Source organism: Homo sapiens, chromosome 11 (assembly GCF_000001405.40).
Source record: "Homo sapiens chromosome 11, GRCh38.p14 Primary Assembly".
NCBI classification, from domain to species: domain Eukaryota; kingdom Metazoa; phylum Chordata; class Mammalia; order Primates; family Hominidae; genus Homo; species Homo sapiens.
Genome location: NC_000011.10, coordinates 38,844,040 through 38,916,128, shown reverse-complemented (window position 1 = coordinate 38,916,128; position 72,089 = coordinate 38,844,040). Strand labels below are relative to the sequence as shown.

The 72,089-nt window shown below is 34.2% G+C and overlaps 1 long non-coding RNA gene across 4 annotated transcripts; it reads left to right on the top strand.

The window, feature by feature from the left end:
• Positions 1 to 29,359: 29,359 nt before the first annotated feature.
• On the top strand, positions 29,360 to 63,328 carry LOC101928563 (uncharacterized). 4 transcript variants are annotated; one of them, XR_001748191.2, is made up of 6 exons: positions 29,360 to 30,998; positions 35,751 to 35,859; positions 36,769 to 36,862; positions 39,942 to 40,079; positions 45,912 to 46,052; positions 46,973 to 47,813. It is a non-coding gene; the product is annotated as an uncharacterized LOC101928563 (long non-coding RNA). The 4 variants fall into 4 exon arrangements; XR_001748189.1 differs by lacking the exons at positions 35,751 to 35,859; positions 46,973 to 47,813 and adding exons at positions 49,421 to 49,423; positions 63,317 to 63,328 and having other exon boundaries at positions 29,366 to 30,998; XR_931208.3 differs by lacking the exon at positions 29,360 to 30,998 and having other exon boundaries at positions 35,099 to 35,859.
• Positions 63,329 to 72,089: the final 8,761 nt, after the last annotated feature.

The window sequence follows — 72,089 nt, the reverse complement described above, 5'->3', positions numbered from 1 at the left end:
ACAACTCAGGAAACAGCAGATGCTGAAGAGGATGTGGAGAAATAGGAACACTTTTTCACTGTTGGGAGTGTAAATTAGTTCAACCATGGTGGAAGACAGTGTGGCAATTCCTCAAGGATGTAGAACTAGAAATACCATTTGACCCAGCAATCCCATTACTGGGTATATACCCAAAGGATTATAAATCATTCTGCTATAAAGACACATGCACACCTATGTTTATTGCAGCACTATTCACAATAGCAAAGACTTGGAGCCAAACCAAATGTCCATCAATGATAGACTGGATAAAGAAAATGTGGCACATATACACCATGGAATACTATGCAGCCATAAAAGAGGATGAGTTCATTTCCTTTGCAGGGACATGGATGAAGCTGGAAACCATCATTCTCAGCAAACTAATATAAGAACCAAAAACCAAGCACCACATGTTCTCACTCATAAGTGGGAGTTGAACAATGAGAACATGTGGACATAGGGAGGGGAACATCACACACTGGGGCCTGTAGGGGGGTGGGGTGCTAGGGGAGGGATAACATTAGGAGAAACACCTAATGTAGATGACGGGTTGATGCATGCAGCAAACCATCATGGCAGGCGTATAACTATGGAACAAAACTGCATGTTCTGCAAATGTACCCCAGAACTTAAAGTATAATTTAAAAAGTAAATACATATATATATATGTTTTATATTTTAATTTGTATCTTAGAACTTAAAGTATAATAAAAATATATAATATTCATCAACCAAAGTTTAAAACCACAAATTTTCTATTTATTACTTATTAAATCAAAAACATAACTGATTCTTCACTTGAATGTTAGGTTTTTAAATAAATATGAAATAAAAGTTCAAAATATTTTTAAAAAACAAAGGCAAAATGATGCTCCCAGGCTGATCAAAAAATGAGAGCATTTTTGCTGAACAGTTTGTCACTTAAAAAAAAAAAGTAAAAACTAACAGGTACAATATACTACTAAAGGCAAAAACATATGCCTAACAAAAATGCATGCTCATGGCGGTGTTATATGCCATACCCTCAACTCAAAGCAGGCTAAATATCTAAACAATAGAATGGATAAATACACAGCTAAATGTCTTCAATGAATATAGCTGTGTATTTCAGGAATATCCTGCTGCTACACACCAACAATATGGATAAATCTGCAAGTATTATTTTGAAGAATGAAGTCATGCCATAACAAACATCATATTATTTAATGAACTTGGATTTCAACGTCTAGCAAAATTAGTTTATGTTATTAGAAGCCAAGATGATGGTTGCCTTTGTGGAATACTGTGGGCATAAAAATGTGGAAAAATACCAGAAGATTTTTCCAGTACTGATTATGGTCTATTTCTTTATATCCATGATATTTAGATGATTATATCCCCTTTGTGATATTTATGATGCCGTATTATGACATTTATATTTGGTAGTTATATATAGTCATTTGGTGCATTTTTATTTATTTGCTATTCTTCAATAAAAAATCTAATTAAAGAAAAGCAGCCAAGACAATCAGTTTTTTTAAAATTAGAGGTACTTCACCTTTTAATAAGACACAAATATTGAGTATAGTATTGGTGAAGATACACATGCCCAGATAGAGATACAGTCATATATGGAAACTTGCTATTTAATACAGGTGCATTTTACATTACTGGATCAAGGAGGAAATGTTCAATAAATGAAGGTGGGATAACTATTTCTGTGAGGAAAATAGAATCTTGGGCCCATAACTGACAGCTTTGTGAAAAATTTGAAGATGGATTAAAGACTTAAATGTAAAAGCAATAATTTTATCTTTTAGAAGAAATTACAGAAGTATACTTTTATAATCTCATAATCTTTTGTAACAAATTTATTTCTTTAATAATAATAAAAACTAATCACAAATAAAAAGATTAGAAAATGTAAATACATTAATATTAAGATCTTGGTTTCATCACAATCCAACATGAAGAAAATAAAAAATAGTTTACAGTATGGGAAAAGATATTTGTAACTTTATATAACTAAAATACATGCAGCAAATATAGAACAACTACAAATATAACCAAGAAAAGAATAAGCACCTCATAGAAAAACAGACAAAAGACATGCATGGGAATTTTATTAAAAAGGAAGCACAAATAAGTAGTCTATTAGTGAAAAGTATCTTCCTCATTGGTTATAAGAATATGCAGATGAAGAACATGATAAGCAGTATTTTACACTAACATGAAAAGCAAAAATTAGAAATGTAGTAACTCCTGTTCAGGAAGATATTGTAAATTGAATGGAATACTCATTTAATGCCAATAATAGATAAATTAGAACACTTTTGAAAACAATTTCACATGCTCTAGCACTGCAATATCCTATAACCCAGCATTTTCTCTTATTATACACTTTAGATGAATTCTTGCAAGTAAGGGCCAAGAAACATTCCCTGAAAAGTTCTTAGCAACGCTATTTAGTAAAGCAAATACATTTAACAACAAACCTCAACACCATAAAGCAAAACTGAAAAGTAAATTGTAGAAACTGGTTTGATTGAGTATTACACAACCATGAAAACAAATGAAGTAAACGTCGAAATAATAATAATAATCTTATACAGATGCTATTAAAGAAAAAGTCACAGAATACAACCTATAATATAATGCCACATATATATATGAAAAGCAAGGAAACATGATACCTTATATAAATTCATATAATCCAATTTTTTTTAAAAAGGAAGTGATAACAATAGAATTCAAGAAGGTAATAAGCTCTATGGGAAACACAGGTGATAGAATAGGGGATAGAAACGTGGTTAGCTGAAATTGTATTCATAATGCTCTAGTAACTAGACAAAATTATAAGGGTGGTGATATTACAGTTAGTTTACACATTTGCTATGCAAGTCTAGTTTATGTTCTTATTCCATATACCCTGATTTAATCACTACACATTATATTCATGTATCAAAATTTCACATACACCCCATAAATATGTACAATTAATTTGTATTAATAAAATATGTATCGTATTATCAATCAAGATACTTATCACTTTTTTCTGAAGTTGCAGTTTTCTATTTTTATTATTTTGTAGAAAAAATAATTATATAATATTAAAAAAAGATTACAGAGAATATACGGTTTTTATATTACATCTTTTTTTGTTTGTTTTTCTTCTTTGTGACCTTGCAAAAAATAAATTTGACACATTGAAAACAGTATTACATATTCTTATATAACTTACTTAGATCTCTTCAAATGTAGCAGCATAGACCTGTAGGTGATGAGATTCTAGCCAGACACAAAGTACACATAGCTGAACATAACAGAAGAATAAAAATTAAAGTTGAAACTGTAAACCCTGGATTCTCCTTTTTGATGCTCTCTCTTTTTTAATATTTAAATACGTGTCAGTTAGATACATAATGTTTGGTTACTAAAATATTAATATTTCCTGTGTTTCCATTTTGTTTTTAATCTTCAAAGACTTTTAGATAAGTCAACTTTTTAAGTCAATAAAAGACATGCTGTGAACTGAATGTTTGTGACTTCACAAATTTAAATTTTGAAATCCTAACCTCCTAATGTAATGGTATTAGGAGTTAGAGCCCTTGGTATACACAGGCATACCTCAGAGACATTATGGGTTCAGTTCCAGACAACCACAAAAAAGTAGACATCACAATATAGCAAGTCACAGAAAATTTTTGGTTGCCCAATGCATATAAAATTTATGTTTACAGTATACTGTAGTCTATTAAGTGTGTACTAGGATAATGTTCAAAATTGTACACACCTTAATTAAGAATACTTTATTGTTAAAAATTTCCTACAATCATCTGAGCCTTCAGTGAGTGCTAATCTTGTCACTGGTGAAGGGTCTTGTCTCAAAGTTGATGGCTCTCGACTGATCAGGGTGGTGGTTGCTGAAGGGTGGGGTAGCTGTGACAATTTCTTGTCAATGTGACAATGACATTTTTCACATCAACTGACTCCTCCTTTCACAAGCACAAAAATGTCTCCATAGCAAGTATTTTGATATTTTCACCTCCTTCCATGAATCATGAATATTCCTAATGCCTTCCAAAATGTTAAGTGCTTTCCAGAAGGTTTTCAATTTACTTTGCCAAGATCCATTAGAGGAATCACTACCTATGGCAGCTAGAGCCTTATAAAATATATTTCTTAAATAATAAAACATGAAAGTTGAAATGACTCTTTGGTCCATGGACTTAAGAATGAATATTGTGTTAGCAGGCATGGAAACAACGTTAATCTCCATGTGCTTCTCCATCTGAGCTTTTGGGTGACCAGGTGCATTTTCAATGAACGGTAATATTTGTAAAGCATTTTTTTTTCTCAGAAGTAAGTGTCAACAGTGAGCTTAAAACATTCAGTAAACCATGCTGTTCCATCATCCAGGCTTTGTTTTTCCATTTATAGAGCACAGACAATATATTTAGCATAATCTTTAAGGCCCTTAGGATATCTGGAATAGTAAATTAACATTGGCTTCAACTTAAAATCACTGACTGCATTGACCCCTAACAAGAAAGTCACCCTGTCCTTTGAATTTTTGAAGCCAGGCATTGAGTTCTCTCCAGCTATGGAAGTGCTAGATGGCATCATCAAATATAAGGCTGTTTCATCTACATTGCAAATCTGTTATTTAGTGTTGACACATTCATCATTTGTCTTAACTAGATCCTCTGGATAACTTGATCCAGCTTTCACATCAGCACTTATTGCATCCACTTGGACCTTTATGGTATGGCTACAGCTTCTTTCCTTCAAACTCATGAGCTAGCCTCTTCTAACTTCAAACTTTTCTTCTGCAGCTGCTCACCTCTCTCACCCTTCATAAAATGGGAAAAACTAAGAGCCTTGCTCTGGATTAGGGTTTGGCCTAAGGGAATGCTGCAGCTGATTTGATGATCTATCCAGACCAGTAAGGCTTTTTTTATATAAGCAATCAAACTGTTTCATTTTATTATCATTTGTGTGTTCACTGGAGTAGCACTTTTAATTTCCTTCAGGAACTTCTCCTTTGCATTCCGAATTGGCTGTTTGGCACAAGAGGCTTAGATTTTGGTCTATCGTGGCTTTTGAAATGCCTTTCTCATTAAGCTTAATCACTTCTAGCTTTTAATTTAAAAAGAGAGATTTGTGACTCTTCCTTTAACTTAGACACTTAGAGGCCATTGTGCAGTTATCAATTGGCCTGATTTCCAAATTACTGTGGCTCAGGAAATAGGGAAGTCCAAGGAGAGAGAGAGAGACAGGGAATGGCTTGTTGATGGAGCAGTCAGAACACATACAAAATTTATCAATGAAGTTCACTGTTGGATATGAACGTAATTCATGGTGCCTCAAAACAATTACAATAATAATAGCAAAGATTATTCATCATATATCACCATAAAGATGTAATTATAATAAGAAAATCTTGAAATATTGCACGAATTTCTAAAATGTTACACAAGAAAATGAGTGACCACATGCTGTTGGAAAAATGGTGCCAATATGCTTGCTCAAGATATGTTTGCCACAAACCTTCAATTTGTGAAAAACCAACAAACAAAAAAATGCAGTATCTGTGAAGAATAATGAAATGAAATGAAATAAAGTATGCCTATAATTAAGTCATGAGGTGGAGCTGTCATGAAAGAGATTAATGATCTTGTATGAGATCCCAGTATGCTCTCTAGCTTTTTTTCTGCCATGTGAGGACAGTGAGAAGACCGCTGTCTATTAACCAGAAACAATGCCCTCATCAGATACCTGCATCTTGATTTTGGAATTTCTAGCCTCCAGAACTGTAAGAAATTGATTGTTCTTTAAGCTACCCAGTCTATGGTATTCTGTTATAGCCTTCTGAACTTTCTAAGACATGTGGTTTTCATCCCAAGTTGAAAAGTCTTCCACCTTGCTCTTTTCCTTGGAAAACAAAATTTGGAGAATGTGCAGATAGCTGCAAACTTAAGTTGTTTTTTTATTGTTAACATAAGCGTTTATGTGACACATACAGCAAATACCAAAATATCTCTACCCCAAATTATTTAAAACATAACCAATCTAAAGTATAGCAATATATTATACTTTCTTTCAATATCCTAAATTAAAAAAAAAAGTGTATAATTCCTTTGATCACATAAACCTTCCGTGGTTTGAAGAAAATTACTTTCCCTTTCTTTCCTTGTTATTTTTTGCTACTTCTCTGTTAAAGTGCAAAACTTAGCATTCTTTTTGGTAATTCTCCCTTCTCTTTACCTAGTATTGGCAAATATAAAATGAAGCAAAAACATTTTTATGTAGGTGCTATTATTACAAATTAAAATATTATACATATATTTACTTTTTTATTATACTTTAAGTTCTGGCGTACATGTGCAGAACGTGCAGTTTTGTTACATCGGTATACACGTGCCATGGTGGTTTGCTGCACCCATCAACCCATCCTCTATGTTAGGTATTTCTTCTAATGTTATTCCTCCCCTAGCCCCCTTCCCCAATAGGCCCCAGTGTGTGATGTTCCCCTCCCTATTCCATGTGTTCTCATTGTTCAACTCCCACTTATGAGTGAGAACATGCGGTGTTTGGTTTTCTGTTCTTGTGTTAGTTTGCTGAGAATGATGGTTTCCAGCTTCATCCGTGTCCTTGCAAAGGACATGAACTCATCCTTTTTTATGGCTGCATAGTATTCCATGGTGTATATGTGCCACATTTTCTTTGTCCAGCCTATCATTGATGGACATTTGAACGGTTCCAAGTCTTTGCTATTGTGAATAGTGCTGCAATAAACATTTGTGTGAATGCGTCTTTATAGCAGAATGATTTATAATCCTTTGGGTATATTGCCAGTAGTGGGATTGCTGGGTCAAATGGTATTTCTAGTTCTAGATCCTTAAGAAATTGCCACACTGTCTTCCACAATGGTTGAACTAATTTACACTCCCAACAGTGTAAAAGTGTTCCTATTTCTGCACATCCTCTTCGGCATCTGTTGTTTCCTGACTTTTTAATGATCGCCATTCTAACTGGCATGAGATGGTGTCTCACTGTGGTTTTGATTTGCAATTCTCTAATGACCAGTGATGATGAGCTTTTTTTCATATGTTTTTTGGTCACATAAATGTCTTCGTTTTAAAAGTGTCTGTTCATATCCTTCATCCACTTTTTGATGGGGTTGTTTGTTTTTTTCTTATAAATTTGTTTAAGTTCTTTGTAGATTCTGGATATTAGCCTTTTGTCAGATGGATACATTGCAAAAATTTTCGCCCTTTCTGTAGGTTGCCTGTTCACTCTGATGATAGTTTCTTTTGCTGTGCAGAAGCTCTTTAGTTTAATTAAATCCCATTTGTAAATTTTGTCTTTTGTTACCATTGCTTTTGATATTTTAGACATGAAGCCTTTGCCCATGCCTACGTCCTGAACAGTATTGTCCAGGTTTTCTTCTAGGATTTTTATGGTCCTAGTTCTTATGTTCAAGTCTTTGATCCATCTTGAGTTGATTTTTGTATAAGGTGTAAGGAAGGGGTCCAGTTTCAGTTTTCTGCATATGGCTTGCCAGTTTTCCCAACACCATTTATTAAATAAGGAATCTTTTCCCCATTGCTTGTTTGTGTCAGGTGTGTCAAAGATCAGATGGTTGTAGATACGTGGTGTTATTTCTGAGGCCTCTGTTGTGTTCCATTGATCTCTATATCTGTTTTGGTACCAGTAACATGCTGTTTTGGTTACTGTAGCCTTGTAGTATAGTTTGAAGTCAGGTAGCATGATGCCTCCAGCTTGGTTCTTCTTTCCCAGGATTGTCTTGGCTATAAGGGCTCTTTTTTGTTCCATATGAAGTTTAAAGTAGTTTTTTTCCAATTCTCTGGAGAAAGTCAATGGTAGCTTGATGGTGATAGCATTGAATCTATAAATTACTTTAGGCACTATGGCCATTTTCACAATATTGATTATTCCTAACCATAAGCATGGAATGTTTTCCCATTTGTTTGTGTCCTCTCTTATTTCCTTGAGCAGTGGTTTGTAGTGTTCCTTGGAGAGGTCCTTCACATCCCTTATAAGTTGTATTCCTAAGTGTTTTATTCTGTTAGCAGCAATTGTGAATTGTAGTTCACTCATGATTTGGCTCTTTGTCTATTTTTGGTGTATAAGAATGCTTGTGATTTTTGCACACTGATTTTGTATCCTGAGACTTTGCTAAAGATGCTTCTCAGCTTAAGGAGATTTTCAGCTGAGACAATGGGGTTTTCTAAATATACAATCATGTCATCTGTAAACAGAGACAATTTGACTACCTCTTTTCCTAATTTAATACCCTTTATTTCTTTCTCTTGCTTGATTGCACTCGCCAGAACTTCCAATACTATGTCAAATAGGAGTGGTTAAAGAGGACATGCTTGTCTTGTGCCGGTTTTCAAAGGGAATGCTTCCAATTTTTGCCCATTCAGTATAATATTGGCTGTAGGTTTGTCATAGATTGTTATTATTTCAAGATACGTTCCATCGATACCCAGTTTATTGAGAGTTTTTAACATAAAGAGGTGTTGAATTTTGTCGAAGGCCTTTTCTGCATCTATTGAGATAATCATATGGTTTTTGTGATTGGTTCTGTTTATGTGATGGATTACATTTATTGATTTGCGTATGTTGGTCCACCCTTGCATTCCAGGTATGAAGCCAACTTGATCGTGGTTGATAAGCTTTTTGATAAGTTGCTGGATTCGGTTTGCTAGTATTTCATGAGGATTTTCACATAGATGTTCATCAGGGATATTGGCCTGAAATTTTCTTTTTTAGTTGTGTCTCTGCCAGGTTTTGGTATCAGGATGTTGCTGGCCTCATAAAATGAGTTAGGGAGGAATCCTTCTTTTTCTATTGTTTGGAATAGTTTCAGAAAGAATGGTACCAGCTCCTCTTTATAACTCTGGTGGAATTCGGCTGTGAATCCTTCTGGTACTGGACTTTTATTTGTTGGTAAGCTATTAATTACTGCCTCAATTTCAGTACTTGTTATTGATCTATTCAGGGATTCGACTTCTTCCTGGTTTAGACTTGGGAGAGTGTATGTGTCCAGAAATTTATCCATTTCTTCTAGATTTTCTAGTTTATTTGTATAGAAGTGTTTATAGTATTCTCTGATGGTAGTTTGTATTTCTGTGGTATATCATTTTTTATTGCATCTATTTGATTCTTCTCTCTTTTCTTCTTTAGTATTCTGGCTAACGGTCTATTTTGCTGATCTTTTCAAAAAAAAAAAAAAACAGCTCCTGGATTCATTGATTTTTTGAAGGGTTTTTCGTGTCTCTACCTCCTTAAGTTCTGCTCTGATCTTAGTTATTTCTTGTCTTTTGCTAGATTTTGAATTTGTTTGCTGTTGCTCCAAAATATAAAATATATTAAGTGATGCTGTTATTACTGAAAAGATGTTCTGCATTGTAATTCATCCTAATCGATATTTAATCTAAGATTTTATAATGCAGACAATATAATAAATTGTTGATAAATAGTTTTGTAGCTGATGACATTATATCTGTTTTTAAACATGCCTTTTTTTCTGTAACCAAGACAATTCTGTGTAAGTCCATCCTTCATTTTATAGCTCCCAACATTTTAGGAAGATTTTTATAACAGAACTTTAAAATATTGCATAATTTTATGGTAAACCAATCATTTTTCTTAACTCTGGGTAACATTTCCTAGAAATCTCTTAAGATGTAAAATCATAACCTTCTGTAGCATGTTGCTGTGCTTGAGGCTAGATTTTATACCATTCATCTCTCACCACCTGTCTTGTTGAATCATAACCTAGGCACCTGTAATCAATTGCATATCAAATCAGAGATTCCCCTAACATTTTAATATAAAATGACCGTTTTGGGGCCCCAAGAGATAGGTATCATATCAGATTAATACAGGCCTGAAAATTACTTATCATTTGTTAGAATAGTGATAACAGGAGAAATCTTGAGTTAAAGACATGGGTGAGACAGCTCATTTGTATTTTCTGTCATGATGATTGAAATAGAATGAATACCAATCATTTTTATATGATGTATAAATTTTCTAACTTATTTGTCTTGGGGAAACATTGGCTAATTTGCCCAAAATTTGATTATTAATAAGAACATTTTTGATATGTGCCTAAAATCCTCACTCTGATTCTATCTCTGCTTTGTTGGAAAATTCTAGCTCATATCACAAAATCTTTAAGCTTGAGCATAGGATACACATCAAAGCACATGAAACCCCTCAGAAAATACTCAACTGTAACTCAGATAACAGAAACATTATTTTGGGAGTAGTCTTTCACAAATTTTTACATATCAGTTGTATATCTTCTTCATTTAATTGCTTAAATTGCAAATGTTTTTGAAAATTAGATTGAGCATGTCTGCATCACAATGTATGTTGTGAAAGCATGAAGAATTTCAACTGTTCAAACATCTCTGTGAGTCCATTGATCTCATAATTATTCTAGATGTGTCTTAATATTTATGGAGAATACATTGGAAACATTAATTAGATTTTAATACCTTTGAATCTCACTTTGATTATATGGATGTGGTATGACCAAATTAAGTAACAATGCACTTATTAACTATAGACTCTTTAATAAAGTCAATTCACTATACTGTCTAATGAATTATTTCTAACTTCTAGATGGGTTCTATGAATATTAGTTTACAGACTTATGAAAGTTAGATCATGGACTTATTTTAGTCTATATATTCAGAAACTGATAACATGCATCCTAAGTATAGCACCAGAGGTGAAAATATTAACATAATAGAAAATTTTAACTTTACTTACTGAAATGTAACAACTAATTTGCTTTCCTACTTTAGTTATTTTTCTCATGTGGGCAGAGCCTTTAATCACTTTAAAGCAATGCTTCTAAAGTTTTTTTTTTTTTTCAATTCATCTATTAGATTCAGGGGTATATGTGCAGGTTTGTTATAATGTATATACTGTGTGATGCTGAGGTTTGAGGTATGATTGAACCCGTCATCCAGGTAATGAGCATAGTACACAATAAGTACTTTTTCAACCTTTACCCCCTTTCCTCCCTCCCTATTTTGTCGTCCCTATTGTCTACTGTTCTTATCATTATATCCATGTGTACCCAATGTTTAGCTTCCAGTTATGAGTAAGAACATGGGGCATCTGGTTTTCTGCTTCTGTGCAAAACAAGATTTGATGAAGAAATATTTGGAAACTACAAATACATTTTTTTTGGTCTTTATAACATCTTGAAAAGGGTCAAAATGCTAGTCCTAGAAGATAATATTTGGAAATATTGTAAAAACCAAACCATTAAAAACGTCCTTTTATGTACAATTTTACAATTTTTTTCAGAAAAATCTGAAAGACGAATATCTTAAATGAATGTCCCAACCAAAAATGATTTATGCATCCGTAGAATTAGGGGTGGAGGAAATTGAACATTTTAATGTACTAACACCCATTCTGAACATTAAATTCTGTCCAAATATGCTCATCAAATAAGTGAAATGCATTCTCTTTGGTTACTTTTGTTTAATGTCACAGTCTACTTCTTTGAATAATAAAAGCTATCCATTTTTATTTCTTAATCACGGCTATATCTGTCATTTTTGCCCTGAAACTTGAGAAGCTATAACATTTAATTCAATTCTAAAGCAAAACTTATACAAATACATTTCTTTGCGTTTTCTCCTAACCAACCTAGCCCATGCCTTTCAATCTTGTAGATTTTATTGCATCATTTTATTAAATGCAGCATTTTAGATTTATTTAGGTCTTCTCCTTTAATTTAATCACATCTTTTCTTTTATTATTTTTCTGAATTACAATCTTTATAAATGGATGACTTATCAGAAGAAAGAACAAAAGAATCCCTTAAGTTATTTTCCTGCCAGACTTTTTATTAAGTGATCTTTATTGTAACGATCAAAAAAAAAATTAATCAGAGGTGTCTTTAGAGAGATTAAAAATGACTTTATTTCTACTTTATTTTTTAAAATCCCAATTCTGTGATTACTACTAAAAAATGCATGTTTTTAATAGAGGGAATGACTTAAGATTCCCACAGATATTTTGTCAGTGTTGGAGACAATGAGTTACACAACCTGGACTAGAATCCCTATGGGAGAAAAATGTGACTTCTTAATTTATGGAGGCATTGTTTCATAAGAGACACTGGTTGAGAAGCTAAAAGTGTAAAACCTAGGATCTATTTATAATGATCTTTAGAACTTGGAATAAATCACTGCCCTCAGTTTCCACAATTGACATTAATCTAACGTCTTTCGGGAGAGCCAATGAGTTAAAGCACAATAATTAAAATTCTGCATGAGTATGAAGCCATCATGAGTTTGGCTATGTTTTCATTTCATATGTATTCTTATTACTTATTATTTTTCTTTAAGTTAAGTGCTTAAAAAATTAAATATATTTTTTAAAAAGAAACTTTATATCAACTTTAAAATGGAAAACAAGAACGCTTTGCATAAAAACCAGATAACAAAAAAAAAAAACACTTTAAAACCAAAGTAATGCTAAAATAAATCCTAGATAGATGCAGTGCCAGCTGAAAATTCTGAGCCTGGGGCTTTATCTTTGTTAAAACAGGGAGAAATTATAAAGAAATAGTGGTATTAAACAGAAATGTTCTCTTTGGTGTAATAAGAAAGTCAGGAAGAGAAATGAAAAATAATATGTTTCTTTCTCTGTGATTCAATGCTATTTAACAGTAAGATAAAAAAACACTTATCCCTATAACAACAATTTTATGTATACCAAACTTTGTGAAATATTTGAATGATAAACCTAAGAGGTTTAACACAGTACCTGCCAAATGTCTTATAACTTAAGTGTGATACAAACCTAAGATGTTAATTTTACTAAATTAAAGATTGTCACCAATCCAATTAGAGTAAAGTAATCTTACTGGGATCTGTTTCTAGAATGATTCATCTCTATTTTAATAAACAATCTAATTTGTTTCATAGGCCAGATATAGTATTCCTCTTTCAGACATCTGTCTGGTGTAATAAAATAAGGACCAGCAGCACAAAGTTATTAGAAGAAATTTAACTGTTATAAAAGAGTATGTAATTAATATTAATTAGAAAGTTTCTAAAACATACAGGAATACTACACCTCTGTTTTGCTGATGAATCCATTGCTAAGTTTTATTTAAGTTTTTGTGTGTTTCAGTTCTAAAATTTCCTTTTGGTTAATATTTATCTAGTCTATTTATTTGCTAAGAATTTCTGTTTCTTTGCTGAGACTTTCTAATTGTTCCTTCATTTACCTCAAGCATGTTGTTAATTGCCTACTGAAGCATTTTTTAAAAACCATGGCTACTTTTGTCAGAGGCGCTCAAACCAGAGTGACTTCAACCTTGAATAGGGGCTGAATAAAATAAGGTTGAGACCTACTAGGCTGCATTCCCAAACAGCTATGCATTCTAAGTCACAAGATGAGATAGGACATCGGCATAAAATACAGGTCATAAAGACCTTGCTGATAAAACAGGATGCAGTAAAGAAGCTGGCTAAAACCCCTAAAAACCAAGATGGCAACAAGAGTGACCTCTAATTGTCCACAATGCTACATGCCTACCTGTGCCATGACAGTTTACAAATGCCATGACAATGTCAAGAAGTTACCCTATATGGTCTAAAAAGGGGAGGCATGAATAACCCACCATTTGTTTTCCATATAATCAAGAAAGAACAATAAAAATGGGCAACCAGCAAGCCTCAGGGCTGTTCTGCCTTTGGAGTAGCCATTCTTTATTCCTTTACTTTCTTAATAAACTTGCTTTAACTTTACTGTGTGGATTTGCCTAGAATTCTGTCTTGTGCGAGATCCAAGAACCCTCTCTTGGCTTCTGGATCGAGATGTCTTTTTGGTAACACTTTGAAATCATTATGAGACAATTCTAACATTTCTGCCATCATGCTGCTGACATCTATTGATTTTTTACTTTTAAGTCAAATCTTTTTTTTTTTTTGTATAATGAATGATTTTTTTGAGACAGGTTATATTTTAGCTGGTTTCAAAACAAAAGCCACCCAACAACATGAAACAGGCAAGTGATACTTTAAGTTTATTCAAGGCTATTGCTTCAGAGGAAGAGATCAGAACATGGTCTAAATTCAACTCAAGAAGTGAAGGGCTGGAGAGTCTTTAATAACTGGGAATGGTAGGTGCTTAGTCAATCTGTGTTTACTAATTGTCCTTACCAAAGGCAAAGTAAACTTTCTGGAATCTCATGAGAGGAGGCAGTTTTACAACTTGGAGCAGGTTGCCTACCAGGCACCTGATTTAGTCTCCTATCCTGTCATAGAGACTGGGACACAAGAATGATCTCTTCCTTGGTTATTACATTTGAAAGAGAAGGCTCTTAGTCCTTGAGAAAGACAATCCTGCATTGCAAATCTGGCAGGAGGCTTTTAAAAAAAATGTACATCTCATAATGGCAGGGAAGAATTTGCAATTACAGAAGCTGGTCACAAAATTGGTCAAGCTAAGGAAAATGTTAAGGACATTTTGATCACTGGCTTTTTCTGACATTGTTCCAGCAGGAAAGGAGATAGGGTAGGGGGTAGAATGTCACTCTATAATTACTGAGTAGAAACAGGAGTCCATATTTTCCACTTAGCCTCCTATGACACTCAAGAGGAAGGGAGAGGGTGGCTCCTGATTTTTGCCCAGCAAGGATAGAAGTTTTATTTCCACATGTGGTCTCTACTGACACAGTGGTTTGCAGTTGCTTAATTTCTGCCGAATGGTGGCAAAAGTGATGCTCTTTTTAATTTTTTTATGTTTTATTTTGTTTGAGACTAAGTCTTACTCTGTCTTCCAGGCTGGACTGCAGTGTTGCGATCTCAGCTCACTGCAACCTCTGCCTCCCGGGTTCAACCGATTCTCCTGCCTCAGCCTCCCTTGTAGCTGGGATTACAGGCATGTGCCACCATTCCTGGCTAATTTTTTTTTTTTGTATTTTTTTTAGTAGAGGTGGGGTTTTACCATGTTGGCCAGGCTGGTCTTGAACCCCTTACCTCAAGTCATCTGCCCACTTCGGCCTCCCAAAGTGCTGGGATTGCAGGCATGAGCCACTGCACCCGACCTCTCCTTTAGACATTTCTAACACCTGGTGAAGAGGAGGAGTAGCAGTTTGTTACTGCTTGCTGGGGTGAAAGGTAAGGTTCCTTATGTGTACTCCACTGACCCTGCACAGGGGGCCTTTTGTCATTGCGCAGCAGGAATAAAAGTCCAGGGTTCCCACTTGGCCTTCCCTAATTCTAACCTGGTGGGGGATTGGAGCATCTAGTTGTAGCCTGGGAAAGGTACAGGTCTAGACAAGTGTCAACCAAAAAGTGACTGAGGCAGATTTCCATCAATTAGTGGTTTATTTTCCCAAGGTTGCAGACATAATTGGAAAAATTAAACACAAATCACAGTAAGATCTGTGACCTACATTTTTTCCAAAGAGAGTTTTGGCAACTGTAATGTTTAAAGAGTAAAGAGTAAGCAGGAAGGGAAGAAGAAAAAGCTGGAAAAAGCCGGGGGTGGGGGGAGCGTGGAGTAAGGGGGGACGGGGTACGCAATGAGGCAAGTAGTTACATTCTTGTGAGGCTCCGATTAGTGGTCAGTCAATCTACATTTTACATGTGAAAAGAAGGGAGTGGAAGGAAGTCAATTATGCATTTGTCTGGAGCTCTATAAATCTACATTTTACATAAGATAAACGTGAAAACAGCTGTCTGTTTGGCAACAAAACAAAGGCAGCTTTTGTGTGGCTCAGCTCCCAAGCTTAACTTTCCTTTTGGCATAGCAAGTCTGGGGTCCAAAGATTCTACTTTTCTTTTCACACTACCTACACAGCCTCTCTGCCAGGGTTAATTGAGGTGACAGAATTTTCTATGGAGTTTGGGTGGAGTTGAGCAGTTATGATCTAGAAGCTTTTTGTCTTCTTAGGCAGTTATTTTTCTAGTTTGACTAGAGAGAGCAGGTTTTTGGTAGGGCTTTATGTTGTCTGTGTCCATTGGTGTTTTTAAATTGCCAGCTTCTGTAACTCCAAGTCTGTAATATATGAGGCAAAAAAGGAAACACAAGAATATCATCACTACCATGTTGTTCTTTGGGTCCTGATAGTCCTCGCTGGTCTTCCTTTTCTCCACTTTACAGATTCCTCTCCTCCTCCTCCTCCTCCTCCTCTTCCTTCTCCTCCCCCTCTTCTTCCTCCCCCCCTTCCTCCTCCTCCTCCACCTCCTCCTTCCCCTTCTCCTTCTCCGTCTTCCTTTGTTCTCTTTCATATAATGTCCAAGGTTTTTAGTTGGGCTAAAACTAAGGGCTACTTAGCAGAAGAAAGAGGGAAAAGTGTGTCTACTTCATATTCCTAGAAGGAGAAACCTGATACTATTTTTAAATAGATAGTTCTTTTTATCTTTAACTGAAAATTTTGTTTTGAAGGACAAATGCTTTTATTCATTAACCTAAATTGTGCTGCTACTGCTAGAGATACAAGGTTTCCATAATTTATTTTTTACGAATATAAAATATTCTTCTTCAATGTATCAAAAATCCTTTTATATATTCTTCATTTTATGTAGAAACATATTAAGCTTGGCAAACTAGGTAACCTTTTATGACATAGCATGTAAGTTCTTAAATTCCAATTTTCCATAGTTTTTTTTTATGAATATAAAATATCCTTCAATATATTATAAATCCTTTTATATATTCTCCATTTTATGTAAAAACATTTTAAGCTTGGCAAAATAGGTAACCTTTTATGACATAGAGTGTAAGTTCCTAAATTCAATGTGTCACTTACTGAATCTTTAATATCGGTCAAGTTACTTTATTTCATCAAACCTCAATTTCCTTATACATAAAATTGGAAAAAAAATTGAACATACAGGTTGATGGAAATATGAAATACAGTACTGCAGGTGAATTTATGAGCTCATTACGGATTATGGTGAATATATATGGCAATATTGTTATTATATGACTTATCTGGTTCTTTCCTTTGTGCCTTTCTGTGTGTGTTTTTGAGTTGGCAGCTTGAACTGACAGTGGAAAGGAAAGTTTCAGGAAAGTTCAAGTGGTAATATGAACAGCAGAATTAAATGTATATGTGATGAATTAAAAGGATTGGCTTTGTGGAGGTAAGTTATTTATAAGGGTAGAAAATTTACAATATGTACAGGAAAATTTCAAGAAGAAATCTATCTCAAAGGAAAACACTCCATGGATTGAATGAGCTATCAAAAAATTTAGCAGACCGATTGAAAAATGAAAGAAATTATAACATGCTGCTCATATTAAAAAACAAAAATTTAATAGTACTGGATACATTAATGTGTAATACATTAATTTGTGTGTGTATATATATACATAAAGATGTAAACTGAGGATGAATATAACTTACAATATTAAATGATCTATTTATCTGAGTATTGAATCATAACTGTTTGAGTGCCTGTTTTCACAATATAAAAAATAATTTACCTCAAAATTAAAGGTCTTTCTTCTTTTTGCTCAATAAAGTGTTTGACATAAAAGAAGAACTTAATAATTTTTTTGCCTGAATAAAACATGAGCCCTTATGTGACTCAAGTTTTCATCACTTCCCATCTTTCTTTTTTTCTTTTGTTTTATCATTGTGCATTTTATTTCTAATAGTCTGGTGGAGTCCGTTCACCACTCCTTTCACATCCCATGTTGATCCTCCCCTGTAGGGTTTAACATATTACTGTATTAGTCCATTCTCACACTGCTATAAAGAAATACCTGAGACTGGGTAATTAATAAAGAACAGAGGTTTAATTGGCTTACAGTTCTGCAGGCTCTATAGGAAACATGATTCTAGCATCTGCTTGGCTTCTGGGGAGGCCTCAGGAAACTTACAATCATGGCAGAAGGCAAAAGGGGAGCTAGGCGTCTTACATGGTGAGAGCAGGAGCAAGAGAGAGGAAGGAGGTGCTACATACTTTTAAACAACCAGATCTCCCAAAGACTCACTCACTATCATGAGAACAGCACCAAGGGGATGGTGCTAAACGATTCGTGAGAAACCACCCTCATGATCCAATCACCTCCCACCAGGTCCCACCTCCAACACTGGGGATTACAGTTGAACATGAGATTTCTGTGGGGACACAGATCTAAACCATATTACTTACATAAACACGGAGACTAGTGTATGAAACTTTTACTTTCCCTCTAATAATGTAACTAAGCTTCATTTTTTGTCTTACCCTAAGTCTACAGGAATGTCCTCCCAGTCTTTGCTTTTCTATCACCTATAATTCACTGTTACAATCTTTCTAAGCCTCTTCTGATCTATGCACATGAATTGGATTCACTGAGGACTTTCATTGGCACCTAACACTACCCTTGTCCCTATGTTAAGATGTCTTTTACTGCCTTCCTTTTCCTGTTCACTCTATGAACACTATTGTGCTGACTGAGTGAAGCAATTGGGGTAAAAGACAAGAATACACAACTCTCTTCATCGCTCCTTGTGAAGCTTTTGGTGACCAGAGGAATCTCCACTGTCATTCTTGAAAACACATTTTCATGTCGTTTTTCTCACTATTGCCAACACAAAGAACTTTGAAAATATTTTCTGAAATGCTTCTGAAACTCATACAGATAAAAGTGCCTCCTATCACCACCCAGTTATTTTCCAGTAGAGACCACCCTTCCAGAAGCAGTTACTCCCACAACTGGTAACACTGTGCGTAGTGCTTCTTTTGTCACAGTCAATATGTCAGCTCAAGTTTACCAACCATTGGTGCTTCCAGGGCCTTTTAGACTCATTCCCTGAAGCCTCACACCAAAGGATCAAGATGTCAATATGCCTGAATGTACTCATCCAGAAATTCCTTGTCCTATACTCTAAGGAAACTCTTAGAAAAATAAAACATTTCCCCTCTTATAAAAAAAAAGTAAACAATCAGACCATATGGTATTAGTTTAAAATTCCATCTAATCTGCATGTGTTACCTGCACTTATACAAAATATAGATGATGACTTCATCTCACCTACACTGCATATATCTTTATTGGCTGGAACAAGTAATCAAAGGCTGAAAAAAGAGAGAGTGGGAAGCACATATAAAGTTTTAGATTGTTAAATTTAAATTCCTTGCATATACGTAAAGTTAAGACAGTAGAAAGAGACCTCCCTCATAACAATCTCTCTCCCCCACATCCCATATTATTTTAAGCACCTAAGCTTGAAAAGTTCTTATTCATGATTCTACTATATCTCATCCTCCTTTAGTCCTCAAACTAAGGAAGAGGGTTCTAAGCCATATAAAAAGATGTGTATCAATAACATTTTGCAATTGTAAAATCCAGCATTGTCTTTGTTATCATCATACTACTTGATCTCCCAAAATCTTTTGTCATTGAAGATGGTGCCTTTATTTTGAAAAAAAGAAACTTAAAAATGAAATTCTAATCACTATAATAAGTAAACTGAGAGGGTAAAATTCATTTTATTTTATAAATGATTATATAATAAATACATTCCTTGTACAAAAGGAGTAATGCTATGTCATCTGGAAGATGGGGACAACAACTGATGCTTATTGATTACCCAATATATGTCCAGAATTATATTGGCATATAACAGGTTGTCTCTAAAGATGACTTCTAATAATTCCTTTAATCTTTGTATGCACATATCACAATTCCCATCAGTAGACAGGTGTGGTGTCTTCCTCTGGAATTCGAGTTGGTCTGATGACTAGTTTCCAGCAATAAAATCCAGTGAAGACAAATGCTTTGCTAGTTCTGGATGTAAGTCTCCAGAAGTCTGGCAACATCCACTTTCCCTCTTTGGAGTCTAGCTGCCATGTAAGAAAGTTCAGATTAGACTATTAATAGTGAGTGAATATGTGAAGAAAAGCCCAACCAAATACCCAACATTCCACCTTCCCCAGCTGAAACTCGGTATGTAATGAAAGCTGTCTTAGAGGATCCATCGTCAACTGTGCTTCCAAAACAAATGGTACAGCAATGGTGACCACAGCCAAGGTGACGCCGAGCAGAAGAACTCTCCATCAAAGTCCTGCTTTCCAATAGAATTGTGGGAATACATGGTAGTTGTTTTGAAGTATTTGGTGGTTATTCAGCAATTGTTACTCGGCAATAGATAAATGAGACACACATTAATACCCAGCAGTGGAGCACTGCATAACAGAAACTTAAAATACGTGGTGTTGGCTTGGAATTAGGTGGCTGGAAGAGGCTATGTGGGTAAGAAGAGACTGTTGGTAGAGACTGCGGGGGCAATGAGGCAGCTGCAGTAGGAGGCTCAAGGAAAGAAAACCAGCAGCTTGTATTGGTGGAAAAACTGGCAAAGTTGCTCATTAAATTAGTGTGAAATAGAGAAAAGATATCTGACTAAGGAGATATCCAGAATCAAAAGTGCCAATTGACTTTATTTACTGTGTATGATAAAATGTAAGAAGAGAATGATGTGAATAAGAAGGAAATATTCAGTTTTAATACATAATTCAGAGGAAATATTTCCGTCTGAGGATTTGATAGGTTGGAATATATATCTATTTCTAATCCTTAGCCATAAAGTTGAAATAGCCTCAAGCAAACATCAAATCCAGGGCAAACAAATCCATCAAATTCAATAAAACATGGCCTCAGGGGTAAGATCAAATAAAGGGTACAGACATAAGACCCTTTTTTAGAACCTCAGAGAGACTTGAAAATTTTTCTCTTATATTACTTCAGCATGACAAAAAGGGCCTCTAAGAATATTAAGGACAACCATGGCTTGCAACCCAAAATTAAGAAGGGTCTGACTTAAAGATATTGGTTGGTATGACTTTTGCCTAAGAAAATGAATAATTTGATAAGAAGTTATTACAGGACTTATACCAGCTTGGACTAGAAGGTAGTAAAAAAGTCGAAAATGAAATGAAGCTTCTGGCCACGAACAGTCTAGTTATCAGAAAGAAAAAGCTACTCAGCAACATATAAAAGTTGTTTCATATGATAAAGGAATGGTATCTCAGAGAGCAAAGCAAATAGAACCAAGGTAGAGCTCTATATGGATTGATGATCGATTCTCATATGCCGTAATTGGCTTCTATTCAAAGGACATTCCGTCCCTGCAGGAATACTCTGAGAGCAAGCGACAGCTGAATTTCAGAACTACAATGCAGCAGAGTCTGCAATGTGCTGCCTGTTTTCCCTCCTCTCATTCAAAGAGAGTCTCTATTGTGCTGCCCCTGTCTATGAATGATACTAGGTGCAGACGATCAGTCATTTTAATTATCAATACTTAAGAAGAAAAAGACTAGCACCCAGAAAGCCAGATCCAAATACAGACCTGATGTAGATCACAAGATACTAAACTTCAAGTCTCACGCTCTACTAGGGTGAGTTTCGGAGGTGGCTTAGAAGGGGGTGAGTAGATTTTTCACATGAGAGGGGCATACATTTTTGTGGCAGATTCTACTGAGATTTTATTCTAGAAATTGGACTCATCCCTGTACATGCCTGCCTTCCATCAGTCTTGTGACTTCTTTGACCAATTAAAATGCACTGGCTTCAACATTCTGCCAGTTCCATCTCTTGACCTTAGAAAGTATGTAGCTTCTATTTTTGTCCTCTTGCTAGTCAGCCTCCTGTAGAAGTTAAGACTCAGCCAGGCGCGATGGCTCAGGCCTGTAATCCCAGCACTTTGGGAGTCCGAGGTGGGCAGGTCACCTGAGGTCAGGAGTTCAGGATCAGCCTGGCCAACATGGTGAAATCCTGTCTCTACAAAAACACTAAAATTAGCTGGGCATGATGGTGGGTGCTTGTAATCCCAGCTACTTGGGAGGCTAAGGCGGGAGAATCGCTTGAACCTGGGAAGTGAAGGTTGCAGTGAGCTGAGATCACGCCATTGCTCTCCAGCCTAGGTGACAAGCAAGACTCTGTCTCAAAACAAACAAACAAACAAACAAACAAACAAACAAAAAAAGACTCTCTTTCTACAGAGGACACAAAAACATAGAGGCTCAGTGTGCCTATACTAATACTTGTAATACCGCCATCCATTGTGTTAGACATGTGAATGAAGACGCTTTGTATACTACCACCCAAGTCAACATACCCCAGGCAACACCACTGGAGTAGAGATTATCCATTTCCATGGAGTCCAGCCCAAGTTATATAATCAAATGAACAAATAAATGGTTGTTTTAAATCACTTTATATTGTTTTAAGCTTTTTAAAGCTTTGGGATGTTAATAACCGATACAAGGCACTTTATATGTAGTTTCTTCTTTCATTCTCAACAAAATATTCTAAGATAATTTTTCTGATGGTCCAGTCACCTTCTCCTGATAAACTACACCACTGTTCAAATGGAAATATTGATATATTTAGGGGATTGAACCAATGTGAAGATATGCTGCTTGAATTATCTAAATGATCAGCTCATACTCCACTTGGCTATGATTGTTTATACATTCATGGTGCCATTCAACCTTTAAGTGCTTAGACAGACACCTATTTGTCTAGGTTAATTTCAAGGCAGCCTACGTGGAGTCAAGAGGATTAACTATCTGACCTTTGGAGTTTCCTTCCAGCAGCATGATTCTATGATTAATGGTGGCTCACCCACTTTCATGGCAGCATGTAATGGTGTTAACTCACATATGAAAAATAGAAACCCACAATGCTCTTTTATAACTACCTATACTTAGAAAAACTAAGAAAAACCTGCATTTCAAAAATAAAAGCAAACCAAGAGAGATTGGCAAATGAGTGGCAAATCAAAATGTAGCAACAGGAAGCGTTCAAAGCTCCTAGGTAAGTACTTTATTAATATATCAGAGGCAATTAACACATATCAACAAATATATAACACAAGGAATCATTTTAAAGTTAGATTTTGGATGTGCCAGGGAGCAAAACTTTACTTATAGTACTTAGCACTACATGCCTAGTACTGTGCTAGACACTGTTGATATTTTCATATAAAGAAAACACAATCTTTGTTTAGAAAAATATGTCTTATTACCTGGGCTTTATAAATCATTCAAAAAAGTTTTTTCTCTAATTCTTTTATGAAATTTGTCTTAGCAAAAACTTCAAATACCACAATTTTAGCTTACTGCCTTCATCCTGGGCATTTAATATCTAGAGAGTGACACGGGAACATAATTACAATAAAATAAGAGCAACAGCATTGCTTTTACCTTACTTGTATAGTGTTTTGCACAATTTCAAGAAATTCACATTTTATTATCACCACTGCCAGTGAGATAAAAAGTGGAAAACTGAAGTTTTTTGAGGTATAAGAAAAAAGACATACAAAAATCTTACCTTTTTCAGTGTTGTAGAGCTAGTTATTGAGAACCAAGGCTTTTAGCAAATTTATTTTCAACATTATAAATACTCAAAATCTCATAGTTGTGAATGAAATATATCCTTAGTCTGATAATTAAGGCATTTATATTTATATTTTCATAAAATGTACATCTAAGTTTTCTGTTTTCCTTATAGTTTGCCCAAGGTAAATAAGCTACTGTAAAATCATTGGGAGTCTTGTAATTAACAAAGCACTTCTTCTAATTTACCTCTGTCATTAATTAATTAAAGAAGATGGAAGGTGTATTAATCTGTTCTCACACTACTAATAAAGACATACCCAAGACTTGGTAATTTATAAAGGAAAGAGGTTTAATGGACTCACAGTTCCACACGGTTAGGGAGGCCTCACAATCATGGTGGAGGGCAAAGGAGAAGCAAAGGCATGTTTTGCATGGTGGCAGGCAAGAGAGCTTGTGCCAGGGAACTCCCACTTATAAAACCATCAAATCTTGTGAGGCTTATTCACTACCACCAAAATAGGATGGTGTAAATTGCTCCCATAATTCAATTACCTCCACCTGTCCCCACCCTTGACGCATAGGGATTATTACAATTCAAGGTGAGATTTGGGTGGGGAGACAGCCAAACCATATAAGAAGGTTTAAAGAAATTCTGATTGATACCAGCATAAATATGTCGACTTTTAGAAGATAGAGGGTAAATTACAGTGCTGGAGAAATTGTCCAGTCATGTTTGGAAAAGACAGGACACACAACTGCTTCAGGAATCTTAGTAGCAGAGACTAGTGTACCTTATTCTACATGCTACAAAATACTCATCACCAGCTGCCTGCTTTCTGGCACTGGATAAATTCCTAAAGATTAACATTTCCAGGAGAGAGAGAAGAGGGGGGAGAGACAGAAAGACAGACAGAGAGAGAGAGACAGAGACAGAGAGAGAGAGAGAGAGAGAAAGAGAGAGAGAGAGAGAGAGAGAGAGAGAGAGAGAGACTGACTCATGAGTATAAGAACTACCAGAATTAAAAAGAATAAACTTGGAAAATTCCCCAGAGAACATGATACTGAGCAGATGAAAGCAGTGGCAGTGTACCATACCTCATCATAAAATTAGAAAAATAGTTTCTAAGGAAACTAAGCATTTTGGTAAAAGTTTAATTCACAAATGGTAATATTGCTGGGACTGGTACCCATATCTTTATTTTGTTTTCACATGTCACTGTAGAATTTTAAATTCATTTTTAATAAAAGTAGGGTTTTTATAATGTCCAATTAATGTGTAAATATGTGTAAAACCATGTAAACTAGGCTACATGATTTCTTTAGCAGTAGACATTTCATAAATGTGTTTACACTGCAGTACTTTTTTAAAAGAGGATGTGAAATTCATGCATGATGAACTTGCCTAAAAAAATACAGCAAAGTTTACTTGTTATCCGAAAGTTATTTGCTGTCTTTTGTAGAACTTGACAAATCTGTCTACAAGTTCAAATAATGCTGGGCAAAATTAGTTGGAGAGACAACAGCCAAAAATCTATCTCTTCGAAATTCAATTAAATTTCTTTGAATCATTTAAAAGTGTACATAATTACTCTTATTTCTGTATTTCCCAGTGTTCTGACTTTCCGGATATGACTTTAAAAGTCTCCAGCTCTCTCAGTCACATCTGACTTTATTCTTCAGCTATTTATTTTGATTTTCAGAAAAAAGAGGATTGAGTGAGAAGTGGGATAGTACAGTGGTCAAGAGTGTAAAGCTGTAGTCAGACTGCCTAAGTTCAAATCCCAGCTCTGATGAGTTTTATCTTGGGCAGGTCACTTCGCCTTGTCTGTTAATAAGGATAGTTACAGTTATTGTGAAGGGTTATCATGAAGATTACATTTGTTAATATATGCGAAATTCTTAGAACCCTAACTGGCACATATGTAAACATTTGCTTTTCTCATGTTAACGAAACACATTGTATAATGATTACTCAGTGGGTGTCTGCTGACTGATTGTCTGGCTAGGGATCCACTGGATCCATTTGGCCCTCCGGTTAATGTGAATAGGATTATTAGCAGTGGAAGAGATCTAAATTATCCTGAGTTACCAGCAGGGAATCCATAGGCATCTGCAGCAACTTCAGCCCTTGCGTCCTCAGAAGAAAGAATTCAACCGAGGGGCATAAAGCCGAAAAAGAGATCAGGCAAATTCCAGGGCAGGAGTGGAAGTTTACTTAAAAGGCTTTAGAACAGGAAGAAAGGAAAGTTCACTTGGAAGGGATCCAAGAGGGCACCTGAAGGTTAAACTGAGAGCTGGTCAAGTGTCCGTTTATCCGTGATCCTAAGACTTTTACAGGCTTGCCTCTTTCCCGCGACTCTTCCCTCCTTAGGGTGGGCTTCCCACATGCGCAGTGTGTTCCTCATCCTTTGGAATTGAGCATGGCAGTGTGTGTAGGGAGTTACAGGCAGGCCCATCTGAGGGCTTTCTTCCCTTTTCCAGAGGCGTGTACCTGGAAGATCATACTTCATCATTTTTGTCTCTTAATGTGGATGCCGAGGATGTTGCTTCTGCCTGAGGCCTACATTCAGTTAATTTTTTGATGTTAACAGGTGTGGACCATCAGGAAATGGCCTCTTTCTGGCGCCACAGCCAGTTTATCACTTTTGGAGAGGCAACGCAATAAATTGTGGAATCCACCACCCAACATTTCTAGTGGGTGGTGAGGGGAGAGCCCTCTCTTGCTCCACTCATGTCTGTCTATCTACCTATAACAGGATAAATAAAATATCACAATTAATTTGACACTTAGGAAAATTTTAAGTCACCATTTTATTTTCAAACAATCGTGATCAATCACAGCTTGAATATTAATTTAATCTAGTATAGCAGGTAACCTGAAGTGTTTTCTTAATGTTTTACCCTCTCAATCTTTCTTCTTTTACACTTAGTAATATCCAAACTAACATACTTTTTGAAAAATAGCTGCCCTTTATAGTTCTGTGAAGGCATGGATTACTAAATAATTAGATTTGTCTGAAATATATTGATATAAATTTTACTCCCATCAGATAAAAATAGTTATTTGAATCTCTTTGTTTTATTTATCAGATAATGCCATAAAATTCTGTATATTTATTTCTGAACATATTTAATCATAAACTGAAAAGTAAATAAGCATTGTGAATTTTGTTAATGAAAAGATCTGTAATCATGTGTGGCTGCAACTGCATTGAAGTAGTGGTACAGAGGAGACCTTAGAATGGTGTGATTTATTTAGTTACTTGTTCACTCGTTTTCTTATCTAACAAATATTTATTGAGTATTGCTAGAGGACAGGTGACTCTGGAAGTAAAATAGTTAACCAGATAGATACATTGTCTGTTTTTAGGGAACATCTATTTATGGAAGAAGACAGATAATAAGCAAATACATAAATATGATAATTTTAAATAATGAGAAGTCCTAGGAACAATATATAACAGTGTAATGTGATAAAGGGTGACTGGAAGTGCTCATGGAAGGCTCATGGAAGGCAGCTCATATTTCAGCTTAGGTGTAAGTGATAAGAATTCAGACCTATGAGGCTCTGTGGGAAGAACAGTTCAGAGAGGGGAAGAGCAAGTGCCAAGGTCTCAAAGCAGAGATGAACTTGACATATTTAAGACCTGGCAGCTTAAGCATAGTATTGTGGGGAGAGTAGTAAGGAATGAGACAGGAGCTTCATCGTGTAGGATCATATTATGTGTAGTAACAAATGTGTATTTTAATCTATGTGTAATGATAATTTATTGAAGAGTTTTAAGTAGAACAATATTGCTTGATTCACATTTATAAAAAAAACTATGTTGGCTTTTAGAATAACTGAATTTTATGGCTGTATTATGATTCTCTTACAATTACAAAATGGTTAAAAATATATATGCCTACCTTGACAAACCTTTCTGACCCCAAATGGTTTTATTAAAACTAAAAATTCTATTTCTCCTAAATAGGAGGAATATATGTCCCGAATTCATTTCCTCTCTCCTCTCTAGGATTTCCAAACTTAGCCTGGTAAACTTTTGTACTAGGTAAAACTGGTCACTTCTTTTTTGATATTGTTCAATAAGGCAATGTTTTATGTAGGAGGTAATGCTTTCAGAAATATACAATAATATAAAGTAATGTATTGGTAAAGAATATTAACAATTTTTAAAGCATTATCTTTAACTACTTATGACATCAAGACATCAAGTCAGAATCAGTGAAAGGAAAACATCAAATTATTACTGCTACGCCCACAAAATTTGCAGTGTGTTAGAAAAAATTAGTCTGTTTTTTGAATAAGTTATCACATATTGGAAGTGTGCAAGTAGAACCTACACAAATTGCATTGACATTGAGAGTGTTAAGACATCACCTTTTTGCGCAGTGGATGGAGAGGCAAGAAGTGGCGGGCCATAAGAAACTATGTGAAGAAACATCGAAAGTAAAATATGACACAAATGATCAAAGAGCGCAAACATTTTAGCTAGTTTGGATAGAATATCTAATAAACATATGTCAATATATCATGAAAACAACATATTTGGAATTAATGTAAGTTTTGGTTGTTTTAAATCAATTGTCAGTAATTATAAAAGTTACTTTATCTCTCAAACTTTCTTATTAAACTTAGCAGCTGGCCATGAAAAATCCCAGGCATAAAGTTATATAATTTTTTAATTTATAACTTGTTATAGAGTAAGTGTACTCCTTTCCAAGTAATTCTTTAGGCAGCAGTCAAACCAGAGTGAGCATTTCAAAATGCATATCTTATCAGCAAAGTCTTAAATATTTTGATCTCTTCTCCTTATACTTAACACAAGGAGGATCTGGCTCTACTTGGTATATAGTCCAACTAACTTTGGTAGCCATGTCTTGAACCATTCTTCCTTAATTTTCTGTAAGTCAGACAAAATGGATTTAAATTAGTTTTTCTTGAATGCTGTTACTGGGATATATTTTCTCCTCTCTTTTTCTTTTTAACTCCTATGGGTCATTTAATCTCTTGCTTACAGTTATGTTAAAATACACTTTTGGTCAGGCATGGTGGCTCATGGTTACAATCCCAATGACTCAGGATTCAGAGATGAGAGGATCACTGAAGGCCAGGAGTTCAAAACCAGCCTGGGCAACATACTGAGACCCTGTCTCTACGAAAAAAAAAAAAAAAAAATAGGCCAGGTGGTGGCTCACACCTGTAATCCCAGCACTTTGGGAGGACGAGGCAGGCAGATCACCTGAGGTCAGGAGTTAGAGACCAGCCTGGCAAACATGGTGAAACCCCATCTCTACTAAAAATAAAAAAATTAGCCAGGCATGGTGGCGGGTGCCTGTAATCCCAGCTACTCAGGAGGCTGAGGCAGGAAAATCACTTGAACCAGAGAGGCAGAGGTTGCAATGAGCCAAGATCGCACCACTGCACTCTAGCCTGGGCAACAACAGAGTGAGGCTCTGTCAAAAAAAAAAAAAAAAAAAATTAGCTAGTTACAGTTGTGCATGCTTGTAGTCCCAGCTACTGGGGAGGGTGAAGTGGGAGGATAGCTTGAGCCCAGGAGCTTCAGGCTGCAGTCAGCAGTGATCACGCCAGTACACTTCGGACTGGGCAACAAAGTGAGAACCTGTCTCAAAAGAAACAAAACAACATCCACTTTAATAAGCTGCATGGCATCAAGTCACGTTCGTACATACCACCTATCATAGTGTCTATTTTCCAGTTATTTTTATGGAATTAATATCTATGTATTCCACTAAATTGAGGATCTATGAAGGTAATAGCCATCCCCTTATTTGCTCTATGTGGTATTCCAGCACTGAGTTGTGCCTAGTGTGTACTGAATGAATGAATCATTGGGTATAAAAATTAATGATGACAATGAAAAGAATGGATACGAAGTTTCTTTATGATAGTAACTTCTCTGATTTACCAATTCTCTACAATTGCCTGATAATCCTAATGGTTTTCTATAGCTTCTCTCCAATAAATAATGTAGACACAAGTAAGAATTCGGAACTGCTGTCAGAAATTACATTATAATAATTATCATCAATATCATTTTCTTTATCACTATTATCATTGTGATCATTGTTGTCAGAATTACAAATACACCTCTGTTCCATAATTTTGCTAAATGGAAATTTAAAATACATACACTTACAGAGTCAAGCATATTTTTCATGTACAAAGAGGATTAATGAAGAGATGATGGGGAAGAAAGTGTAAATCTATAGAATGTATTCATGTTTTGAGGTATAATGTGAAAATTTAGCTTTGAAAGAAAGCAATAAAATTTGCGTTTTGTAATTTATACCTAGTTCGACACCCTCTGGGCCAGGACAAGGAACAGATGCTGTCAATACAAATTGCATCACTTTCAAATTTAACATATTATCATCACAGAATGCTACTTTTTTCAGTCTGAACTTGTATCCTAGGTATATGAAATATTATCTGTTCATAGAACTTTTTCCCAATTTGAATATAAATGTACACCAGACCTGTGATGGATGATTATAGACCTCATTTTCCTTCTCAGAAAAAAATAATTAGTATTTCTCTTTTGCAAAAAGCAGGAACCATTCAAAATTTTACCTAAGATAGGCAAACTTGTGATTTATAATGTATATGTGTTTGTGTATAATATTGAATTACAGTAGATTAAGCAGAGTAGTGTGCATGCATTTTACACAGCATTTAATTGATATTCAAAATATTTCTTAGATGAATGAATGAATGCACTCTGAAAGCATTAGTCTACTTCAGCAGTTTTTGTTAGCAATTAAGAGATTGTTCTCCCTGAAGACATTTATACTTAATGTATATTTTAAAAATAGTATGACACATTTTTTCAAATGAAAAGTGTTGTATGTATGTGTACAATTACTTTTTTTATTAGCTTCCTAAATATGATTCTGCCCAATATTTAATTGCTTCAGTCTTGTATTCAAAACATGAATGAAACATTCTAATTTGACATCCAGGTTTTCAAAATAACTAATAGGAAACTTGAAGTAAAGCAACACCTCTCTAAGCTTTGAATCATTTTCTACCAATACTATTTTCTTAAAATTATGTATTTTAAAAAATTAATGGACAGGTAAACATGGAGCTAAAATGTTCCCTTTGGATTTGCAGGCAATTATTTCGACTTGCATCATGAGAAAATAAAACACCTTCACACATGAAAATGATTAAGTTTGAAACAATTGAAATTTATGAAGTATACATTAAAAATAAATGTTCTCGTTCCTCAGAGAACAAAACATTTTGTTGGTTCCTGGAGTTTCTCTTTCTAAATTAAGGTTGCTACCATTTAACTGTCTCATTTATTCACTTACATATGGGATTCTTTGAGAAATCTAAGATTCACTGATGTCTTAACAAATACAGGTGGGTACATTATGGATGAGCGCACATGTTGAAATCTAATATAGTTTCACTTGGAACTTATATTAGATTCATTTAGTTTTGGATACCAAAAAATAAATCTTTTAATTCATGTCTCTTCATTTCCCCCATATATTTGCCCCTTCTATATATGACTGACATAGAAGATGAAGCTGAAAATTTACAATTTCAAGATATTCTTAGAAGATATCTGGTCTACTTTTTTGAGCTGTTAACATTTTTCTGAGGTTTGTAAAATACTTATAATTTATAAAACTTTGTTAACTTGGTAAGTGAAAATTAAAGCCAGACTTTGACTTTCACTAGAAATAGCTGTCTTTCATTATGTGCAATAGTCTAGATCAATCTTTATAAACATTAGAGGTGAGATTTAAATCTAATTTCCCAAATTATTTCCATTTATCATGCTGCTGCTATGCATGCAATGCGAATGAATGCAGTTGGTTATCAAGGCCAAGAACTTTCCTAACATGAAGACAGTATCAGAATGAATTTACCATTGATAATTTGTTTTGGTCACTCATAAATTAAAGCTTCTTCCATAATTTTGGAAATTTTTAGGCCTATGAAACAGAGTCCCACTCATGCTAGCTGTAAAGCTGAATATTTTTCTTACAAGCTCCACTTGCACTTTAAATATATAAACACAACTTTGATTCAACCAGTCAGATGCACCCAGTCCAGACTTGTAAGCCAGAGATACATACAAGCAGAAAAAATGTGCATAACATTCTGGCAATGATGAGAGAGTCAGTAGTAATTACATTTATTTTTTCAGAGGCAGTGACATAAGCGCATATTGAAAAGTGTCTCCTGACATTGATAGAAAATGTAGAAAAGGAAGCAAACAAAACGAACAAAACAACTATGACAAAAATCAATACTAGGAGAAACAAAATATTGTATAAAAATGAAATCATGTTTATTGTTCATTATATGGTATGGTTGTGAACAATAATTATGTAGTCCTCAAAAATGCATTCACCAAAAATAAGGGTTTAAATAACAATTGTGATGTCATCATATTACAAGGATGAGGAAAGGAAATGTTTATGAAAGGAAAGAATGGGCCAGGAACGGTGGCTTACGCCTGTAATCCCAGCACTTTGGGAGGCCAAGGCAGGCGGATCACCTGAGGTGGGGAGTTCAAGACCAGCCTGACCAACATGGAGAAACCCTGTCTCTACTAAAAATACAAAATTAGCCAGGCGGGGTGACATATGCCTGTAATCCCAGCTATTCGGGAGTCTGAGGCAGGAGAACTGCTTGAACCGGGAGGCAGAGGTTGCAGTGAGCCGAGATTGAGCCATTGCACTCCAGCCTGGGCAACAAAGGAAAGAATGTAAGAAAGATAGAGCTGTATTTTATCTTCCAAATTTAGAAGTCAATATATGGACTAGTCATGGTTCTCCAGATAAACAGAATGATAGATATGTTTTAAGGTTGGGTTTACTGATTTTGGAGGCTTGGCAAGTCCAAAATCTGCAGGTTAGGCCATCAGGCTGGAGACGTAGGGAAGAACTGCAATTCGAGTCCAAAGGCAATTCTTCTTGCTTGGGTGGCTCAGTCTTTTTCTTTGTACAAAGGCCTTCAACTGACTGAATGAAGCCCTCCCGTAACAGGAAAGGTAATGTGCTTCATTGAAAGCCTACGGATTTAAATGCTAAACTCATTTAACACATACCTGCCGAGAAACATTTAGAATAATGTTTAACCAAATAGTTTGGTACCTTATTCTAACCAAGTTGATACATAAAATTAGCCATCATGATATATAATATCTAAACCTCAAAAATTAAAGAAATAGTGTGAGGAAATGGTGTTGGGGATGAGAAATGGTGGTATATAGGGTTGTGCTGTTTCCATTATAAGTCTGATAATTTTTACTGTTTAATGATTTAAATTATGTACAAAGGTTACTTGGATAAAAAATTTATAAGGTTACATTTTAGTAAAATATAAAAACTCATATGGTCATTCTGAATATTTCAGATGTATATTTTTGTCTTGTCTTTCATTTCCTCCTAGGGCAATTAAGTAACAATGAAATTGAAATTATCAAATAATTCATCTATTTAGGAAAAATGGAAACTAGTAAAAATGTGGCATCCACACATTTACAGAAAGTCTTGGCTAATGAAAGCATCGATAAATAGTTCTAGGATTGTAAAAATGAATATATATTTCTAATTTTCTATTTTAATTAACAAATAATGCAGAAATATATGTGGTATGATGTGATATTTTAATATATGTTTATATTGTGGAATGATCAAATCAAGCTGATTAGGAGATCTATCACCTACCTACTTATCACTTTTTTTTATGGTGAGAACATTTAAAATCTACTCTTTTCGCAATTTAAAAAGTACAATACATTATAATTAACTATAGTTCTCATGCTGTGCAACATATCTCTAAAATTTACACATCTTATCTAACTGAAACTTCATACTCTTTGGACATTTCCCCATTCAATAATAATTTTTGACTCGCCACCAAAGCTACATTCCAAATCTCCCCTGATTATTATAACCACCACAATTTTTTTTCCTCAATTAGAGATGATGAAGTCTTGACTTTGTCCCCTGGACATGTCTAATTTTAAGAGTTTTGGGTTTTGACAACATTATGATGTAGTATTTGAATGTATCACGTAGAATGAAATTTATTTATTTTGCCTAATAGTCTAATATTTTTATAGCACTATTCAAAGACGTTTATGTAAAAGTTAAAATAGGGATTCATTAGATAGCTAAATAATAGATAAAAAGAACATCGATAGATAGACAGAATTTTATTCGAGAGCCTTAACTACCTTCTCTAAAATCCTCTCTACTACATAATTTCTATATTAGTTCCAAAATGATTTATTAAAAATCCATATCAGTTTCTCGTAGTCCTGTCATTTGCCTGAAATTGCCCTTAATTTACCTTACTTTACATCATCTTCCTCAGTGAATAAGGATTCCTTCAAGTCTCATTTCTTCCTCTTTTCTCAATATTCTTTAAAACGTAAGTCACTACTTCCTTTGATGAATAAGTTTATTTCAGGAAATGAATATATTTCCCATTATTAATTTTGGCTCTGTGTTTGGAAAATAAATGTTCCTAGCTTTGTGTGTTATTTATTGCACCATTTTGTAAATTGCATGTGAATTTTAAAATTTACTTTATACAAAGTAACTACTTCATAACAAAATATTGATTGTTAATCAGGGAGTAGTTTTTAATCATTATCTATTTTGAGACACGTGTATTTAAGTCACATATAGTCATTTTTCTACATGTTTTTCAGTTACTTTTTTATATCAGTTTGGGATTTTTTAAGTTGATGTATAATATATAATAATAATTTTTTCATTTAAGATAAAAAATGCCCCAGGTTAGCAATTTTGCACCGAATTATTGATTTATTGTAATAAATTTACATAAAATTTAAATGTACTTTCTACAAGTCAGCAACAGCTTCTTTTACAATGTGATATTCAGTCTGATAGCCATAAAAGTCTACGGCATCTGGAAGTAAAGTTAACATAAAACATGCAAGATCTTTATAGAGAAAATTATGTAAAACATTTTAATGATAAAAATGAGAAGCTGAACAAGTTAGATACATGTTCATAAATAGGAAAACTAATACAATAAAATGTATTTTCCCAAATATACCTTTAAACTCAGTGTATCTCAATCCATCTTCAAAATAATTTTTTTTTTCTGAGACATGACAATGTAACTCTAACATATCATGGAAACATAAAAGGTCTAGGAAATAAAAATAGCTTTGAAATAAGATTGCTGTACTTATTTTGTAAAATCGTATTGATTTATTTTAAATCTATAATAATTAAGCCAACATAATAGTGGTGTGAAAATAGAAAAATAGACCATATGGATGGAAAGTTCAGGAACAAACCCACCATATTGAAATCAGATATATAACAGAGTAGTAGTATTACAAATTCACAGTTACAGTTGAACTATTGAACAAATGGCACTCTAAGAAACAGGCTTATATATTATATATTTATATATGTGTGTGTATTTACTATATACTATATGTATATACTGTGTGTGTGTGTGTATATATATATATATCACAATCCACATATAAAAGAATAATCTAGGGAATTATATGCCTAAAAAAAGGTAAATATACTTTAAAATGTATAGATACATATATATATATCTTTTTTTTAAAGAACATGTAGTGGAGATGTATATACAGGAGCAAGAACTATTAAAAACACTATTACATTAAAGTTAGAAATCATCTTTCTAACTTTCATAAATTTCATAAATATACATAAGGCATATAAATATATAATAAAAAGATAAACAACTCCCCTAAAAAGGACAAAGAATGTGATTATGTATTCTCAAAAAAAGTAAACCAAGTAGAGAATAAATTTTTTTAAAAAATGTTTAACCACACTAGTAATCACAGGGGGAATATTAAAAACAAATGGAATATTACTTCACATCTATTATTTCAGAACAAATTAAAAGTCTGGAAACATAAAATGTTGACAAGGAAGTAAATTAATAAATCTCACATTTTAGGTATGCTTGCCAGGTACTGCTATGAATGCTGTTCATGTATCATTTTATTAAATTCTTTCAAAATATTATGATCTTGTACTATTATTTTACACATGATAGAAGTAAGGTAAAGGAAGCAATAATAACCTCCAGGTCAAACAGCTGATTAAGTCTTAGAGGCTTAATAAAGTCTAGGCCATCTCACTCCAGCATCCATCTGCTCAACCATTATGCTGTTCTGGCTGTTTTACAGAAATCACACCCAAAAAGCTCCATTCACATTTAATTGGCCATTCTTAACTAAAGAACAGACTAAGAAATGTGGTCTCTGAATGGGCACACTTCCACAAGGATTAAAAGTTAGAGTGTTATACCGAAAGATGGAGGATGGTTATTAGATAGCTAATGTGTATATCCTATGTCTCTTCCACTTGTAGGTATAGAACCTTGGGGAAACTTCCACAGCATAGAAGACAGGAAAACATGCACATCATATTGTTTGCACTAAGAAGTAAATTGGGACTAGTCAGCATGCATCAATAGGATGTATGTATTATTATTGTTGTATAGTCATGGTTAAAAAAATGAGTGAAGCAGACATACGTATATCATCAGGGGAATCATAAATTAATAATATTGAGAAACAAAATAAAAATTCACAATAATATATTCAATTTGTTATAACTTATTTAAAGTTTATGAACATACCAAACACGGCAGGTGCATATGCCTTAAAATTGGAAAAGTCTGCATAACAGTTATACATATCAATGACAGGGTGCAAGAAATGATGGGAAAATGAACATTCTAAGCAAGAATTTAACAATATTTTTCATGTTTTATTTCTTTAAAATGATGGCAACACCTATGTCAAACTCTTAGATTGAGTTAGATTTGAGTAGGATGTTCATAAAATGTTTATGTTAATCACTTTAATTTTATATATTTAAAAAAATTGATGAGAAAGTATAATCCAGTCCATCAAAAAATGAAAATAATAATAACATGCAGGGTGAACATTTTGATTCAGTTTGGTTGCTCACAACTGAGCTCCAGTTTACATTTGTGAAGTTCCTCTTCACATGAATCCTACTGAAGGGCAAAGACCATCGCTCTTTAGGTCCACTGAAAACTCTACTCTCTTCTTTCCAGTTTCCCTACAGCTAGGGCAAAATTATGAGGCCTATGATAGACTTTGACTCTGGGGATGATGATTCAAGAGAAAGAAAGGGTTAGAAGCTGTCTTTTCCTTATTGCGAGGATAGTAACACAACTGGAAAGTCGCATCCTGAAGCAGAAGTAGAGACAGAACCAAGCTCCAGCCTGCTGGCAGGAGCAGCTGTTTCCTCTCTAGGCTAGTTGTGAACTGTAGTTTGAGCCTAATTGTCAAGCCATCTAACACATTTTCAAAACAACCCAGTATCTATTTAATCTTTTTTTCTGTTTACATATCAGAGTTAACTTTTCTTGGGAAGAAATGAAGTGGAAATATGGTTGCTGCCTAAGAAGTAATAATAGGAGATACAGGAAGCAGTTTGAAATGGAATAGGTATGTAAAACACTAATGGAGCAGAAATACAGTCGAAAATAACATGCAAAAACAAACATAGTAAGCAACTATAGAGAATGCATTTTGGAGCTCATATATGGACTTTTACAGGTGTAGTATATAATGAAGCAAAGCCAGGATTTTGAAACATATGAGGGGACTTTAAAAAGTTCATGGAAAAATGGAACTAAAAGATAAAAGTAAAAAAAATACAAACTATTTCTCAACATAAGGTCCTTCAAGATCAATACACTTTTGCAAACGATGACAACAGCCATTTATTTAACTGATAAAGAGCTAAAAGTCCTGGGAATTCAACCATGTCCTGCAGTCTTCTTTACATTATTAACTGAAGAAAAGTGGGTGCCCTTTACAGATTTTTTTAAGATTAGGGAACAAAAAGAAGTCAGCAAGAGCCAATTCAGGATGGTAAGGTGTATGCTTACCACTTTATCATTAAAACTCTCATAAAATTGCTCTTGTTTGATGATAGGAATGAGCAGAATCATCATCCTCAAGGAGAAGGACTCTCTGATGAAGCTTTTCCAGGCATCATTTTCTCAAAATGAGTTATCTGTTTGTAAACTACTGATTTCTTTAGGTGGCAGGGGGTGGAAGGGGGCATTGTCCCATAAACCTTTCTCTCCTGTTTTTACACACGAAGTCACTATTTTATTAATCCTAATTAGGTATTTTTAATTTTGGGTATCCATCACATGAAGCATTTATCATTTCTTTTTGAATAGAACATTTCAAAGCATCAGTAATTTCACCATTCTTTCACCCAAGCTTCACCATAAATTTGATGTTTGTTCCTGCTTCAATTTTAGCAGAATGTATGTTACTCTGATAGGGGCTGTTTTCAAACTGATGTCTTAACCTTCTTAGAACCACAAACTAGATATTTTTCAGACATGATATAACTTAGTATGAGTTTGTTTTGGTTCAAAAAGGTTTTGAAATCCATGCAGTTTTTTTCGTAATATTTTCATAACCTTTTTCATTAATTTTTTGAAGACCCCTTATATAGTCTTCAAATCTTTCTAAAGTCAAGAGGAGACACACACACTTTACACACATAGCCAATACAGTATTGTAAACACTATAGCTCTTATTCATGAATGGCATAATTACAAATTAAAATCTGTATAGGATTTACACAAATATTTTCAAGTGCACTATTTATTCCCTCCACATTCAAGAGAATATTCCAATGCATAGTGGAGTGTGTGTGTGTGTGTGCATTTTCTCTATTGCCTCACAATGCATCATGTTATTGTCACTATTTGACCAAGATCCTGTTTAGTTCTAGATTGATTTTAAACAGCTAAAAATGTTTGCAAAAATAATTGCAATTTCTTGCTTCGTGTCCACATACATTCTGTAAAATTTTCACTTGATTAAGGCAGCCCTCTTTATAAGAGTTTCTATTAGTCTTAGAGTAATTGAAAGCATTTTGTGTTTGTCATATCTTTTTATGTGTTTGTAATTTTTTAATTTCCAGTTATTATTAGTTGAGAAAATAAATGATTAAAAAACTATGAAAAATCTTCTACTTGCATGATTTTGGGTGAGATATTAAATCTATCTGAATTTCAGATTTATGAACTCTAAAGGGTTGATGAGAGTAACTAAAATGTTTCTCCTAACATTAACATTCTGATTCTAAGTTTACAGACTGATTTTTTGTGGGGGCAAGATGGTACTGAAAGAAACGTTTTCTATCACTTTAAACCTAATGAAATTTCCCATTTCCGAGATTTAAGAGAATCATTCAAGAAGAAATACAAAGTCATAAAATTAGGGACATTCTACAATTTATTATGGAATAACTTGACAACCCAGAATTGACATTTTGTAACTGTTACTCTCTCCAGATATTATTTTTTCTCGTAAATATGCTTAGGAAATATTTTGTGAATATACTTTAAAAAGACATATGGAGAGAATTACTCATTTGTGTGCTATTCTACATGTGGATATTTTGTTGGCAACTCAGGCTTAATTTAATTCTACTAGTTGTCTACTTTACAGAAATGTAAAATAACATCTTTACCAGGAAGTTTCAATCAAAAGCTCTATTTAGTCTTTTGTAATATAAAAATATTACATTCAATACTGACAGAAACTGTACAATCATATTATAGTCTACTTTCCCATCTGTTACTGGATATAAACTGAGTTAAAGTTTCTGTTGTATGAGAAGAGTAAGCTAAGTTTTATTAAGCACCTGCAATTTTCCAGGGACTATTTCCAGGGACTATTATTTTATTTTTCCTCTTTGACATATCTATGTGGTGCAAATTATGACTATTTTAAAGATGAGGAAACTGAGGTTCTGAGTGAAGCATCAAGTGGAGTTTGAAATAGATTTGCAAGGTGACTTATACACTGTTATTTAATCTTAATAACAATCCTTTTTAGTTAGAGATCACTCTTTTCCTGTTAGATATTGAAATACTGATATTTATAGAGGTTAAGTAATTTGCCTTACCAGACTTGCAAATGGCAGAACAGCAGAAAGCTAATTCTGTTTATAGCTAAAGACTTGCCCATTTTTAGTCTACTATGATTTAGAATTATTAACTTATTTCCTTCCTTCATGCGTATCTATTTTTTATAAGACTGGCGAATAGGAGAGGCGAGCTTGCTCCATTACAGACATGTGTGTTCATATGTATGTGTACATGTGTTTATTTAAGTGTTAAAATAATTGGAGGAATTTCACTGTATGAGGTATAAGTATCCTGCAATGAAAGACCATAAACTATATACAGGGAAAGTATTCATGCTCGTACAAAACAGAGAGTGTGACAATGTCACAAATGAGAAACTTAGAAAATATATGATTTACCATAATTCTGCACAAACTCTATGACTATCAGAATCTATAGACTGTCAGAACCTAAGTATTTAGATTGATTCATTCTAGATACACATCTAAGGTAGCAGAGACTAACTAGTCAATATTCTTCACCGAATCAGAGAGTATTTAAACTCTTCTCTAAACAGCTAAAAAGGATCAAGAATGAGAAGCATGTTTAACATCAGCTTAGCAGCCGTATACTATTTGTTACAGAAACAACTTGTGATAGAGGACAGAAGCCATATCAGAAGTCACGGAATTAATTATGTGAGTCTGGGATCAGTGAGAGATGAAAATTGAGAAGAAAGAAAACTGTAAGACTCTGTGACTTGAAAAATCCAGGAGAGACAGGTAAAGAACAGAAGCCAATATCACACCCTAGGAGATTCAGAATTAAGCATGCCGAATTCACGCTTCACAGTGAGAAGGGTGGTAGATCAGAAATTAAGATCAGATTGTTGATTTTCCTAAGTACTGGAGAAGTTGAGTTATATAAAAAAGCTAAGAGTCATTAAGGTGTGTCATCTTTAAAGAGAAATTTTCAGAATTTATTGAAGCTAGTTTATTTTTTAAATTTTATATATATATATTTACTAGTTTTCATTCAGTAATTTCAAAATTGCCAGAGGAGAAAATCATGGCAGTGGGCATATGATCATCTCAGAGAAAAAGAAACACATTAATGGTCTCTTCTTTCTTCTGGAGCTATATAATAGGAAGCAAGTATTTTCCAGGAAATGGAGGTGACATACGTGTAGATAGATTCCTTTCCTGGTACCTTACAGATAGAGCTAACTAGAGTTTAAAACCCATATGCATAGGCTGAGTAATCCAGCCTGCAAGTGTGAGTGGGCATACTCTTGTAAGAATTATTATAAAACCATACAAATTAAATCCTTTAAGAAAGCATATTATTTTCAATTTTTTTAGCCCCTTATTATCTATCTTTGTCTCTATATCTATCAGTCTCTCTCTATATAAACAGAGATTGAAAATTGAATGACTCAGTTTTCCTGTAGAGCAATATAAATACAGTCACACGTTTCTTAACAATTGAGATATATTCTGGGAAATGCATCATTAGGCAATTTTATGGTTATGCAAATGTCATTGGTTGTGCAAACCAACTTAGATGGTAGAGCTTACTAAAAATGCAGGTTATACGGTATAGCCTATTACTCTTAGGCTACAAATCTGTGCAGCATATTACTGTACTTACTATTGTATACAATTATAACACAATTGTATTAGTGTATCTAAATATATCTAAATACAGAAAAGGTACAGTAAAAATATGGTATTATAATCTTATTTGACCACTGATGTATATGCAGTCCATGACTGACCAAAACATTGTTACGCATGGCATGACTATATTTGGGTAAGCAATATCTAGTGTGGACTATAAAACATTACCTTCAATAGAATTACAGAAAGCCCAAGAACTTAGCGAGTCAATATCAGGAAATCAATAATTCATTGATGAAATAAAAGTCAAACATTAAAATTCCAGAAGAATTGAATGCTGGATGAAAATTAGGTTCTATTTTCAATATTTTTTACTTAAAGAGGCTACACGTGAATATTATTATACTGTAATTGAATCAAATTTATAGAGAGAGTTTAAACATTTTTGGACTAAGCTTTCTTCTGTAACAATGAATACACACATTTTATGTATACACAACCATATATGGTTGGCTATAATCATTGAAATTTAAATGTCTTAATTTAAATGCATTTCTCTTGTCAAAAAAATCTTGGAAAGAAATCTGTTGTCTAAGCAATCATTCATAAAGTTTTGTGTGAACATTTTAGTTGAGATATTCTGATGTATTCGGAGATACACATGATATAAGCCAAGTCTGTTAAAACTGAAATAAATAAATAAATGTGTGTATGTGTATATATGAAAATAACACACATATGTACATTTAAGTATACACACACACATATATATTCTCATATATATAATTTCAGAAATTGCATAGATTTCAAAGTGAGAGTCTATTATACAATGACATGTTTTACAAAGTGAGGTTATTTTGAAAATAAATGATGCTGGGAAATGTAAGAGAATTTTAAAAGTGGGCAAAGAGCACAAATAGACATTTTTAAAAGATATACAAATGGAAAAGCATATGATCTGTATCTACCCAAAGGAAAATACATTATGTAAAAAGAGATCTTCACTCATATGTTTATCACAGCATTATTCACAATAGCGACGATATGGGATCACTCTAAGTATACATCAATGAATGATTGAATAAAGAAAATGTAATATATATATCACATTTCTATATACATTTCATATACACTTCACATATCCATACATTTCTCAAGTTACAGATATTTTGTTATATTATTATCCCAAAGTTTTTAACCATTTATATTTTCATCAATAGGATATAACAGCACCCATGTCCCAATCCATATTATTTCTAAAAGCGAATAAGACTGTGTAAAAAAGAATAGCTTTGACTATCTTATTAAAAAAAAACTATCCTAGGGATTTGATTGACATTTTCTTGATTATTGGTGATGCTGGAAGTGCTTTCATTTTCTTGTTTTTCATATATTTTCTTTTATAATGCACTGATTTATGTTTGCCTGTTTACCTATTGAAGTTTTCAGCTCATTTTTAATAAAAGAGCTATATATATACACACACACACATACGTGCATACATATATATGTATGTATGTATACATATGTATGTATAGATAGGTCTTTTATAGTATGTCTGTGTATAGATGTATACATATGTATACCTGTATCTATGTATCTATGTATAGATGTATGTATGCATCTATATACATAGACATATACATAGACATTCTATATATATATACACATAGACATCCGTATGTATATATGTATACATACATATACATACGTATACATATATATACATATATATACATACATATACATATATATACATATATACATACATATACATACATATACATATATACAGATGTACACATGTATACATACGTATACATGTATACAGATGTATACATAGACATACTATAAAAGAGCTACATATACACATATATACATATATAGCTCTTTTACATATAAATATATATAGCTATATATGTATATAGCTCTTTTACTTAAAAAAAGAGCTGAAAACTTCAACAGGTAAACAAGCAAACATAAATCAATGCATTGTAAAAGGTAATATACAAAAACCAAAGAAGCCATATATGTATATATGTATATATGTGTATATGTATATATAGATACATATACACATACACAGCTATTTTAGTAAAAGCTGTATATACATATATACTGCTCTTTTATATTTATACATATGTACAGCTCTTTTACAAAAGAGCTATATATGTATGCATACAGAATATATATATACATTTTATATATATATATATACACTATATACACACACACACAAAACGTAATAGTATTCAGCCATTTAAAAAAAAGAATAAAATGTTATGATCTGTAGCAACATGGATAGAACTGGATACAGTTATCTTTAACAAAAACACTCAGAAATAAAGTTAATACCTCATGCTCTCACTTATAAGTAGAAGCTACATAATGTGTGCCCATGGACATAGAGTGTGTAGTAATAGATCCTGGAGACTCAGAAAGAGGGTAGGGTGGGAGGGAGGTGAGGTATGACAAATGACTTAATAGGTACATTGTTTGGGTGATGGTTACACTAAAAGCCCAGGCTTCATCACTACGTAATATATCCATAACAAAACTGTACTTGTACTCCTTAAATTTATATTTTAAAAAACATAGGCAACCTTAAAAGCTATCTCTTTTGGAATTTATGAAACACAGTACCTGTATCACTTTCTCTCAAACAAGCGATACAACATGTTATACACCATGCTAATTGTGACTGTTGAATATCTGGCAGTGTTTCTAAGGACTCATTGCTTTTTAACAACAACCACAGAAATAATTAATTTGCCACGTTAACAAAAGGGAGAAAGTGAAAGAACAGGTAGATTTGGTAGGTGCCATTTGAAAATTTAGGTCCATTTTGTATTTAAAATAATTGAGGTTCAGATAGTAAAATAAATGTTGGCCTAACTGCCAATTAGTGACAAGCATTTTTAACGCCAGCCCTGCCTGACATGAATTGCTACATTTTATTTTCCCGGTTTTTATATTATCTTCCACTTTTAGGCCTAACATGACATAGACTTTTTTAAAGTTTTATTTCAAAATGGTAACTATTCTTTCCGGAACAAAAGTAAAATAACCAATTCCAATAGAAACTAAACAAATATTATCAGCATGTCTATGATTTCTATACATTTTCAAATATGAAGTTTCTATGTATACATTTATTTAATTTTACTAAATTGGAATTTTTCTATATGTACCAATTTATAACATACTTCCTCCCTTTTGTGAGCATTTTTACATACCAATAATATTTTCACACAATTATTATTTTGATGGATTCATAAAATGATTAATTTACAGTCATGTCTCACATTATCACATTTTGGTCTTCTTACACAACAGTGGTCTCGTAACATTACAATGGAGCTGAAAAATTCTTAATGCCTAAATATATCATAACCATTCAGTTACAACTGCCTACATTATTCAGTACAGTAATATGTTGTACAAGTTTTTAGGAGCATTGGACTACATACACCATATAGCCTAGATTTGTATTGTAGACTATACCATCTAGGTTTTTGTAAGTACTACTGTGTACTCACAATGAAATCGTCTAGCTCATTTCACAGAACATATCTCTGTCATTAAGCAAAGCAAATGTTATATATTATTGGATATTTGTACAATAATATATAATATGTATTCTTGGATATATTTATATATTATTTAATATATTATTGGATTTCTATATTATTGGATATTTCTATATTGTCCTGTTCCTGTTGCCTCCTCAGAATATTTTACATTAATTACTGACTTTTCTATGAAACAGCTCATAACTTGTAGTTGTGAATATTATTGTTTTAAAGTAGAAACATGTTTGAGAAATACTTCTGTGATATTGTACAATTAGCAACTTTAAAAATCTCTTTTCATTTGATGCTGATGCACTAAAATATTCATCTTGATCAAAAGTTCACTATATTGAAATATCTATTGTGATATTTAGGGGAAGAATTTAATCTAATATCACCTTAATCGTTATACATGCTTTAGCAACATTTTGTAAATCAGACCACTAATAACTTACATTCTTGTCTGTTTTGGAAATTGCTTCTCTTTGCTTTTGACCAAACTTGTCTGAAAACATGCTTTCATTTTTAATGCTAACTACTTCTAGTGTTTGTCTTTTTAGGTCTTTGCAAGGAAGAAAAAAAAAGGAAGATATGTTTTTGATTTATAAATTCATTGAGTTTATTTTTCTTTTCTTTTTTCTCTACCCCAGCCATTTCCTTCTCCTGTCCCTCTTCCCTTCCACTTCATCCTCCTCCTCTTTCTTCCTCTCTCTTATTTTTTTATTTATGGGAAAATATAGTGTAGTAATTGATAGCATAGCCACTAGTGTCAGCCCGCCTGGTGTTGGATCTTACATTTTCTGTGTCTGCCTGTGTAAATTTTTGCGTCAATATAATTACTATTTTTAAACCTATAAATCAGGATAGTAATAGTATTTGCTTCAGAAAGGACCCAAGATTACATGTTCACTGAGTTTAAAAGAGCTCTGTCTGCCAGTATGTGCACAGCATGCATTACATTTTATTAATATTAAAGCAATTAACATTAGATTTATTTTGTTTTTGTTTTTATAACTTGGATTTCCTCTCCCATTTCAGAAAGGTCCAAGACTGATTATTTAATGATTTTTGTACACAATAAAAATACACAAGAATATTTTGATATCAAGGTTACTTAACATAAATGATATAAAAATAAGATAAATATAATAGTATGTGAACATAAAACCAGCCTTGACCACTGAGAATACTAGCTAACAAATATTCTATTATTATTTTTATTATATTTTATTATGACAAAACAAATTCCTATTGAATATATAAATATAAAAAGTTAAACATAAAAGAGCTAGAAAATATAGAAAGAGAAATATCTTTTAGGACATATAGTGAGAACACACACACATATATTATATCTCAGAATTTGAAATATTACTTAAAAACAACTGGTAAAACAATGTTTCTGTTTTACCATTGCCTTTAGGCAACTGAATTGCTACATTGTATTTTCTCTTAAACCCAAGAAAATTCCCTGTGTTAGAACAACTTGAATGAAAAGAAGAATAAACAGGTGTCCAACAATAACATTTCCAAGATAGGAAGAAAGCGAGGGTTCAAAACGGAGGTAAGTAAATGAAATGTTGGTATACTTTATGCTCAGGATAACAACTTGTTGGGTTTATTCTATTTTTTGCATTTGCTTCTTATTTATCATTTTAATTTACAAAACTCTTGTGGTACCAAGTCTGCTTTCCAAGGCATACACACACTGGTGAAATGGAATGACCGGTTTATGTAACTTCCTTTCCATTCTATGATGTAAGTACCACACAAATGTTTTCCCAGGGTGTTGAAAAAGTGTAAGTAATTTTCTGAAGATTTGCACTTTGCTTCATCATAGGTAGTGAAAAATACAAAACCTATTTGCAGAAGGATTGAGAATATCTTAGCTTTTTGGATATTTTCTCTTCTGAGACTTGTTTTAAATTCAGGTCAGAAAAGCTAGTGTAATATTGGAATTGAAAAGAGCAACAGTGTTTTGACATTGTATATCTTGGCATAAACCTTGCATCATTCGCAGTATGAGATGTCATGAAACTCAACTCAGCATAACATAAAATCAAATGGGTTAAAGGAGTTCAAATAGCAAACATCCAGGTGTCTTCGCTGTCCAGCATCTAGTAATAGGAGGACATTGAGACAGAATAATATCATACCATTTATTATTCAGCATTTATTGTGTACCCGCTATGTGCCAAGGGCTGTGTCAAGGACATGAAAATTAATAAAAAAAAAACTCTTACTCTTGAAAAGGGAATCATCTGACAACTAGCATTTATTGAAAACTCAAGCATTGAACTCTGCATTTTGCATGTATCTCTGTTTAATCTTTACATTAACTTCGTGAATATAATATTATTATTTTAAAGATGTGGAAAGAAGATGCAAAAATGTTGATTAAATTATCTAAGGTATTTAACCTGCCATTGGCTGATACATATTTCAAACAAGCCTGCCTTAACCACAAAATGTTTATGCTTTTAGTTATATATAATGTGTCTCACCAATCACTGAAGGGGACAAGTCATCCATGTAAGAAATTAACTCAACCCAGGGGAGAGGACATATTCCTGTAATCTCAGCTACTCAGGAACCTGAAGCAGGAGGATAATTTCAGGGAAGGAATTGAGACCAGCATGGGCAACATAGCAAGATGTAAAAAAACAAAACAAAACACAATTTTTTAATGTTAACTAGGTGTGGTGGCATGTTCCTGTAGTCCCAGCTACTCAGGAGCATGAGGCAGGAAGCTTGCTTGAGCCCCAAAGTTCAAGGGTGCAGTGAGCTATGGTTGCACTTCTGCATTCCAGCCTAGGTGACAGAGAAAGATCCCCTCTCAAAAAACTTAATTTATTGTCAAATATACTTTTGCATAACTGTGTGCAAATTATGTAGCTGTAAAAATAAGGCTATGATGTAATTATGCCCTGAAACTGTTTGTTTGTTGCTGTTTTTGGTTTTGTTTTATTTTTGCTTGGTATTGGTGATGTATGGAGTAATGTGTTCACTGGTCTTTGAGGTATAATCATACCTTTGCCAGATGGAGAACAGTTGAGCAGTATATTCCAGGAATAGGGAATATTATGTCTAAAACATTACATAGTCAAGGAATTACAGCAAAGTTTTGTTTATAAAGAGGAGAGGAAAAAAAAAGAATGATACAAGGAATATAAATGGGGCGGGCTCTGTATGTACGCATTTTTAGAATATAAAATGTTTTTCTATAGAAAATAAAGAAACCATGATATGAATATAATATGTGGGGAGCATAAACATGTCTGCAGTTTATTAATATTTATTTTTAATAAACATTTCTTTGAATGCATATTAAGTGTGTGTACTATAATGACTTACATCGATTTACAAAGATGCCAGCCTCCATTTGACAGTAGATCCCAAGGGGCCCAATCTAAGCTCTATCCCCTCTTGTAGTTAGGGAACTACGTTAATTTTTCAGGGACCTGCTGGGGCTCCTTCCCACAGCAGAGCATTTCCACACAGCCACAGTACCATTCTTGGGTTTTCTCCAAGTCCATCTCAGCCAAAAATCCGTGTCAATCATCAAGTAAGTCTTCATGATACAGTACATCTTGGCTTAGAGCATCCTTTAGTGCAGAGATGGCTACAGTGGTTAGAGGATCAGGAAATAAAACAGTTAGTATACTTAGAATTCCTGGTAAACCTTCTGAAGAACAGGTACAAAAAAAAAAAAACCCAGACTGAAAGGTAAGATTAAGATAACAGATAGGAGGCAAGACTAGCTTGCAGCTCCCACTCAGACAGAGCAGGATGTGGAGAGTAACATTGTGAACTTTTGCTCCCAAAACTGCTGCAGGAACATACCAGGAAAGCTGAAAGAATCCACAGACCCTTTGAAGGAACTGGATCTCCACTGCAGGCTGCCCGAAATGCTGAAAAACTGTGTCTGCTTACTTTCTCAGTGGAGAGACTGGTGGTCTGGGGCAATTTCTCAGCCCTGGCCACCGGCTACCTGGAAATAGACTTGGTGCTGTTCCAGGGTAACAACGGGAATGAGATTGGCCTTAAAGACTGCAGGCTGTGTGGGAGTGGGATGAGGCTGAGGGCTTTCCCACACTTCCCTGGTGACCTTATGACTCAGCAGAGGCAGCCATAATCATCCTGGGAACATAACTCCATTGGCCTAGAAACCACACTCCATCCCCTAGAGCAGCTGCAGGGATCCCCACCCAAGGGAAGTCTGAGCTCAGGCACTCCTATCCCTGCCCCCACCTGGTGGTCTTTCTCTACCCACCCTGGTTGCCAAAGACAAAGATCAGAATCTCTTGGAGGCTCTGTGGCCCTACCCACCACCTGAGGCCTCTCAATACTTAACCAGGCAATCATAGGGCAAGTTTGCATCCTTCCTATGAAATCACAGCTGATGTGCTCTTGAAAGTGCCACTTCCTGGCTGGAGGCCAACCAACACAAAACAAGTGCACTAAACAAAAATACAAACCACGACCCTCATAGAGTCCACTTCACTCCCCTGCTGCCTCCACTGGAGTAGGTGCTGGTATCCATGGCTGAAAGACATGAAGATGGATCACATCACAGAACACTTTGCAGACACTCCCCAGTACCAGCCCAGAGCCTGGTAGCTCCTATGGATGGCTGGACCCAAAAGAGCAAAAACAATCATTGCAGTTCAGCTTTCAGGAAGCCCCATACCTAGGGGAAGGGGGAGGGCACCACATCAAGGGAGCACTCTGTGGGACAAAAGATAATCTGAGCAGCATCCCTTGAGTCCCAGATCTTCTCTCTGACATAATCCACCCAAATGTGATGGAATCAGATAAAGAATTCTGGTAATAAAACAAGCTTCTTTAACACCTTCAAAAAATCACAACAGCTCACCAGCAAATGGATCCAAACCAAGATGAATTCTTCGAATTTCCAGAGCAAGAATTCAGAAGGTTATTAAGCTAATCAGGAAGGCACCAGAGAAAGGTGAAGTCCAACTTAAAGAAATCAAAAATATGATACAGGTTATGAGAGGAAAGGTCTTCAGTGAAATAGACAGCATAAAAAACAATCGCAACTTCTGGAAATCAAGGAGACACTTATAGAAACGCAAAATGCAGGCTGGGCGCAGTGGCTCACACCTGTAATCCCAGCACTTTGGGAGGCCAAGTTCAGGAGTTCGAGACCAGCCTGGCCAACATGGTGAAATCCCATCTCTACTACAAATACAAAAATTAGCTGGGTGTGGTGGTGGGCACCTGTAATCCCAGCTACTCTGGAGGCTGAGGCAAGAGAATTGCTTGAAACCGGAAGGGGGAGGTTGCAGTGAGCTGAGATCATGCCCCTGCACTCCAGCCTGGGCAACAAGAGCAAAACTCCATCTCGAAAAAAAAAAAATCCAAAATGCACTGGAAAGTATCAGAAATAGAATCAAAAGAATCAAACAAGCAGAAGAAAGAACTTCAGAGCTCAAAGACAAATCTTTTGAATCGATCCAATCCATAAAAGACAAAATAAAATAAATAAATAAATAAATAAATAAATAAATAAATAAATAAAGCCTCCAAGAAGTTTGGGACTATATTAAACATCCACACCTAGGAATAATTGGTGTTTGGATACATCAAAATGTTTGGAAAACATATTTGAGAGAATAATTGAAGAAAACTTCCCCAGCCTTACTAGAGATCTAATCATCCAAATACAGAAGGCTTAAAAAATACCTGGGAAATTATTGCAAAAAGGTTATCACCTAGTCATACAGTCATCAAGTTATCAAAATTCAAGACAAAGGAAAGAATCCTAAGAGCCATGAGGCAAAAGCATCAGGTAATGTACAAAGGAAAAACCTAAAACCTATCACAGAAAAAGCAGAAATCCTACAAGCTGGAAGGGACTTGGGTCCTATTTTTAGCCTCTTTAAACAAAACAATTATCAGTCAAGAATTTTGTATCCAGCTAAACTAAGATTCACAAATGAAAGAAAGATACAATTTTTCTTCCAGACAAACAAATGCTGAGACAATGAACCACTGCCAAGCCAGCACTACAAGAACTGCTAAAAGGAGCTCTAAATCTTGAAGCAAATCCTCAAAATACACCAAGATAGGACCTCCTTAAACCATAAGTTTCACAGGACCTATATAAGAATAACACAATGAAACAAACAAAACAAAACAAGATATTCAGGCAACAAATAGCATGATGAATAGAATAGTATCTCACTTCTCAATACTAATGCAGAATGTAAATGGCCTAAATTCTCTGCTTAAAATATATAGAATGGCAGATGGGATAAGAGTTTACCAACCAAGTTTCTGCCATCTTCAGGAGACTCACCTTACTTATAAGGACCCATATAAACTTCAGGTAAAGGGATGGAAAAAGGTATTCCATGCAAATGGACACCAAAAAGAAGCAGGAGTAGCTATTCTTATATCAGACAAAACAAACTTTAAAGCAACAGCAGTTAAAAAGAACAGGGACATTATATAATGATGAAAGGACTAGTCCAACAGGAAAATATCACAATCCTAAATATATATGCACCTAACACCAGAACTCCCAAATTTATAAAACAATTGCTACTAGACCTAAAAAAAGGTATAGATGGCAACAGAATAATAGTGGGGGACTTCAATACTCCACTGACAGCACTAGACAGGTCATCAAAACAGAAAGTCAACAAAGAAACAATGGACTTAAACTATACCCTACAACAAATATACTTACTAGATATTTACATAACATTCTACCCAACAACTACAGAATATACTTTCTATTCATCAGCACATTGAACATTCTCCAAGATAGACCATATGATAGGCCACAAAACAAGTCTCAGTAAATTTAAGAAAATCAAACCTATATCAAGTACTCTCTCAGACCACAGTGGAATAAAATTGGAAATCAACTCCAAAAGGGATGCTCAAAATGATGCAAATACATGGAAATTAAATAACCTGCTCCTGAATGATTGTTAGGTCAAGAATGAAATCAAGATGGAAATTTGAAAATTCTTTGAACTTAATGACAATAGTGACACTGCCTATCAAAACTTCTGGGATACAGAAAAAGTAGTACTAAGAGGAAAGTTTATAGCATTAAATGCCTACATAAAAAAAAAAACTGAAAGAGACAATAGACAATCTATTGTGTTTCACACCTCATGAAACTGTAGAAACAGGAGCAATCCAAACCCAAACCCAGTAAAAGAAAAGAAATAATAAAGATCAGAGCAGAACTAAATGAAATTGAAACAACAACAACAAAACAATACAAAATATAAATGAAACATAAATCTGGTTCTTTGAAAAGATAAATTGAGAGACCATTCATGAGATTAACCAAGACAAGAAGAGAGAAGAAGCAAATAAGCTCAATTAGAAATGAAACAGGAGATAATACTACTGATACCACAGAATTAGAAAAGATTATTCAAGGCTCCTGTAAGCACCTTTACATGCATAAACCAGAAAACCTAGAGGATATGGATAAATTCCTGGAAATAAACAACCTTCCTAGATTAAACCAGGAAGATATAGAAACTCTGAACAGACAAATAAAAAGCAGTGAGATTGAAATGGTAATTTTAAAAAAATGCCAACATAAAAAGAAAGTCCAGAACCAGACAAATTTATAGCTGAATTGTGTCAAACATTCAAAGAAGAATGGGTACCAATCCTGTTGACATTATTTCACAAGATAGAAAAAGAGGGAATCCTTCTTAAATCATTGTATGAAGGCAGTATCACCCAAATACCAAACCAGGAAAGGACATAACAAAAAAAAGTAAACTACAGACCAATATCCCTGATGAACATAGATCAAAAAATCCTCAACAAAATACTAGCTAACAGAACCCAACAGCATATCCAAAAGTAATCCACCATGATCAAATGGGTTTCATACCAGGAATGCAGGGATGGTTTAATATCCACAAGTCAATAAACGTGATACACCACATAAGCAGAATTAAAGACAAAAATCACATGAGTATCTCAATAGTTGCAGAAAAAGCATTTGGCAAAATCCAGCATCCCTTTATGATTAAAACCTGCAGAAAAATTGGCATATAAAGGACATACCTTAAGGTAATAAAATCCATCTATGACAAACCCACATCCAACATTATACTGAATGGGGAAAAGTTGAAAGCATTCTCCCGGATAATTGGAACAAGGCAAGGATGCCCACTTTCACTACTTCTACTCAACATAGTACTGGAAGTCCTAGCCAGAGCAATCAGAAAAGAGAAAGAAATAAAGAGCATTCAAATCAGTAAAGAGGAAGTTAAACTGTTGCTGTTTGTTGATGATATGATTGTATACCTAGAAAACCCTAAACACTCCTCCATAAAGCTCCTAGAACTGGCAAATAAATTCAGCAAAGTTTCTGGATATAAAATTAATGTATGCAAATTAATAGCTCTGCTATATACAAACAGTGACCAAGCTGAGAATCAAATCAACAACTCAACCCCTTTTACAATAGCTGCAAAAAAAGAATACTTAGAAATATACCTAACCAAGAAGGTGAAAGACTTCTACAAGGAAAACTATGAAACACTGCTGAAAGAAATCATAGATGACACAAACAAATGGAAACACATCCCATACTTGTGGATGGGTAGAATCAATATTGTGAAAATGATCATACTGCCAAAAACAATCTACAAATTCAGGACAATTCTCATCAAAATACCACTGTCATTCTTTACAGAATCAGAAAAAACAATTCCAAAGTTCATATGGAACCAAAATTGGGCCCACATAGCAAAGCAAAATAAAGAAATCTGGAGGCATTACATTAACTGACTTCAAACTATGCTATAAGGCCAAAGTCACCAAAATATCATGGTACTGGCATAAAAATAAGCATGTATACCAATGGAACAGAATAGAGAACCCAGATATAAAGCCAAATATTTACAGCCCACTGATCTTCGACAAAGAAGACAGAAACACAAAGTTGGGAAAGGACACCCTGTTGAACAAATGGTGCTAGGATAATTGGCAAGCCACACGTAGAAAATGAAATTGGATCCTCGTCCCTCACCTTATACAAAATCAACTCAAGATGGATCAAGGACTACATACAAGACCTGAAACCATAAAAATTCTAGAAGGTAACATTGGAAAATTCTTCTGGAAGTTGGCTTAGACGACAACTTTATGACCAAGAACTCAAAAGCAAATGCAAGAAAAACAAAGATAAATAGGTGGGACTTAGTTAAACTAAAAAGCTTCTGAACAGCAAAAGAAATAGCAGAGTTAACAATTAAACTAAAAAGCTTCTGCACAGCAAAAGAAATGGCAGAGTTAACAGAAAACCCACAGAGTGGGAGGAAATCTTTACAATCTATACATCTGAGAAAGGACTAATATCCAGAATCTACAAAGAACTCACAAATCAGTGAGAAAACACCAAAGAATCCCATCGAAAAATGGGCTAAGGACACGAATAGACAATTCTCAAAAGAAGATATACAAATGGCCAACAAACAAAAGGAAAAATACTCAACATCACGACGAATTATCAGGGAAATGCAAATCAAAATCATAATGCAAAACCATCTTAGACCTGCAAGTATGACCATAATCAAAAAATAAAAAAAAAAATAGATATTGGCCTGGATGTAGTGAAAGGGAACACTTTTACACTGTTGGTGGAAATGTAAACTAGTACTCCCATGGAAAACAGTGTGGAGATTCCTTAAGGAACTACAAATAGATCTACCATTTGATCCAGCAATCCCACTGCTGGGTATCTACTGAGAGGAAAAGAAGTCATTATACAAAAAATATATTTGCACATGCATGTTTATAGCAGCACAATTTGCAATTTCAAAAATATAGAACTAGCCCAAATGCCCATCAATAAATGAGTGGATAAAGAATATATGCTATATATATACCATGGTATACTATTCAGCCATAAAAAGGAATGAAATAATGGCATTCACAACAACCTGGATGGAACTGGAGACTATTATTCTGAGTGAAGTAACTTAGCAATGGAAAACCAAACATCATATGTTCTCATTCATAATTGGGAGCTAAGCTATGAGGACACAAAGGCATAAGAATGATACAATGGACTCTGGGTACTTGGGAAAAAGGGTGGGAAGGGGTGAGTGATAAAAGACTACACAATGGGTGCAGTGTACACTTCTTGGGTGATGGGCACACCAAAATCTCAGAAATCACCATTAAAGAACTTATTCATGTAGCCAAACACCATCTGTTCCCCAAAGACCTATTGAAATAAAAAATAAATTAATAAAAACCAACTGAGACCACATTAGGTACCTAATTCATCAATGTACAGATGTCATCACAAGCATCAAGAACTGTCAGGGAATGTGAACTCAACAAATATACAAAATAATGTGACACAGACCAATGCTAAAGCAAGGAAAATCTGTCATCCCTGAGACAAAGAATTCAAAATAGCTATTTTAAAGAAGCTCAACAACTTCAAGAAAACACAAGAAATCGGTGTAGAAATGTATCAGAGAAATTTAACAAAAAGATTGAAATAATTTCAAAAAAGCAAACAATTTTGGAGCTGAAAAGTACCATGAATGAAATTTACAAATGCAGTAGAGAGCATCAACAGTAGAATTGATTGGACAGAAGAAAGAAGCATGAGCTCAAAGACAGATGATTGGAAAATACACAGAAGAGAGAAAATAACAAAACACGAAAAGAAATAAAGGTTACATGATCTACAGGACATCAAAAGTTCTAATATTTGGGCTAATGGAGTTAATGAGGAAACTGAGAAAGACAAAAGGATAGAAAACATATTAAAAGAAATAATAATAGAGAGGTTTCTAAGCCTGGAGAAATATATAAGTATTCAGGTGCAAGAAGATCAAAGTTTACCAATCAGATTAAAGCAAAATAAAAATATCTCAAGACATATTATAATCAACCTCTCAAATTTCAATGACAAAGAGATGATCCTAAAAGCAGTGAGAGAAAGGAAGCAAATCAGATATGAGTGAGTTAAAATATTCTTGGTGGCCGGGCAAGGTGGCTCACCCCTGTAATCCCAGCACTTTGGGAGGCCAGGTGGGTGGATCACGATGTCAGGAGATTGAGACCATCCTGACTAACATGGTGAAACCCCGTCTTTACTAAAAATACAAAAAAATTAGCCAGGTGTGGTGGCGGGCGCCTGTAGTTCCAGCTACTCAGGAGGCTGAGGCAGGAGAATGGCGTGAACCCAGGAGGCAGAGCTTGCAGTGAGTCGAGATTGCGCCACTGCACTCCAGCCTGGGTGACAGAGTGAGACTCCGTCTCAAAATAAATAAATAAATAAATAAATAAATAAATAAATAAATAAATATTCTTGGCAGCAGACTTCTCAGCAGAAACCTTATAGGCCAGGAGAGAGTGAGATAATATATTAAGAATAATGAAGGAAAACACACACACACACACACACACACACACACACACACACACACACACACACACACACACCTGCCAACCAAGAATGCTGTTTGCAGCAAGTCTGTTTTCCAGAAATGAAGGATTGATAAAGACTTTCCTAGACAAAGAAAAGCTGAGGCTTTTCCAGACAAACAAAAGCTGAGGAAATTTACTATGACTAGACCTGTACTACAAGAAATGTTAAAGAGAGTTCTTCAAACTGAAGGAAAAAACCACTAATGTGATCATTATGCTAATATTGTAATGGTGGTGCATAAGCCACTTTTATCCTTCTTAAGAAGAATACAAGGCAAAATATTAAAATTATCACTGCAAAAAACTTTTAAGGGACAGGAAATATAAAAAATGTAAGTTGTGACGTCAGAAATTCAAAATGTAGGACTAGAAAGGAATTAATGTGTGCACCTGTTTTATAGTTTTTTTGTGATCAAGGTTGAATTGGTATCAGTTTTAAATAACTAGTTATAACTATAGGATGTTTTTTGTAAGCCTCATGGTAAAAAGTAAAAACCTATAATAGAGACATTACAAATTAAAAGCAACAAATTAAAACATACTCCAAGAGAAAATCAAATAATTACAAAGAAAAGCTATAAGAAAGGAAGAAAGAGAGGAGTTAAAAAAAAAAACAAAACAGAAAGCAAATAACAAAAGGCAGTAGTATGTCCTTAACTATCAATAGCAACATTGGATGTAAGTGGACTAAATTCTCTAATTAAAAGACATAGACTGGCTGAATAGATTAAAAATATGTGACTACTATATGCCATCTATGGAAACTCACTTTACCTGTAAAGACACACATAGGCCAAAAGTGAAGGCATGAAAAAATATGTGCCATGCAAATGGAAACAAAAAAAAAAGCAGGAGTAGCTACACTCATATAAGACCAAATAGACTTTATATCAACAACTGTAAAATGAGATATCAAAGGTTATTACATAATGATAAAAGGGTCAACTCAGCAAAAGGATATAATACTACTAAATATATATGTGTATGTAAACATAAACATATATACATATGTACCCAACACTGTAGCACCCAAATACATAAAGCAAATATTAATAGATCTAAAGGGAGAGATAAACTGCAGTACAATATATTAAAGGAATTCAGCACCCCACTTTTGTCAATGGAGAGATCATTCAGACAGAAAATGAACAAAGAAACATTGAAGTTAAACTATATTCTGGACCAAATGGTCCTAATAGACAGTTATCGAACATTGTATCCAGCTTCTCCAGAATATGCATTCTTCTCATCTGCACAGAGAACACTGTCCAGGATACACCATTTGTTAGGCCACAAAACAAGTCTCAACAAATTTAAGAGTCAAAATTATATCAAGTACCTTTCCTGATCGTAGCAAAATAAAACTATACTCAACAACAACAGGAACTTTGGAAACTGTAAAAATACATTAAAATTAAACATGTTTCTGAATAACCAAGGAGTCAATGAAAAAATATAAAAGAAAATTAAAAATGTTTCTCTTAAAACAAATAGAAACATTAGAACCTATGGGATACTGCAAAAGCAGTGCTAAGAGGCCTTATTACAATAAACACCTACATAAAAACCATAAAAAAATTCAAATAACCTAATGATGCACCCAAAGGAACTACAAAAAAAGTGAGAAAAAAATGCAGAATTAATACAGAAACTAAATAATAAAGTTCAGAACAGAAATAAACAAAATTAAGACTGAAAAAAACAAAAGATCAAAAAAGGTTTTATAAAAGATAAACAAAATCAATAAACCTTCACCTAGACTAAGAAAAAGAGAGAGAAAACCAAAACAAAAAAATCAGAGATTAAAAAGAAAAAAGTACAACTGATACCACAAAAATACAAAGAGATCATTAGAGACTACTATGAACAATTCTACTCCAGTTTTACTAGACTCTGATTAATAAATATTTCCAGGTATTAATTTTGTTTTTATATATATTAAAATTTTATTTGGTACTTAGAATATGGCATCACATTTTATGAATACTAAAGGAGTACTTAAAAAGTGATACAGTTTATATTTATAGGACATCATTAGGATATATGGTCTCATATATCCTTATTAATTTTTGGTCTATTTTATCAATTATGACCTGAGGAGATGAATTAAATTATATGACAAGACATTTCTCTCTGTTTTATTGTATTGCTATACTTTATTTTTAACTAATAAATATTGATTTATTTAAATTGGTGCATACATAGTCATTGTTGTAAGATCTGCATGGGAAATAACCATTTTATATAAAATAATATTATTATTCTGAGCAGTTTTAGAAAAGATGTTTCTTTATCTTACATGTCTGATAATTTAATGTGCCTAATCTTGTTGACTGTTCTTTCTTACTCTTTTGTGCATTGTGGTGCACACTTACAACTTTCTTCTTTTAATTTTCAAAAATGTTTCTTAAATTACATATTTCAGTATGTCTTGTCTTTATTTCTATGATGGATTTCTTTTTTTATTCTGCTTTTATTGAGCTTTGAAGCTCATAATTCCCCCCTACCGACTTTAACACCACATGCTGGCTCTCACTGAAGAGTATCTCTTCTTCCATGCCTCCCTAACTGACTGTTTTTTCCAAATATATTGTGTCTATCTGATTTAATTTTAGCCTTACTTTCCCCGTTTCTCAGAGTTTTATTTGTCAAAGTATGTTCAGGGAAGACTAAATAGTCTAACAGCTTGTGCAACTATTTACTTTTTCAAAATTATTGGAGAAAACCCAAAATAAAAAATTTGGTTTCAACACGTTGAGTTTAGGTATCTGCAAGGCATATAATCAGAGCTGTCCACCGGATACTTGGTGATATAAGGTAACTACTTAGGGAGAAAAATATTTTCACATATAAAAATGATGCAGTAACTAGCACTGAGAAAGTGGGCTTAAGAATATAAATGAGAAGAATATACACAAAAGGAGCATATTGCCTGGAAAAACAGGTGGTTAACAGGTGGATGTTCACAATCTAACTAATCAAGCATTATTCAAGTATAAAATACCTAGAGAAGTTAGAGGATAGAAGGGGTAAACCTCAAGCAGATAATAATGTATGTCATATATATGTCGTAAATTCAAATTTAATGTCTTCCTGAGTCCCATCATAGTCTGTGTCTTCATGGAAAATAAAGGAATGAGAACACTACCAATGCAGAGAAACTTAATCACTTAATAGTAACCAGGCATGAAAAAATGTTTAGAGATTTGCTTGCATTGTCTCATGCAAGCAAAAAGAAATATAAAGAGTCATAATAGGCCGGGCACAGTGTCTCACACCTGTAATCCCAGCACTTTCGGAGGCCGAGGCGGGCGGATCACCTGAGGTCAGGAGTTTGAGACCAGCCTGGCCAACGTGGTGAAACCCTGTCTCTACCAAAAATACAAAAATTAGCCAGGTGTGGTGGTAAGCCTGTAGCCCAAGCTCCTAAAGAGACTGAAGCAGGAGAGTCGCTTGAACCCAGTAGGCAGAGGTTGCAGTGAGCCCAGATAGCACCACTGTACTTCAGCCTGGGTGACAGAGTGAGACTCTGTCAAAAAAAAAAAGGTCATAATTTATCACATTGTGGTCAAAACCATATAAGGGTGAATATTTTAACAATCTAAAGTGGGTAAAGTGGGAAAGATTTGAGTTAAAGTTGTCCCGGGATGGTAGATATAAAGCAGGACTTTCCTTGGCACACCTGGGATGCGTGGTCACCTAATTTTAAGGCACTTAATAAGGTACATCATTAGTGACATGGGTATATCAGGTGGTGATAATTCCATTTTACTCGATTAATATCAACCATAACTCTACCTTTTTATACATCCAGCTCTCTTACTTGTAATACGTGTTTATATTACTCCTTGGTTTCTAAGTAGGCTTTCCTGCACAAAAATAGTATGTGTGCTTATTCAGGTGACACTGCTTTCTAACTCATCACACAAGCTGATTAGCCAGTATAAATAAGCGCATTGCTTTTTTTGACATACAATTCATCCTTTTAGGGTTTGGGGTAGCATAGATAGATTTCTTAACAGCTTCTGGTAAGTTGATGCAATTTTGTTGCTGAGCGTGAATATACGAGGCAGGAAATCTTGGCATATTCAGGGAATAATGAGTAGAGCAATACTGCTGGAGAAGAGCTCATGAAGTTGAATTTTGACATCAGTGATCCAGAATTCTTTCTTTTTTTCTTTACTGATCCAAAATTTTTAAGGGATGGCTCTCAGCCTTGTAGCCAGAGCAATGTTTCTTCATCCCCATGAAACATTAGCAGAGAAATTATACCCAAGGTTTCAACCTGGTCATTGCCGCTCCCTGCTATCACTGTGCAAACTATCATTTTCTTCTGAACGTTTTTCCACACAGAAAAAACATCATTTTTTTTCTGAAGTTCTTTTCATGTAGACTGTGGTCTCTGAAAATCTAATGAAACCTCTGTTTTCCTTGTTATATTCTCAGTCCTCCATTCTTTGCACATATTTTCAAAATTTATTCTTGTCCTCTGTATCTGTGAAAAGTGAATAGCCCAATAAACTCTGAGGTTTAGGCATTCTTCTTTTTTATTGCATTGTTGGTAGTTCTTATCCCTAGCCAGACATGTTAAGTGACAGACAGTGATAGTGGAGGTAATAAGGCTACCTTAATTCTAAACCAAAGTAAACAGGCTGTCATAAAAATATGGAATTGAATAGATGACAAATTCTCTCTCTGAAAGCAATTATTTCTGAACCTCAGATCTAATAATCTGCAATTCTGAAAGCTTAGGGAAGTGCTCATTTGTGGCTCAATCAATTTAAAACTAAAATCTGCATGACGGTACAGATAGCAGCTGAGAGAAAGGTTTTTTTCCTCTGCTCTGAAAAAATAACAGACATCTTTTGTAATATCTATTGGCTTTCAATTTATTACAACAATGGTATATTATGCAATCCTCTATATCATCAAATAATAGCTTCCCTGACTAGTATGACCAAATTTTTGTGCAGGAATACAAAGGTAAATAATGAATAAAATAATGCCCTTCCCCAGAGAAAGGCATATGAGTCCTATTAGGCAAATATTTGTTAAAAGAAATTTAGCTCTGTGTAAAATTGTATTTCTTAAATAATATATTTAATAGGAGGAGTATCGTAGTACATATGAATAGCCTTATTTGATTATGTATTTGAAAATGGCTTGCTAAGAATGGCATAGAAGAAATGAATGGTTATGTATAATAAACCTATTATACTATGAAATAATTGTAAGTGGAAACAGGTCAGTATATTTTGAAGAGCTATCATGAGTCAGAATTAAATATGTTATAACTTATAATCCCAAACCAATGACTAGCTATTATTTCCATTTTAGCTTCAGGAAAAAGTAGGTCTTGAGTTGTAAAATCCTTACCTAAGATGACATTAAGAAAGTGGAAGGGTCAAGATTCAAGCACTTATCAGTCATATTCCAAAGCCCAGGCTTAGTCCACCATATCATCTCTACTTACTGAGTTATGTGATAGATTGAGTCCAAAATAAACTTCTCATATTAGCATAATTGAGTAAATATAGATTTTTTAACAATATAGTTACCCTTAGAAAAATGTATTTATTAATGAAAATAATTATTAAATGTCTAATTCCATAAAATGGAAAACTGAAAAGTAAAAGTAAAAATAACTATGCCTAGAAAGTGAAAACAATTATGTTAGTGTTCTTCACTTGATACTGAATTAAGTAGCTAAGAGTAGATGTGCCAAGATTATGTATACAGGTGAATGCCCTCTGTTCTCATTGTTTACCTTGAGCCCCTAAAATAATGACTTTTTACATTATATAAACTCAGAGAAGTCGAAACCTAGAAAGAGTTAAATTTGTACAACACATTCATTTTGTCAATACAGAAATGCATACTTGGGGAATTAATGTGAGTCACCTAAGATTTAATAAGGTTGAGAAAAAAACTGAAAACAAACTGATAATTCTTATTTAATATAAAGTAGATTCGAATTTTCTTAAACTCTAAAAAAATCCCAATATTTTGTTAAGATGGAGAGTTAATATTGAGTGAGTGAACAGAATATTGCTTAAGTCTAATGACACATAACTTATATGAAAATGTCTCCTATAAATTGTGTATTTCATATATCTTTTTGTTCAAACTTGAATTGCTATGGGTTGTCTAGTAGTACTTTCATTCCATTACTTTATTACTTTTCTTCTTTTTCCTTAGGCTGCAACTATAAGTGGTGTATTAGTCTGTTCTTGGCATGGCCATAAATAACTACCTAAGACTGGGTAATCTATAAAGAAAAGAGGGTTAATTAGCTCCTGGTTCCACAGGCTGTACAGGAGGCATGGCTGGGGAGGCCCCAGGAAACTTAAAATCATGGTGGAAGATGAAAGGGAAGCTGGCAAGTCTGACATGGCTAGAGTAGGAGGAAAACAGAGTGGGGGAAGGTGCTACACATTTTTAAACAATCAGATCTTGTGAGAACTCATTCACTATCACAAGAACAGAAAGGGGGAAATCTTCCCCCATGGTCCAATCATCTCCCACCAGGCCCCTCCTCCAACACTGGGGATTACAATTCGACATGAGATTCTGTCAGGGACACGATTCTAAACCACACCAACTGGGTACTATATTATATAATACAGTATATAACTGTAATCTAGAATTAGATAAAGAGTTTAAGTGCTAGAATTAGAGAGTTTAGAAAGGCAAGATGTTGCTTGGGAATGGTTTACATTACAAAGTACAGCTATACAGGAACACATAAGGAGTTTGGTAGACAGTAAGTATGGTCCTGTGATAGATATATGCAAGATTACAAAATTGTTTACATGATTTGAAGGTGGCATTTATTGCTTAGGTATATTATATATATATATATTCTACTTAGGAGACGTAGCATTAAGTTCAAGTTTAAAAGTGAAACAGAGAGCATACTCTGAATTACTAGAAAAATTACAATGGTTTCAGCTTTACTCTAAAGAGTAAACTTTATATTTGTGTTCACCAAAGTGGAACAACACTATAGAGAAGGACTAATTCCAAGGAGAGTTTAGTAGTACAACATATGATAATAAAGTGCTTAGTGACTTTATTATGACACCTGTCCTTATAAGCCCTCTACTTACATTAACTTATTTAAGACTCAGAGTAATAGTAGAAGTTGGTTATATTTATCACCCCAATTTATGAATGAATAACTGAGGCATACAGAGGTTTTTACTTCTGGATTTCTGTAAAATCACTCCATTATTTTTCTTGAAAATATTTAGATCACTAAATTTTGAGTACCCCCCCATCTTAATAGTCTCTGAATGCTGCTTGCAAACAGAAAAGTTATAGTAACCTTTGCATTGCCTTTATTTTATGTTAAAATATGTTTTATAGATGAAGCTGAAACTGACAGCAGATGGTGGTTGGAAAGAATCCAATATTTTTCCTTTCTCCGTCATGTAATAGTTTTTACTATCCTCTCCTCACTTCACAGATTCATCCCATTAAAATAAATTTTCAAGAAATTTAACTAATGAAGCTATTTTTACAGATATATACTTGGTATATGTTTTTAAATATATAAAACAAACTTAAGGCCCATGTTTCAATTGTAGATCAACCATTTCTCTTACGTATTACCATAATGGTCACTTGCCTACTATTACTCTTGCCTTTACCATCCTTAGTCTTTAAATGATAATATGAAATATGAACAGTGATTATTCATGTTTTCATTCTAAAGGACTCTAAAAGTTACATGAAGCATTGCCTCTTTATTTCAGAAGAAAGAAAAACATTCTCAACTAATTAGAGATATTGTAACGTTCAAATGATAGTAAAGTTGAAACAGACATTATTTTTTATCAAGCAATATAAACACTTTTGATCATCAGGCATGGTACAAAGCCATGAGTACAGTAAGGCTTGATGTCTCAAAGAGTAGTGTAATTTCCCTTTTAGGAAGAATTAATTTTTTTTTTTTTGAGACGGAGTCTCACTCTGTTGCCCAGGCTGGAGTGCAGTGGAGCCACCTCAGCTCACTGCAAGCTCCGCCTCCCAGGTTCAAGTGATTCTCCTGCCTCACCCTCCAGAGTAGCCGGGACTACAGCCATGTGCCACCACGCCCGGCTAATTTTTGTATTTTTAGTAGAGACAGAGTTTCACCATGTTGGTCAGGCTGGTCTCGAACTCCCGACCTCAGGTGATCTGCTGGCCTCAGCCTCCCAAAGTGCTGGGATTACAGGCATAAGCCACCGCACCTGGCCCTGAAAGAAAATTCTTTAAAAAAATACATACATAAAAACCAAATAAAATGTGAAAATAATGCTTTGAAATTATTTTACCAATTTTTAATCCAAAAAGGTTTTGATATGTAAACAATTGGATAACCATTAGATATGAAAGAATAATTTAACAATAGAAGAAATAAATGAAATTTTATTATCATATACATTTTTTAATTGGTAATGTTCTAAAATTATGTTTTAGTATATTGCAGAATGATAGCTTATGAAACAATAACCTAGTGATTAGATATTTTAGGCTTTTGGTAAACATAAATTTCTTAATTTAAAAGCTGAATAGTAATGCATATCATTTCATTTACAAACCTTAAAATGCACATTTCACTCCCCACAAAAAGAAACACTTAATATTAAACTGATTATTTGGTTGTAAATTTATTTCCAAATTTAACAGAATGTGTAATAGAACATATAAGGTACTTTTTATTTGTTAAAGACCATTTACTTCATACATCCTGCATGCAATGTATTGAGCTTTCAATTTAAAAAAATTCAAGGTAAACCATATTCTGTACATAATTATTTAAAAACTATTGCCAATATAGTGAGTGGTATTTTAAAATAATATTTATCATTGCTCCACACTCAACATCATTAATGTTGCACTTATTCTGTAATGGTTCTTATGCTTCTACTCCTGAATAGATTTTATATTTTTTATTTTAACTCTCCTTAAAAAAATTAAATTCTGCAGTTGCATTTTTTGTAAATATAAGCCAAACTGCTTGTTGTAGTTATGTTTAGATAACATCTGGGAGCATTACCCCAAAGCAAAGAGGATCTATTTCCAATTCATCTCCAGAATGTTGGAGTGTAGTAATTCATTGTCAGTTGACTATTTTGTTTGGAACACTGCATTTATTAGAGAAAAGAATTCATGATTTGATGTGGTGTTTTTCACAACAGAAATGTTTGAAAGAAAAATTACCTCTTTCATGATCTATTGCTGTGATTTTATATGGAGGAAAATGCAGAAAGCTTTTAAATATTATTACACGCTTTATGTGAAGCCTGTGTACAGAGAACATCACTGCCAACCAACAACATTTGACAGTGTCTTGTGAGTCTAAAACCACTGAAAAGAATACTATTTTTAACTTGAGAATTGAATGATATCGAATGACTTTTAATAAATGCAACTACTTTCCATATTTGTGTCAGTAAACCATTGCTCCGTAACAAAATTGCAATGAGTTACAATTTATTCCTTGTCCCTTTTATTGAAAAGAATCGCTAAGGGTGATAACGGATAGAGAGATGTGAAAAATTGGTGCCAGTGATGAAATATACCACACAAAGGGTAACATCAGAATAATCTCGACCATGCATTAAGAAGATAGAAAGATCTTGAATTAACAAGAATAAACTAAACCCAAATCTAGCAGAAGAAAAGATATAACTATAATCTGAGAAAAACTAAATGAAATTGAGACTCAAAAATATCATACAAAGGATCAATAAAACAGAATTGGTTCTTTGAATGGATAAAGACATTTGATAGACCACTAGCCAAATTAATAAAGAAAAAAGATAATATTCAAATAAGCACTATCAGAAATGACAAAAGTGGCATTACAACCAATCCCACAGGAATACAAAAGATCCTCAGAGACTACTATAAAATTCTCTATACAAAAAAACTAAAACCTAGAAAAGCTAGAGAAAATTGATAAATTTTTAGAAACACACAATCTACCAAGTTTAAACTAGGAAGAAGCAGTAATTCCGAACAGAACAATAATGAGTAGTAAAATTGAAACTGTGAAGTACCTACCAACCGAAAAAAAAAAAAAAGCCCCTGAGCCAAATGGATTCTTAGCCACATTTTAGCAGATATAAAAATAAAAATAAGAGCTTGTCCCAATCCTACTGAAACTATTCCGAAAAATCAAGGAGGAAAGGTTTCTCTCTAACTCATTCTATGAAACTGGTATCATCCTGACATCAAAATCTGGCAAAGACACAACAAAGAAATAAAATTACAGGAAAATATCCCTGATGACATAGGTTCAAAAGTCCTCAACAAAATACTAGCAAAATGAATCTGGCACCACATCAAAAATATAATTCATCATAATCAAGTAGACTTTATTCCTGTGATGCAAGTATAGTTCAACATACACAAATCAATATATGTAATTCACCACATGAACAGAATTAAAAGTAAAAACCATATAATCATCTCAACAAATGCAAAAAAAAAGAATTTCATAAAAAACAGCATTCCTTCATGATAAAAACCCTTAACAAACTTAGCATTGAAGGAATATACCTAAAAATAATAAGCATCTCTGAACAAACCAGAAAAACACAGCCAAATCATCCTAAACAGGCATAAGTTGAAAGCATTCCCCCTGAGAACTGTCAAATAACAAGGATATCCTTTCTCATCACTCCTACTCAATATAGTATTAAAGGTCCTAACCAGAGCAATCAGGCAAGAGAAAGAAATAAAGGGCATCCAAATAGAAGAGAAAGTCAGATTACCTCTGTTTGCTGATAATGATTCTAAACTAAGAAAACCCTAAAGACGGCTGGGCGCGGTGGCTCACTCCTGTAATCCCAACACTTTGGGAGGCTGAGGCAGGTGGATCATGAGGTCAGGAGTTCAAGACCAGCCTGGTCAAGATGGTGAAACCCCGTCTCTACTAAAAATACAAAAAAATTAGCCAGCCGTGGTGGCGTGTGCCTGTAATCCCAGCTACTCGGGAAGCTGAGGCAAAGAATTGCTTGAACCCAGGAGATGGAGGTTGCAGTGAGCCAAGATTGTGCCACTGCACTCCAGCATGAGTGACAGAGTGAGACTCCATCTCAAAAAAGTAAATAAATAAATTAATTAAATAAAATAGAAAAGAAAACAAAACCCTAAAGATTCTGCCAAAAGACTCCTAGACCTTGTACATAACTTCAGTAAGATATAAAATCAATGTACAAAAATCAGTAGCATTTATTTATACTAATAGCATTCAGTCTGAGAACCAAATCAAGAATGCAGTACCATTTACAGTAGCTACGTGCGCACACACACACACACACACACACACACACACACCTAGAAATACTTATAACCAAGGAGGTGAAACATGTCTACAAGGAGAACTACACACTACTGAAAGAAATCACAGATGACACAAATAAAAAAAATTCCATGCCCATGGATGGGAAGAATCAATATCAATAAAATATCTATACTTCCTAAAGCAATCTACAGATTCCACATTGTTCCTGTCAAATAAACAATGCTATTTTTCACAGAATTAGAAAAAACAATTCTAAAATTCATATGGAACAAAATGGAACCCCAATAGCCAAAGCAATCTTAAGCAAAAAGAACAAAGCCAGAGGCATCATATTACCTGACTCCAAACTATACTGAAAGGCTATAGTAACCAAAACAGCATGGCACTTTTATATTTTATACTAGAAATATAAAAGTAGACACATAAACCAATGGAACAGAATAGAGACCCCAGAAATAAAGCTGTACACCTACAACCGAATGGTCTTTGAGAAAGTTGACAAAAATAAACAATAAAGAAAAGATATCCTATTTAATAAATGGTGCTGGGAAAACTGGATAACAATATTCAGAAGAGTGAAACTGGACCCCTACCTCAGCATACACACACATTAACTCAAAATGGATTGAACTCTTAAATGTAAGATTTCTAAGTGTAAAAATCCTAGAAGAAAACTTAGGAAATACTCATAGACATTAGCCTGGGCACATAATTTATAACGGAATCCTCAAAAGCAAATTCAACAACAAAAACAATTAAGTAGGACCTAATCAAACTAAAGAGCTTGTGCACAGCAAATGAAACAATCAAGAGTAAACAGACAACCTATAGAATGGGAGAAAATATTTGCAAATTGTGCATTTAACAAAGGACTAATATTCAGAATCTATCAGCAACTCAAACAAAACAAGGAAAAAACAACACATTTGTAAAGTAGGCAAAGGACATGAGCAGACACTCCTCAAAAGAAAACATACATGCAGCCAACAAACATTAAAAAATGTTCATCATTACCAATCACCAGAGAGATGCAAATCAAAGCCATGATGGCATAACGTCTTACACCAGTCAGAGTGGCTACCATTTAAAAAGTCAAAAAATAACAAATGTTGTCAAGGTTGCAGAGAAAAGGGAACGCTGTTCACATGTTTTCACTTGTAAGTGAAAGCTAAACATTGGATACACATGGACATAAAGATAAGAACAATAGACATTGAGGATTCCAAAAGGTGGGAGGGCAGGAGGAGGGCAACAGTCAAAAAGCTGACTATTGAGTACTATGTTCACTACTTGGGTGATGGAATCATACCAAGCCAAAACTTCAACATGTACCCCCTGAATCAATATTAATTTGTTTTTTTTTTAAATATAACCTGGGCAGGTGGATGGTGTTGACAGATATCAAATTATTTTACATTTCTAATGATCAGAATAAATAGAATTGACACAAAAGTAGTTTTTGCCTCAAAACTCAAATGGTTCTACTGAATAAAGACATGAATATATATATGTGTATATATATATATGTATGTGTATATATGTATTTTTGACAGAGTTTCACTCTTGTCACCCAGGCTGGAGTGCAATGGCACGATCTCGGCTCACTGCAACCTCTGCCTCTTTTCTAGCGATTCTCCTGCCTCAGCCTCCTGAAGTAGCTGGGATTACAGGCGCCTGCCACCACGCCCAGCTAATTTTTTTTTTTTTGTATTTTTATTTGGGATTGGGTTTCACCATGTTGGCCAGGCTAGTCTTGAGCTCCTGACCTCAGGTGATCCACTGGCCTTGGCCTCCCAAAGTGCTGGGATTACAGGCTTGAGCCACAGCGCCAGACCAGACATGAATATTTTTTAAAAAATACCAGAAATTGTTGTTTAATGTTTTTAAACTATTGTTGACCACTTTGCTAAGTATTTTTAAATTATATTACCTCCAATATTCCATAAATGTCATACAGAATTTTTAAAGAAGGATTACATGCTTTTATTTATTTATTTATTTGAGACAGCGTCTCGCACTGTCGCCCAGGTAGGAGTGCAGTGGCGAGATCTCGGCTCAAGGCAAGCTCCACCTCCTGGGTTCACGCCATTCTCCTGACTCAGCCTCCCGAGTAGCTGGGACTACAGGCGCCCCCCCACCACGCCCAGCTAATTTTTTTGTATTTTTATTAGAGACGGGGTTTCACTGTGTTAGCCAGGATGGTCTTTATCTCCTGACCTCGTGATCCGCCCAACTTGGGCTCCCAAATTGCTGGGATTACGGGCCTTTCTTTCATTTTTAAGAGTTATAAAAGCCAATTAAATGTCCTTGTTTTACCATTCCCAAAACCTAGAAGCAATTTGTCCCTTAATTGCTCTTTGAATAGTCACAGATTCATCTCTTCCACTTTCAAAGTATCTTCCTTCCATATATTCTGTCTTACTAGTGTTCCTATCTCATTCTCAACTCTAATGATGATGTAACTCTACCATTTTCTTTTTCTCATCACTGAAAGTCATCATGTCCTAGCAACTGTCCCTCAACTTACTGTCCTACTGACTTTTGTTGAGCCATCATATTCACTGCATCAACTGGTCACTCTATGACCTGAACATTGAGGTTAGAAATATTAACTTAAAATACTTTATATGTTTGATGATTATCCCCTGTTTAATGCCAATACTTTTATCCATTCTTCAGTCTAATAAAAAAAAAAAAGGTGTAAGTTCTTTATGTAACTGGGCACTTCATGATCTACTCTTAATTTTTATTCTCAGCCTCCATAATAATTTAACATCATTTGTTTTTCTTTCTTTCTTTAAATTTCTGAATTATTTTCTCCCTGCCTAGGAAGCTTCCATTTAGATGATTCCTCATCAGTCATGCCCTTAGGTAGAGTTTATTGCAAATATATACATATATATAAAAATAATAACCTAGTTTTAATTTTAGAAAAGTTTTAGATTTTTGGAAAATGGTGAAGATAGCTCAAAGAGATCCCATATATCCCACATCCAATTTCCCATATTGTTAACATCTTATATTAGTATAGTATTTTTTCTACAATTAATGATCAATATTTATACATAACTAACTCAAATCCATACTTTATTCACATGTACTTAGTTATTATCTAAGGTACTTTTTCCTGTTCCAGGATCTCATCTAGGTTAACACATTACATTTAGTTGTCAAGTCTCTTTAGGCTCTTATTAATTATAATGTTTCTCAGACTTCCTTGTTTTTAATGACCTTGACAGCTTTAAGGAATATTTATAAGGTATTTTGTAGGATGTCCCCCAGTTGGGATTTATCTGTCATTATTCTCATGACTATATTGAAGTTATGAATTTTGGGTGAGAAAACACCTCTCTAGTTGCAATGTCTTACCTCATCATATCCAGGGTACATACTATGCAGTTTTCATGTTGACCTTCATTGTCTGATTGAAGTAGTGTTTGTCAAGATTCTCCACTATATGCTTTTTTTCTTGTTTCCATAACTTTTTGGAAATCATTATGTGCTGCTCCACAACTTTAAAGACAGAGTCTCAAAATACATTAGTAGCAATTCTTCTATATAAGAGATTTGTCTATTCTTCTTCAATTATTAAAGCATTTATTTATATCAGCTTGGATTTATGGGTATCTGTTTTACTTATAACGTTATTGATATGGTTTGGCTCTGTGTACCCACTGAAATCTCATCTAGAACCGTAATCCCAAAGTGTTGAGGGAGGGATCCAGTGGGAGGGGATTGGATCATGGGGGCAGTTTTTCCCATGCTGTTCTCAAGGATAGTAAGTAAGTCTCACAACATCTGATGGTTTTATAAATGGCAATTTCTCCTATGCTTGCTCTCTTGCTGCCTTGTGAAGAAGATGCCTGCTTCCCCTTTGCCTTCCACAATGATTCTAAGTTTCCTGAGGCCTCCCCAGCCATGCAGAACTGTGAGTCAATGAAACCTCTTTTATTATAAATTACCCAGTCTCAGGCATTTCTTTATAGTAGTGTGAAAATGGACTAATACAATTATCTTATTTATTTTCTTGCTCAAATTATCTAGATTTGGTCATTGGGCACTTTCTTGGTTAGTTTCAGTGTCTCTTTCACATTCTAACACCATTATGTCTGTGTGTGAGTGGCATTTTTATTTACTTGTTTGAGCACATCCTTACTTTCTGGAACAACAAGAGGCCCTGGGCTCATCTTGTGTTTTTCTTATCCCTTGTCTTAAATTCAGACATTTTTTTCAAGAAGCCCTGGTTCCCTTTTTTGGGGAATGGTATTAGAAACAAATATCTGGGTGCTAGATATGCGTATTGCTACTGGAATCTCATTGCTTCTAGGCTCTCTAAACAGAGAGAGCAGGGAGATATATGTGTGGATACTAACCCACTGTCTGACATATAATAGGTCATTTTTTAAATGAAGGCAAGATTGAGTGAAAGAACAAAATAATTTTATGTGATGAATAACTTCAAAGGTAATTGGAGTAATCATGTGTTGAGGAATAAGACTATAGTGACAGTTTGTTTTGCATTATGTTAAGTGTCCAGTACATTGGGACTGGATTTTTCCTAACCTCACATTAATATCCTTTATTCAAAGATTTGTCCTTTGAAATATGTTCCAATATTCACTAGGGCCATCTATTGACAAATTAATTTATAAGAAGAAATTAATTTTACCCCATATGTAATAATGTAGAAACAAATGTTCCTTACTTTAACAAAAGATTCTATCCCTTTCAATCAGGTATGAGTGACAAATTATTTTGAAGCCAATAAATATTTTTGAACAATACTTTCTAATTTAGAATATAAGTGCTGGGCTATATATTATTTGTGGATGTGATGAGACA